The following is a 72,089-nucleotide window of genomic DNA, read 5'->3' as shown; positions in this document are numbered from 1 at the left end:
TTTCTTTAAGGATATAAAGTATGACTAATGTTAACTTGTGCCCTCATGCTTCAAGGCACATGTTAAGATACTCATTATAGAAATACACATATTAAAAGGCGTGCATTCAACTTCTTAAAAGTTGTTATATTGTGTTTTCCAATGCAAAATTGCTCTATTTAGATTGCTTAACATGTGCCCTAAGGGCACAAGTTAACATGACCCATAAAGTATTTAGATATGTGTTTCAAGTCTTTAAAAAAAAAAAAATTTAAATGTGTCTTTGGTCCTTGCACTTTCATTACTTTTTGCTATTAGTCCTTACACTTTTTTTGTTTGGCTTTAGTCCCTGCACTTTATAAAAAATTTCAGAATTAAAATAAATTAAATAAAATAATTATTTTTTAATTAATTCTTAATAATCATAATAATTAAATAATTTTTTTATATTTTAATTATGAATAATAATAATAATAATAATTAAAAATATATTTTATTTGATTTATTTTAATTAATTCTGAATAATAATAATAATTAAAAAATATTTCTTTTTTATTTTAATTCTGAATAATAATAATAATAATAATAATAATAATAATAATTTTTTTTAAGGAAATAATAATAATAATAATAATAATTAAAAAATATATTTTATTTGATTTATTTTAATTAATTTTGAATAATAATAATAATTAAAAAATATATTTTATTTGATTTATTTTAATTTTTAAATTTTGTCTTTAAGTGTGCCACGTGGCGTAAAATGATTGGGCCACGTGGCACTCCGTTAGTTTTATTTATTTTTTTAACAGAAAAGTTAACAGAAGGACCAATACCAAATTTTTTATAAAGTGCAGGGACTAAAGCCAAACAAAAAAAAAATGTAAGGACTAATAGCAAAAAGTGATGAAAGTGCAGGGACCAAAGACACATTTAAACCAAAAAAAAGACATGTGTTTCAAGAGAAACTTTTATATACACACCCACAAATAATAAATATTTAGACACGCAAGGAAATTAAAAGAGAATAAAACTAAATGAATTTTGCAGAAAATTTTATAATATTATAAGAATGCTCTCCCAAAAAATTAGAATTTTTTAACTTAACATGAATTAAATATGAATTTTTATATTTTGTACAGTTAAAAATTCATATTTAATTTATGTTTTGTTAAAAAATTCTAATTTTTTTGAAAAATATTTTTACAATTTTCTACCCATTTCTGCAAAATTTCATTAAAAAATACAAAAATTAACTTAAAAATAGGGACAAAAAGTAGTGATGAAAAATTTTATATGGACTAAAAGTTGAAAGAAAATTTTAGATAGACTAAAACGAAAAGTTGATATCTATACTTCTATACTATATATAAAGAAAACTACCCCTTTCAGCACTTTTGGGTTGGAATTTTCTTTCCAAAAATACCCTCAATTTTCAATACAAATAACACATGTAACAAATAGATAAGATTAAATTTAAATATTAAAACAAATGTAACAAACACGATATGAATATATATATTTTTTTCATTTTTTTCTTTATCATTTAAAAAGTGTAACAAACTAGATGAGTATATTTATACTTACTTTTTCATCATTTCAATTATATCCTTAAACAACTTTTTCTATAATAAAATTGTTGTTGGTGTCATTAAACAAAGAATTTAGATTATTTTTTTTTGTTATATTGTATTATTGTCGATGTCGTTGAAATAGTTAATCATGGTTAGTTTGATTTTTTATAACTTGAAAGCAACAAACATATATATGTTTTTTTATTTTTAATCAAAATCAAAATTTCATAAAAAAAAACACTGTTCATAATTTTCAAACATTGGCGCAATAAAAATAGCAGAAAGACGGGCATGTGAGTGCCCGTCTTCTCGCTAGTATTTATAGGGATCATCAAAATATTTAACCCTTTTTTATTTAATGTGAGTGTGTCCAAATATTTATCATTTGTGGTTCTGGCTAAATATTTATCATTTGTGGTTGTGTCCGTAGAAGAGTTTCCCGTGTTTCAATCTATGTGCTTTAAAAATGGTTGTGTCTTTTTTTTTTTTTTTTTTTTTGTGTTTCTCATGTTTCAATTTGTTTCCTTTAAAAATTTGTATTAAGTAAATCTTCTTTATCTTTAAAAAGAAATCTTTTTTTATAAATATCAATAATTTTTTTTAAGGAAAATATCTATAATTTTGTTTTTTTTTAAAGTCATGTAACATTTTGTTTTCCTTAAAAAAAGTCATGTAACATTTTTAGAGGCTAAAATAGCTGATTTTCTTTTCAAAGAGTAAGAATGCTGACAGAAAATTTTATGTGACTAAAATGCTAACAGAAAATTTTAAAAGAATTAAAAATGTCATTGTTTTGGTAAGAATTAGAAGTGAAACTTTTAATATGTACAGGGATGATTAACTTGATTCAGGAGCTACACTTGGTTGAACACAAACGTAAATCTTTTATATTTAGCCACACACTCATTAGTTAAAAAAGGTAGAAGAGAAAAAATCATTTATATTGTTATATTAGAATAAATGAATGACGTGATTGTTAACGTGCGTGTGTCTAAATGCAAAATATTTGTGTTTGTGACCAAGTAAGTCTTGAGCCTTGATTCAATTACTCAGTCGGTGTTATGTGTTCTCTGCTTCATCAACCACAAACTCAGTCCATCTTACATATACATTCTTCATAGGGGTGTTCAAGAAATCCAGTTAACTGAACCGAAGTAAGAACCAAACTGCATTACACCATATTTTAAACTGAACCTTTTCATATGGTGTTGAACTGAACCACTTTTTAAAACCAGTTTTAGTTCAGTTTAAAACTGGTTTAGAACCGGTTTATTTTTTTTGAACTGGTTTAAATATTTTTGTTACTCTCTGATCTCAATGCACCATTGTGAGACCTTTCCATTGCAAGGATCCAATAACGAATCTAACCACGTTTGTTTCCAAATTGATTCAAATTTCTCAAGGAAACACCACAATCCAAACATCTATTCATGAAGCTCAATTGTTTCTGTTGTGATTTCATTGATCCACTGACATAGAAGTCGAATTTTCCGTATGATCATAACTTTTGTTCACTCTTCCTCTTCCAATTACCACGTTGTCGCCGCCGTAACCTTTCTCTTCTCCGGCTTATTTTTCCTCAAACTCTGCATCACTGTCGCCGGCGGCAGTTTCTCTTTACTCATCGGGATCAAAAACGATTCTCCCAGAATCAAAACAGACAAAATCTGAGTCGAATTAAATAGCCTTTTACGAGCAACCAGAGTTTCACCGCTAGGTCGATGATTTCCTTCTGTTGCCGAAACCACTCCGTCGACTGAGACCGTTTCACAGACGACGGCGTAACCAGATTTTTAGAGAGAGAAGAAAAATAGAGGGGGAGATGGAGAGAGATAGATGAAAGGTGACATAACTAGATTTTTTAGAGAAAGTTTAGTGAGATGGAGAGTGCTTAAAAACCAATTAAAAAAACCAGTTTTGAAATAAACCGGATTTAAAATTGGATCACAATATTAAACCGGTTCAGAAATGTAAACTGGTTCTAAACTGGTTTTAAATTGAATTGGAACTGGTTTAACGGTTAATTGGTTTTTTATGAAAGTGGTTTTTAAAAACTGAACCAAACCATTAATATGGTTCAGTTTCAGTGCAGTTTATGGACATGAACACCCCTAATTCTTCATACTAAGCTCTCTCATCGAGTCAATGGCCATCAAAAGCCGTAGTCCACACCAATACAAACCCTTCAGAGGGGTTGGATCCAAAACATTTTGCCTCCTTAAAATGAAAATTACTTTTTTGACATCAAAAAGATCACATTGACACAAGTAAATGACCAAATTACCCCCAACGGTAGTTAACTGCCTCTGGCATATCCGGCGGCAGCTAACTGCCGCTGGCTCCAGAGGTAGTTAACTGCCTCTGGCTTTGCTGCACTTAAGTGCAGTTCCAGTTGTGATTTTACGCGTTTCGGTCAAAAAACCAAAATAAATCGAAACTTATTCAGAATTCTACGAAACTTTACAAACACCTCTATAATAATACATATAGATGACATGAAAAGTTTCGTAACATTCTGAATAAGTCTCGATTTTTTTTATTTTTTCGACCGAAAAGCGCAAAATCGCAATTGAAAAAATAAAAAAAATCGAGACTTATTCGAAATGTTACGAAACTTTGCACATCATCTATATGTATTTTTATAGAGGTGTCTATAAAGTTTTGTTGCATTTCGACTAAGTCTCGATTTATTTTGATTTTTCGACCGAACCATGCAAAATTTCAATTTGTTTCCAAGTGCGAGTCCGAAAAAGTGTCCCAGAGGTTGAACTTTTTCACGATTTTTTGCACTCATGTTTAGAACAAAAAAATAACATCTCCCACAAAAAATTTGAATTTTTCGACAAGGGACGGATTAAATATGAATTTTTAACGCGCCTAAAATTTAAGACACGAAAACATCAAAACATCAATCTAAAAATTTGAGCTGTTTTTTTGCAGAAACCTCTATAAAAATATATATAGAGGATCTGAAAATTTTCGTAGTATTTCGACTAATCCTCAATTTATTTTGAATTTTTTACTGAAACGCGTAAAATTGCAATATTTTTCCAACTGCGCGTCCGGAAAAGTTATATAGAAGTTGAATTTTTTCATTATTTTTTGCACACATATTAAGAACATAAAAAAAACATTTCCCGCAAAAAATTAGAATTTTTCGACAACGGATGGATTAAATATGAATTTTTAATGCGCCGATAACTCAAGAAACCAAAATATCAAAACGTCGACCTAGAAATTGAATTTTGAGCTGGTTTTTTTGCAGACAGCTCTAAGAAAATATATATAGAGGGTCTATAAAGTTTCGTAGAATTCTGAATAAGTTTCGATTTATTTTGATTTTTCGACCGAAACGCATAAAATCACAACTGGATCTGCACTTAAGTGCAGCAAAGCCAGAGGCAGTTAACTACCTCTGAAGCCAGTGGCAGTTAACTGCCGCCGGATATGCCAGAGGCAGTTAACTGCCGTTGGGGGTAATTTGGTCATTTACTTGTGTCAATGTGAACTTTTTGATGTCAAAAAAGCAATTTTCCCTTAAAATAAGTCAAATTGATCCCTAAGATATTCCCACTATTATACTTCTTCCAAAGGAAACATGAACATTATATTTAATGAATTTCATCTTTGGTTTACCTCAACTGTTTTGCGATAGAGATGCACTATTGTCTTGTTGCGGGTTATCCTGCAACAAAGCTACAAAACCACTCGGAAAAATCTGCATTCCCATGGCTCACAATTGTAGCTGAGCTTTCATCTCAACATTTTCATTTGTACCATGCCAATGCCAAATGCACTTGTTCGAAAACAGCTCCAATAATAGGAAAAATATTTCTATGAAGTTTTATGCCATCAATATCTTTGCTTTAATAGCATGTCACAAATCAACTCTCCAACAAATAACCTATTTGTCGCAAGAAAGAAGAATTTGACAAATACTCTTCATGAGTTTCATACTAGGGACATGTCGCGCACTGCAAACTCAACAACTGAGCACGAATCAAAATGCAATTCAAGCAATCTTTGCAAACTGTTAGAAAAACAACTAGTAACAAACGATTAAAAGAACACGAAAAAAAAATGGACACAATCAATCTTTGTTAACGCAGTTCTACTATGGTGCCTATCTCTGTGACTATAGAGCAACTATAGTTCAATTTGTATTATTGTGCTGAATTAAGGTTTCAGTGTTACCAACAATATATATAGTACTACTACTACGATTCAGTTTACAATATTATGCCTAAACTATACCGCGGGGCTCTTATATACATGAGCCATTACTCAACACAAACTCACCAGAAAAGTTCCTAACCTTTGAGGAGACCTTTAACAAATGATAATTTTATGTTTATACTGACACCAAATTCTGTCTATCAATTTATCTATTATCTATTATGTGTAAAAAAATTATCTCACCTACTAAAATATTTTCATTTATAGAGTTCATATCTTTACTAACTCGTTATTACAGTATGTCATAAGATAAATGAGGTCATCAACAAAGGGGGTTGAAAGAGAGACTTCACTGCCCCCTAAAAGGGAGATTAGTCCCCAACAAAATAGAGTAGTATCTTGAACCAATAACATAGGTACCAAAAAAATATATAAACATTAAGTATTCAATTTTAAGGTGGAATTCTCTCTGACATCTATTTTCAATTATGACAAATTGACAACAGATTTTATACATACATACCATAATGAGAGGGTGTTGGCACACGCCAATTGTAGCAAGAAATGATAACATTACAATGAAATAAACATAATTTGGGCTAACTAGAATAAATTTAAGGTATACAGGAGGGCATATGTTCAATGACCTGATTTGGATGAGGGACAAATTGGCGAAACAAAACCTAAAAACCTAGGCTGATAAAATTACAAACAGAAAGAACTAAGTTATATAATAAGTACAACGATTCTTATCGTTGGGCCTGATCCGCTGTGTGGTTGCTGGTTGTAGATGGTGATGGGGCCTTACCATTCATGATTCCGTTGTCCATAGGCGGAGAAGATCCCCACTTACCCTCTGATTCACTGGGTTCTATCACTTTGACAGACCCATCACTCAACCCTACAGCAAATTGGTTAGGTTCTAGTGGATGAGCCGCAATCACAAGAGGATACACAGCTTGGCTTCTGCAATACACAACAACACAAGCAAGTGTCAAGCTCCTAAACACAAATTTTGCTGAAAATCTATCACGAGAAGACCCCTTAACACACTAACAAAATTTCACACATTTATCTTTTTCAGATCCATGCAAGAGTGCACTATCTTTACAAGTTACAAATATCAAATCGCATCTCATCCTAATATAAGGAGGGATGTTTGCTATTAACAAAAAAGACATAGTATAATATAGATGGTCTTCAAATTGAAATTACTAATACCTTGTTGATATCCAGAAACCGATATAGAAACCAATAAATATCTTGTATTTTACATAGAATTTTTTTTCTGAGCCTTGAAGAAAATGTTTAACATTTATTCCAAAGACTAGAGTGCAATCCACTAAGCTGGAACTTACCTACTTAAAGCGGCTGATGACAAGCATATTGGTGGTGCAATACGACATCTTAACCTCAAGCTGTCCGCATCAAAAACCCCAATGTTTGCATCACAAAATGAAGCATATATTAACTGACTGTTGCAGGAATATGCTGCATATGATATGGGAGCAGACAGAACATCTTGGGGAATCCACTGCAGCAAAAATAAATTATGAGCATATCTCAGTTTCGATCTTGTAACCACCAGCAGCTCTCTCTGAATACAGAAAGAAACCTCATACCTGCCGAATGCGTTCCATCTTGGAGCCATCATATATTGCCAATTGAGTTTCGTGGACTACCAATAAGCGAATTTGGTCAGAATGGAACTGAACACGTGTATCACCAACAGGTGATTTTCCCGCAGGTAGTTGAATTGGAATTGATTTTCTTTTCTCCCATGTATCAATGCTCCACACACACATCTGTAGAACATGCAGAATTCTTAAAACAAAAAAGGCAAAAACATTGAGCACTTGGTGTTGAAATTTGGGGCCTAACTCATCCTTACAAAACCGGTTCATAAGGTGAGGAGTGCCTCTTCTTTATAAACTCTTATCAAGAGTCTTATCTATCCGATGTGGGGCTTGGGTTTTTCCCAATAGAAGGCAACATGTCCTATTGGGAGAACAATGCAATTGATAAAAGCTGTAGAAGCACATATATTTGGGATAGGTGGATACCTCAACTCTAGCACCCAATTGAAAAAAACAATATAACCAAACAAAAACCTACAAATAAATAAGTGCAGCAATCTAGCTACTCAAGAGTGCATCCACAAACTCTTCAACCTTTTCTCAGCTAATCACATAAATCCTTATTGGATGGACATCTTGATGTAAATAAACAGACAAAAAAAGAAGCATCGAGTCAAAGCAGAACACAAATTAGAAAATAATTCTGAGCTACAAGCAATAGTCTTTAAATTGAAAATTATATTTAACAAAAGAAGGATGATTACAAACGATGGAAAGTAGGATGACCAACAAAACAATCTCCAAAACAAATTATTACGAACTAAACTGATTTATATAAAATATTTTCCATGCCACTCAGAATCTTTTAACAAAGGAGAATGTCTAAAAGACTTACTTGAGCATCAGCGCCGGATGAAACCAGGATGTTAAGATTGGTTGAAAAGGCTAAACCAGTAATTCGTCTCTGGTGACCTTTCAATTTTGATTTCACCTCATCCACTCTCACATTATAGATGTGAATGGTTGAATCTTCCATCCCAATGGATATAATGTTGTTATCCTGAGGATGGAAAGCTAGGAAAGTAGATGCAGGAGGTGGTGGCATGAATGTTGTCATTACCTATAAAAAAAAAAGTAAATTATAAGTAACCAATGAATTTAGCTGCTGAATAAAATATCAGGGTTGTATATCAGGAGTACACACCTTGAATGTCATCATGTTAAATAGTGAAACTTTTCCACCACAGGCAGACATAACATAAGAGTCATTTTTTGAGAGTGCAATGCAAGGGACTGCTTCTTCAAGGTTGACACCCGCGATATCGTTAGTCATAAGAAGACCACTGTTGGGTTGCCAACGTTGTGGAACAACACTGGCAGTTGCCTGTAATCACATGAACTTCAGAGTTATGTTCTCTATTGAAAGGGAAAAGCTAAACGAAAGTATAAAGAAAATTAGTTCATTGCGAGCCCACTGTTGGGTTGCCAACGTTGTGGAACAACACTGGCAGTTGCCTGTAATCACATGAACTTCAGATTTCTGTTCTCTAATGAACGGGTAAATACGTAAACTAGTTTATTTGCTTAAGACTACCTTCCCAGTGGGATTTTGTTCATTGCGAGCCCATTTCCAAAGCTTCTGGACACCATTTGAACCAAGGGCCAAAATACCAACAGCAGAATTTGTGTATAAAAGCCGTACAACCTATATATGAATCAGAACATTAAAGCAGAGAAGAATACAAAGTTTGCAACATAATTATAGCAATCTCATAAATTCAACAGTCAACAGACCTTGCTGAAAGAGTCTGTGCTGTCAGGTAGGGTAACTGAGCGACATTGGACAGGATCCAAAATTTCAGTCAATTGCCATGATTTAGTTCTATCCGTTGAATCTTCCACTCTTGATTTCTCTACACTTCGACTCATGGGATCAACTCCATTCTTGATTGAAAAAGTCAAAACCATTCCATATGTTACAGACAAGTATTATGATACAGTACATAATTCATAAATAAAGAGATAAATAATAAGAAACGAAGTTGATTGAAAATGGAATACGAACACCAAATTATGAAGTAAAATAGATTCATCTACACCTTTATGGTATGAAAGGGTATTGCATTACAGAATTAAAAAAACTATATAAGAAAGAATAAAAGGATCAAAATAGTCCACATGTTTGCGTGCAAGTGTGTGTACTGTGTAGAAAAGAATGAATATAGCAAGGCCATCATGTTAACATCAGAATAAAGAAGGTGCAGTTTACAGGGTCAGGTTCATACAAGAATAGGAGGCGGCCTGACAGGAGAGCTTCTTTCCACTTTACAATTGACGGGACTAACATTAACAGTAGAAGAGCCGGATACCTGTATACCATAAACAGAGTTGGTGTACATTTTGATCCAAAAAAAAAAAGTGTCCTTTATGATCTTAACAGAAGGAATCAACCGGAAGTTTAAAGAACTATATGACTACCTTGATTGAAGAAGATTCAATGGGTGACCTCAATGCTTCAAATGCTGGAGTTTCAATTGTTCTTAAGGATCTAAGACCAGTAGCATTTGCCATTATCTTGAACCCATTGTCCACAGTAGTAACAGCAAGAATATTTCCCTCCTTATTGAATTTCAAGCGTGGAAGGCCCTGAATAGATTCATACAATCAGATAAGGGATGTTTTATAAAGTGTAGTTATACTCCAGATGATTTCAAGCGGTTAACCATAAAATAATGACCTGCAATCCACCATCAGCATCAGTGCTTGCTAGAAGATTAATATTGTCCATGTCCCAAAACTTCAATTGACCGTCTTCACCTGCAACCAAAAAGCGATTTTGGGTTGTGTCAAACTGCACGACGCCATTAGATTTCTTTCTAAATCCATTGTACGTTCTCTTAATGGCTCCTTCGCTTTCATTCCATTCAACAAGGAAAGACTCTCCATCTTTACTTGTCCCACAAGAAAACAATCTGGGAAAGATGGGGAAAATACATTGTAAGGCATGATAAGACACTTTAACAAAATAAACATGCCACTTAACGAAAGAATTACTCTTGTCAAAATCTAACCTACCTACTTCCGTCGGCACTGTAAAGCATTGTAGTACACCAATGACCAGGAGCATCATAGTCGACCCTAGAACCCATGTTATCGTATAACCAGGCCTTTATTTTCCCATCAATGGCAGTTGAAAATATGAACTGCAAGTAACATTAACAACATTTAATGCATGTGTTTGCATGTCTGTACATATAGCATGCAAGAAGATGAACAGTAAATATGCTTATGTAAAAGGGCCAATATATATGTTGTGTTGTAATAAGGATGGGAGCTGTAATTTTCTAAAACTGCAATAATTGAAAGCCACCTTAATGAATATAATACAAAAATAACTGCATACACATTAGCTCATAAATTACTATCTGTTGTTCTTGTTTTGTTGGTGCCTTGAATATTTCCTATACCTATTATGTTCCGTGGTTTATTTCAACCGGTATTTACACTCTTAATTTTGGTACTTTAGCTGTGGCTTATAAAGATATAACAAATTACAGTGAGTGAAATCTACATCTAACCTTCGATAGATAAGAAATTGAAATTTCTGAGTGCCTCAATATTGATATCTACTTTATTACCTGAATATTCTCTTTGTGATGAGGACAGATTGAATATACAGGCGCATCATGCCCCTCAAAGGTAAATAGTCTTCGTCCATTTGCATCCCACACCTATCAAGACATAAGAGTTTCAAATTCGGAAAAATAGATAATTTTTATTTAAGCAAAAATTGAAACAAGTAGATTTATGCACCTTTATCAACTTATCATCACCACAAGTTACAATGCACAGCTGTTTATTTGGAAGAGCAAATGACAAATCATTCACACCACCAACATGGGCATCAACCTGCATCAACAAAGAAATGTAAATCAAACTGCAATCAAAATTTTGACTGTTTCTTCTGGAAAGAATGTCACCTCTATTCGCTGGGCTAGCTCATTTGACCCGGTGTAGGCATATAAATGAATCAGATGTTTAGTAAACGCAACACCTAAAGCAAAGCAATCAGTTAGATATTCGCCCAAAAGCTTAAATATGGTTTCAGAAACATGAAGTTACATACCCACAAAATTTCCATCAGGGCTCCATGTGACACGACTGACAGAAATAGGTGCATCCTTGACTGCAGCTGCCTGCAAATTTCTGAACTATAAATTCCAAAGGTTTTGATTTTTCAAGCATCAAGACTAATGGCCAAACATAATACTATAGTGGCCATTATAGCTTACACTAGTTCAGATTGACAACAGAAGATGTGGTAGAACAAGAAATATTGCACTATATGAAACCTGAAATGGTAATGAGCATGCCGACACATCCCATATCTTGAACGGCTTTGAGACCAACCTTTCTCGTAAACTGAGTTCCCAGAGGGTTATTTCACCATTACTAGAGCCAACTGCTCATTTTAAATATACAACATTAGAAGGAAAAAAAGTTATATTTCTGTTTATCTTTTAGCAACTGAGATATTACACGTGACGCAATCATGATAAACAATACCAAGAAGTAGGGTGTGGTGCGAAGGATGAAAATCCAAGCTTGTCACGGAGGATCCTTGATGCAAAGTCATAGCCACTGTTCTTGGGAGATCATCCAGTGACCAAGAGGCTTGTCGAGCCACGGGATAGGAAACCTGAAATTACATAAATGAACCATAGTTACATGAGTCACCAACCATTACAAAGTCTGAAATAACAAAGATTACTAGGCAACATGAAATATGTGAAGCCACATACATCTTAATTGAACAGAAATTAATCAAAATTACCTCCTCAACAGAATGACCTGGACGAAGCCTTTTCATTAACTGTTCATGATCAGCGTTCTGATAGTCAACAATCCCAGGAGTTGCCGGAGGAGTCCTAGGACGTTTCAAGATAGATACTGTTCGAAAAAGTATAAGGAGAGTGTTTAAGCTGTGATATACTCGTATGAAATTATTGAATAAGTGAAACAGCGCATCAGGAAAATATTCTCCTTGCCACTAAGACATGAAATTACATTTGCAGCTGTAACTATCTTCTGTTATATATATAAAAAAAAATAAAAAAATAAATAAATAAAAAGATGATAGAGCAACTGCTAATTTGACCTTGATTCTGAGGGACCGGCATGGTTGACGATGTGACAACAGCTGCTTGAACAGATGATGAAGCTGAGGCATTGGCCATCCAACCAGCCAAAGCATTAGCATTTGCAGTTGCAACATTAGGAGGGAAGGGCTATAAAAATAAATAAAAAATTATCAATTAATCATCAACACGGTAGCAATTAGATTATTAATCAATTGAAAACATAAGTAACCAGTTGATTGAAATGCAAGGTATCGTACACCATGAGCTCCAAGTGAAGTATAAGCAACAGGCTTTGCAACTGCAGAAATTGGAAGATTGACAGGTGTAGGTGCCAGTGGACCATTAGAAGGTGAACAAGTGTGATCTATAAATAAAGTCTTTATATCTGGGTTTGGCCTTGGGTTCTTACAAAGCTGGTGCTGCCAGTTCAGACTGCAATGATAAAGGGAGACCGATAGATTAATTGATAAAAAAAAGAGAAGGCAAGGCAAAACAAACTAATAATCCGAATTTATAATAATATAGGTGCAAGAAATTTTTTGAATTCTTCTTATTTTACCAAATAAATTGACAACATACAGGGAGTTAAGACATCATGCAAAATATGAATATGTTAATACACTTCCAGGATGAAAAAGCCACGTGATTTGCTTTTCATTTTCTTCAGAATGGCATCAACACCACGAAACATGTGATCCCAAAAAAAGAGAGAACCAGTAGAAGGCTTTAACTTGCTTAATCACATACCTCTGATTGATTAAAGTTCTTAGTCTTGACGACTTGAGTGTCGGGAAGGCAAGCTTATCACGGAAAAGAGGATTTGCCTCTATGAGTTTTTTTAGTTCGATCAACATAATACTTCGAGCAGTTTTGGTGTCACCATACTTGGACAGCTGCTCGTTCTCCCTATCATGAAATAAAATACAGTTCAGTTGGCATGTTTACCACTTAATTAGTCTAAGCTGTGAATCAAAGGCTATTTGAGATATGAATCAGATGTAGATTCTCATCCACCCACCAGATTACATACTATAGATATTACCTGAAATTATTAAGAATTAACAGCTGGGTGATTTCTTTGTATAGTTCCTCATTAAAGGTCGAGAACACTTTTAAATCACCAACTAATATCTCTACAGCCTTTGGTTTGTCTTGCCTAAAATTTTGAAAAACACAAGAGAGTAAGATGTGAAGTTTTTTAACGAGCACAAATTCATTTAGAAAAAGAACTCAAAAGGACACAGTTCCATATACCTGTCAAGTGCTTCCAGATATTTCTGCTTCCTAATTTCAAAGAATATTTTCATTGAGTATCTATTATCATCAACTTTGGTAAACCCTGCTAAATACTTTTCAACTTCTTCCCATTCACCAGCCTGCACTTTTTCCTCAAAGTACTTCATGTTGAAAAAGAACCCTGATTCTTTCTCGAGCCTGCATACATATAAGAGGCGTTTAAAAGAGTGAAACTGAAAGTCAAGCAGATACCTAAAGACAATAAACAACTGCTAAAAGAAAAGATAACCCTCATCCAGAGGTCAATTTATTTTATTATTAAGTTCCAATTCTGTAGTAAGGATATTATATAACTTAGAATTTGATTTGGGGAAATATGAAGTACTAAATACCACAAATCTAATTGTTCCGAGTTTGATTTTAAAAACAGTCATGGAACAGGAAAAAATTATCTTTGAAGCATAGAAAAAGGCCTTAAAATATGTTGTTCAATAAAACATACCATCCAAAAATATAAAATTACACAACTTTTCCGTCCTCTTCTTCATGGTTCTCTTTTGCATCCTTTATTTCCTTTCTCAAGCCTATTTATGTTGTGTAACATAGCACACAACCAAAAGTTGGGCTCTAACTCAATTACATACACAATATTGTTCTGGCTGTGATGTCCCTAAAGGTGCATCAACAGTACCCTAAGTCTTTATGGACAAGAAGTGTTTGACATAGTTGAATGGCCCCAATTCTCCCATAAACCAATTCATTTTTTTTCTTCTGAAAAACCTATAAACCAACTAAACCCCTTGTTTTAGTACCATGGTATGCCAGAGCTCCATGTGAAGGCCCCCATAAATCTAAGGCCTGCCAAATTAAGATCCACTAATTTAAACATAAACAAGTTACTATGATCGAGCTAGGAGTGACCACCCACACGTGAAAACTTTGGTGCCATGATAGGAAAACAAATCTATGAAAGAGTGGGGACAAACATGATCATAACATGAGACAAATATTTGTTCGGGTGCTTAGCTCACAGCTTAAAGCTATTTGTCCCTCACCAAACGTGCGTTTAGCAGCGATTAAACTGCTGCCCTTGCCTCACAACTCGGTGCTGCTTAACCAACTGAGCCACACCCAAGGAGTCAAAGAAAACATGTTTATTACCAATAAAAAGATTTAACTTTTGTATATTTATGCAATTTGTTGTTTTTTTTTTCATTTCAATAAGCGAAGTAACATCATCAGAGAAATGAGCATATATATACATATATATATATTGTGGGAATGGATACCCTTGCCCAGTTGGCAGGGTGATTCAGTCCGGATATGATTTCAACAGTCAATACACAAGTCAAGTACATAATACTATACAACAAAGCATCGTCGCATTTGGTTCCCTAAGTGCAGCTCAGCTCAGGTGGTAAAATGTTGTGGGAACATTCACATTTGATGTGTTGGACGCAAATTCAAACCCACAATACCCCTCTTCACACTTAGTGTATGATTCTCCCTAAAACACTGTAATTCAGCTATTATTCACATCGAAATTTAAATTACAAGTAAAGCAGCAATAAAACAAAAAATTGAAAACACCCATCCCTTCATTAAATCATTTCTCTATTTTTTTACTTTTAATTACAAATAATTACAGAAGTATCTCATTTGCTTACATCATGTTCACTAATTCAAAAAACATAAAACAACAATAAACCAAAATTAAAACACGTTTCACTCTAATTCTTACATCTTCTATTCATCTAATTAAAACCATAAACATCATTAGCATTTACCAACCAAAACAAAAACCATTAAAAAAACCAGATTAGCTTAATTACATAAAACATGCAAAGAGAAAAATAAATTAAAAAATTCTCACTTGTGCACAGATTCCTTGAACTTCTCCTCATCAAGAAACTGAAGTATGAGAAAAACCAATTCTCTACTCAAAGAAGTCATTTTCACAGCACAAATCTCGATCTATCAACACCGATCTTCAAATTCCACCAACCACCGACAAATCAGAGTTGATGAAAATCACACAACAAATTCTCTTCTTCACTCTATTCTTAATTCTGAATTCAAACTCACACAAACTCAAAAATCAAGGAGAATTACATTAGAAAATTACAAAATCAAGGTTCGAATTGAAGAGTTTCGAATTTCTAGGGTTTGAAAAGGTTGAAGATAAGAAAAGAGAGGAAAGAGAAAATGAAGAAAGAAATGAAACTCGCTATCCTCGCTCGCTCGATTTGTTGTATTGTACTGAAAGAAGGGTTTTGCTTTTTCTACTTAATTAACTATCAGATATAAGTACGTTGAGTTATACGATAAGTGGAATGACGTATCGGTTTGTACGAGTGATAAGTGAAGCAGAGTTATGTTGCGGATTCGAAACTAGAAATTAAAATGTAGTGAATATTCAACACACACGTCCATTTGGCCCCATTTATGTGTTTTTTTTCCATTGCTGTCACTTTCGATGCTTTGAATTGATGTATCTAACTACTCTGCCTCCGACTGTTAAATGTTCTGTCTTTACTTTCGCGTTTTCTCGTGAGATCTTATTATTGGGGTTTTAGATTTTTTCGTGAATGAATGTCACGCTCGGGTTGTTTCCTTGTGGGACCCTCATCTCGTGGTCGGTTTTTTCTTTTTTCTTTTTTTCCTTGATGTTTTTTTTTGTCTTGCATGTCTGTTTCACACAACAATGCTATTCTTTTTGAATAACAACGTCCACGTTCTTTTTTAATCTTAGTTGTGATTGTAAAGAATTAGAAAATAAACTTAACTTCAAAATTGTGATGTTTAACAAGACCTTTTTTTTTTTGTCAAAAAAAAAGACTTTTTTTTTAAGCACCGTTTAACAAGATCTTTAAATAAATTATTCTTATCTTTTTATTCGCTTATCGTATTCTTTTAGACACGTTCATGGTTGGCCCAACATACTAATAGGCCGGATGCAAATATAAAAATGTGCCTTTTTAAAGTCCATAATATATATTCTTTGTTTAAATACGTTTGCATAAGTTTGTTAAAACAAAATCATTTGAAAAACTAATGTAATCAATTATGTTTATTTTTTAATTTTGAATTGACGATAAAGTCATTCAATCTTTGTTAACACAATATTAATTTTATATACAATTTTATTAATTTGAATTTTCAAAATAGTATAATTATCATGCCTTTTTTTCACCAATAATAATAATAATAATAATAATAATAATAATAATAATAATGTGAGGCATTTCTGTGGAGTAATATTTCCAAAAGTAAATAAAAGTTGATCGCCTTGGTGAAAATATGGACCGACTCTGGAGACATTCACACTTGTATTATGTATTTGAACTTCATAGCTAACGGTTTGAATTCGTCAAAGAAGAAAATTCTAAAAGGTTAAAAGCGAATAAAGTAAACTTGTTTATCAAACACATTTCAAACAAACTTGTAAACTAAAAGGTTAAAAGTGGTTTATTATTTTTTTTAAAGGGAGGTAGTTTATTGTTGTTACTTAACAGTTTGTGTGTCAACATGACTTCTAACCACACTAAGAAATTCATTTGATACTTTTATATAGATTTTATTCCTCTTAATTGTTTTTTCTTAAATAATTTAGTGGTTAGAAATTCATCTTCAAGAGAATTATTATTCCTCTAAAATATTTTTATATAGACATATTTTATGATTCACATATCTTATATTTAAAATGTTTTCAATTTACATACTTAAACATCGGAAAACTATAAAACACATCAAATGAGTAAATATGACTACTGTAAAATTTATCTTGAATAAAAAAATCGGGCGAGTTGGATATTAAGACTTACTAGAGTAAGAGAAAATACCTCAGAGAAAATATAAAAAAAACTAAAAAATTGCTAACATAGAAATTTACACAATAATTACCAACTAAGAGGGACACGTAATTTACTTGGTTGAGTTAAAAGATTAAAGTGGTTAGAAAGTTAAAATTCAAAGTTTGAGTTTTAATAATTGTGAAAATACTGACATAACAATTAAAATACTAACATTTGTCATTAAAAACACAATAATTACCAATAAATCTATCACATCAACAACAACAAAATTTCTTTTCATTCTCATGAGCTGGGACGGATGCATGTTACTCTATGTGTAGGCTTGTGCCTACACAAAAATGTTAGAAACTTCTTTTTTAGCAGTATAATGTATCAATATTTGACATTTTGACCACATGACTCACATTTATCACAAATCATTTCTCTCTTAACCCACACCTATAATCATATATCTCAAATATTTTTAGTTATCGAGTGGGTGATGATCGGCTAAATGATTGTTTAATTATATATATTGAGAAAAATATTTTTATTGATATCGAAAATGAGAAAATCATTCAAAGTATTCATAAAATGAAAAATCATAATTATTACTATTACAAATTTGTATATATAGCGTCCCCACTATTCGAAAATCCTGGAACCATCGCTGATCATGAATTTTTGTTCATCTTAAAACTGAATTGGAGTTTTTATGAAATGATTAGTTTTGGAGAAGTTTGTTAACGATTTGATCTCGTTCACTTCATAATATTCTTGTATGAGTTGATAATGTTTTATTTTTATGTGTTAACCTTTCGATTCTTTAAACAAAGGTTCTTGATAATTCAAAGTTGAACCAAACTTTAAACAAAGGTTCTTGATAATTCAAAGTTGAACCAAAAGATAAGTAAAATTTAACAAAAAGTTATATCAAAATAAATTTGAATTCTCTCAAACTCATCATATTTAACTCAAAAAAAAAAAAAAAAAGGTGAGTTGTTCTTTTTTTTTTTTTTTTTGAAGGAAAGGTAAATTGTTCTTGGCTAGTGCTCTACGGGAGAAAAACGACACACATTTTGTGGACCGAAACAAACGACAACCTTTCCTTCTATCAATGATCAATGATGCAAAACATTTGCACTTTGCCATTTTGAAAAATATCTGCATAAAGATGCTAACATTTGCGACGTGTCAAGTCATTAAACCTTTGGAATTTAGGGGTAGATGTGAGCATTTTCCATCATTCTTAATATATACTCCTTCCGGTCACATTTATAAAAAAAAATACTTTTTAGATTCATTCAATACTTAATGTATTTGGTCTATATATAAATCAAATACATTATGTATTTAATGAATCTAAAAAGTACAATTTTGCTTATAAATGTAACCGGAGGGAGTATATATATATATATATATATATATATATATATATATATATATATATATATATATATATATATATATATATATATATATTTATGTTTCCATCATTCTTTATTGAAAGCTATTATTTCAACGTAAAAAAAAAGCTATTATTTCAACAATCATTTTTTTCGAAAAAAAGAAATATAGGTACCGATGCAGAAATCAAAACAATAAAAAATAAATAAATATAGGAAGTGAATATTATAAAAAAATTGTTACAAAATAGCTGTTTAAATATCATTTATCATCATAATTCTGGTGCAACTCAACTTTGACTTAGGAATTGGTCAAATTTAGATACAACCTTATCGTGAAACATGGGTGTCTGAAGTTTAAATTTTTAAAGTCTAATCGAGGCTCAAAGGTTTTATGGTATTTCAAATTCTTAAATTTGACTAAATTTATAACTTATTGAATAAATCCAAAAAAATAAAATTCTATTTATAATAATAATCAGAGGAAGTACAATTGAAATCAAACTAACCGAGGAACTGATTAACCTATAAATTCCCCCTTTGACCATAATTTTATAGTAAAACACAACGTGGAAATCTTAAAAATAGTGAACAAATTCCCCCTTTTGGCAGAATTTATAAAATACAACGTGCGAATCATAAAGAGCAATGATATTCTAATAACCAAAAATCAACAACTTTTGTGACAACCACCAATTTTCAAAGGAAAAGTAGATAGTGACACGGAAACCAAAGCAATAGAGAGAGAAAGTAAAAAGATAATGTGAGTATGAGAGATAAAGTTGTCACATAGATTGTCACAAAATGGTTGTTAGAATATCATTTCTCAATCATAAAACGGTGGAATTAGGCACCTCTCATTAGAACATAGTAGTAGGTTGGTAGAGTCAGCAGCAATTAAAAAAACACGAGTAACCATGATTGATTAGGTCAACAAAAAGACAAAGACAGAGACACATCACCATCTGATGAATCAACCTTTTTTTGGCAAATGCTAACTTGTACCCTCAAGGGCACATGTTAATGAACTTATTATAGAAATATAAGTATCAAAAGTTGTGCAGTCAACCTGTAAAAAGTTAAAATATTATGTTTTTCAATGCAAAGTTGCTCCTTTTGGGTTCCTTAACATGTGTCCTTACGGCACAAGTTAACATGACCCCTTTTTTTTGAACAAATGAATTAACCTTAATTTGACCATTTCACATCACATTTTTTTAAGAGACCATTTTACATTGCATTGATCAAACAAAACAACAAATGGCTTGAACTTCACTAAATTTTACATGATATTATATATTTTAGTGCGAAGGCTAGGCATGAAAGAACAGACATATGGCTGAAATATCATCCATAGCAATACCTCTCCTCTTGCATTTCCATGCATGCATTGCACACTCCACCAAACGTTTAGATGAACTTGTTCTGTCTTCTGTTGAAGACACAATATCCACTGCTTCTTGATTAGAGATCACATCCCAAACCTATATAACACATGTAAAAACCAATTACATATCAAAATTCAGCAACTTAATCTTTTGATATTATCACTAACTGTTTCTATAAGTAACATGACATAATTGCAAGTTTGATTCCCTATTTTTACTATTTCAAAGGACAACACTATACCCCATCACTGGCTAGCACAACAAACTGGTCTTTGCTTGTTATATTCCTTTGTGTTACCTCAGGCACTGAAATAAGACCATAATCTTTCATACAATAGTCACCAAAAGCCCTTGACATGGCTAGTCCCGGAGACTCCTCGTCTGGCAACCACACGCGGTGCACTCCAGGCTCGTCGTCTAGGCAAAACACTCGGCCTTGGCAGTCAAGTATTCTCTCTGCTTCCTCTACAAACATTGCATCAAGATACATAAACTAATGAGATTCTAAGATGTTGCATTAGAGTTACACATGGACATAATTATATAGAAAAATAGTGAACAAGACTAACGAGGTAAATTGGGCTTGAAATCTATTGTTAGCTGAATCGGAACCAAATTTCCATCATCTGATGTTGTAGCTAAAACAGCACGAGAATCACCAACATTTGCAATCACAATGAGTTCACCCTGTTCATTACAGAATCATGATAAGTTTTGGAGCATGTAAGACTTAATTGAAGCAAAACAAATAGAAAAAAGGACGAACTTGAAGATGAAAATTAAGATAAAGACCAAAGATTAATATTTTTGACTTGTGCATATAATGCATTAGTTACTAAAAAATATGAAACTAAATTGTCAGATTTTGCAGATTGAGTTACTGAATTCTATAATTTTCCTTTTATGTTTTACCTGTCTAACAATTGACACTGCCGTCGTTCCACTGAAAAACGAATCAATCTTACGATTCTGCTCTAGTTCTCGATCGATTGAAGCACATGTCTTCAAGTAAGAATGCTTCCACATATTAAACCGATCTTGTTTTTTCTCTGTCTTTAAATCGATTTCTGGATCAATTGAAGTTTGAGAAAGTGTCTCCTGCCAGTTGCATAGCAAAGTTGATGGCATTGACTCTCTTACTGTTCTTGACACATAGTGACCCCAAGGTCCATGTCCATCAAAAACCCCACAGAAGATCATGTCCTCTTGGCATCCAAATTCCTATAATCAGCATCAACAAATTCACTCTCATCAATCACTAATAAGAGAATATTCTCTAATGGTTTTTTCATTGTACATAAGTGGTTATGTATAAATGGACCTGTTTGGATATTAATTAAGCGCTTATAGCATAAACATTTATGATATAAGTTTTTTACAACAAAAGATAAAATACAATAATATAATTTTCATATAAGCTAAAAGTTGTGTTCATAAGATATCTTGGAGAGCTTATGAAAATAAACTGAAAACAACTTATGAATATCATAAGTTGGTTCTCATATGCTCTCCTAAACAATCTTGCAAGTGCTTATGACTAGGTAAGCTTAAATAAGTCAATCCAAACAGGTTAATAGATGTTATCTGTTTTCATAAACTATCTTGGAAAGCTTACGAAAATAAGGTGACTTATGAAGTTATGAACATGTTATAAGTTGTTTCCATAAACTCTCCCAAATAGTCTTAGAAGGGCTTATGCTAAAAGATTAACTCAAATAAGTCAATCCAAAGTCCAAACAGACCTTGAAAAGATAATAATTAACATTGAATATTTGAACGTACTTCCCACACTAAGCAACAATCTTGGTTAACTCCTTTCTTGCCTCTTTTGGAGAAAACTGAGGCAAAGTTGTTTGAACCATCAACATTAACAGTGCCAGAGCTATTGATAAGGGAGTGATTTCTTTTTGCTTCTTTTGCCAATGCTTCAGCAGCTTCTCTCCCACTATATTTAGTGCTTCCTTTCTTCATTTTCAATGACTTTGCCAATCCATTGAACATGGATGAAAAATGACCCATCAACTCTCTCAGCACTATCTTGTGCTTCTTCTCTAATGAATATATAGTACAAAATCTGAACAATGAAAAAAGTACTACAGTTAAACATGATATCACAGGTAAGATACTAAGAAATTCTTCATACAGTCCGATGAAGGAAACGTTTGATCTTTTAGAATTTATTTTACCATTTTTCTTGGTAATAAATATTGAAGAAATCACACAAGTTTTGTTATCCTATTACCCACAACCATTGCCTTAAAATCAACATGGTGGCTCATGGTTAGAGTCTATTTGGATTGACTTACTCGAGTTTATCTACTGACACAAACACTTGTGAAACTGTTTGAGAGAGCTTCTAGAAACATCTTATTACATGTTCATAAGATGTTTTCAAGATAGTTTATGAAAACAACTTATAACTTAAACTTATATGAAAATATCTTGACTTTATTTATTTTTTGTAGTAATAAGTTATACATAAACACATATATGATACATACTTGTGCTATAAGCCTATAAACGCTCAATTAAACTATTTATCCAAACATGGCCAGTCTAAGAAAAACAAATGAATATGTAAAGATTGAGTTACTTTCCAAGTTTTGAAAAGCCCCGGATCAAGGGATTTAACAAACTCAAACTCATTCTTAATTGGTAATTAAATTGGGACCCCCCACCCAAAGAAAAATTAACATTTCTTTTTGCCTTACTTTTTCTTAGATTTGATCTTTCATTTCATTTTTATAAATAAAAAAGAAGTATCCAAACCCAAGTTTAGCTACAGAATAGAATAAGAGATTGTACATAGAAAAACCAAGAAAAATACCTCAAAACCCCTATGCTAGCTAGCACATGTTTAAACACCATTTTCATACCTTAGTAGCTCTTCAAAAAGTTGAAAACTTTGCAAGACCTTGTAGCTGTCGGTTTGAGATGAAGAAGGAACAATAACAGAACCAAAATCAGACAAAACAAGATGAAAGTTGGAGAAAGCAAATTAAGGTGTAGAAGAATGAATATCCAACATTAATAATTCAATAATGTTGTTTGTTTGGTTCTGGTTTCTTCTTTCTTCAATTCCCTTTTATCTAGGAAAACAGCTACAAAGACAGTTTTTTCAGCGTACACATTAGATGCAAATACTAGTACTATAGTACTAATCTGTACATGTATAAATTTGTATCTTCTCTACTGTATGTATATGATTCATAAAATCTTTAAAAGGTAAAGAATAACGATATTTTTTCTACTCTTACTACTTTGTTTGGGACAAAAAAGTAAAATGGCCTTTTTGATTACCCAATTTAGAACTCTATGAAAAGCATGTTCTGTTTGACGGTTATAAAGAGAGAAAATTCAATATTTTTTATTTTAATTTTTGCTGGCAAGTTGATTTAATATAATGAAATGATAAGGGTATGGGCTTATTTAACGATTACTTTTTGTAACATGTGTTTTATGAGTGTATCATGAAATTAATAAAAAGTTTGTTAATTATTTTCCTCAGAACAACTTGGAGGCTGGTTGGACATCATATTATTGCTCTATGCTTTATTCATGAATATGGAAACGAGGATAAAATGAACTATAAGAGGAGGAGAATAATATACATAATGTGTCATCGTGAATTTCACTCAGTTGACAAAGTCGTTGCATAATATATGTAGAGAACGAAGTTCGAACCCCGAATATCCTGCATAAAGATGAATTTTTAACCACTAAACTACTTAAAAACTAATAAATAGAACACAGATGACATCTAATATCTTCATTTTTTTTTGGACAAAAGTATCTTCAATTATTATATATATGTTGCCTTAATGCATGTTCAATAGCGATAACATTATGATAAAAAAACCTTTTAAGAAAGTGTAACCGTTTGGTGCACATGATAGGATAAAGAATCGGATAAGGATAAGATATAATAGCGACCGGATAGACATTTTTCATATGATGTGTTTGGTGCACACATGATAGGATAACATTTTTTTAGGAGCATTTTTTTTTTGTCAGAAAATAGTATATCATTATTTTATCAATCACACTCTCAAACCCTTTCACCGAAACAACCAAAATTCATTGCTCTTTCTTGATCTATCTGATCCTTTGACAGTGAAGAATTTTATTCAATATAAGAAATTTCATTCATTCAAGAAATTGGGAAACAAACAAGAATTCACCAAAGCAACCGGAATAAACTTTAGAAATTCCACTCAATATCACAAATTCAAGAAATTGAAAAACAAATTGGGGTTTTCCCCTTGTATTCACCTACAAAACCATCGATTAAGAAAACATAAAATAGTAATCGATTGGAAGCACAAAACGTAGGGGAAAAAATTAAAAGGTAGAAGCACATAAATTGTTATGTGAAGCATTTGCAAAGGATTTGGAGAAAGGAGGTGGCAGTCAAAAGGCTGTGGGAGGAAACAATCAATGATAGTAGATCGATAAAATAATTGCAAATATTGGAGTAGATTGAGCTGCTGTGTGAGTCGAATGAGGGGTTTTGAGGAAATAGAAAACACGCGTGTGATAACTTTTCCTATCAGGTTGCTAACCCAAGGAAAACTAAGGGTGTGTTTGTTTCAAGTTTACCAAATTAATTCCTAGGAATAACATTCCTTGGAATATAAAGATGAGAATTTTATTCCAAGGTATTTAGGAAAAATATGTTTGGTTAACTTTATAATATTCCTAGGAACCATAAAAATAGAGATTATAATAGGTAACTATTTATGAATTTATTCTCATCTCCATGGGAACTTTATTCCCACCCTTCTCCTTGGGAAATTTTTTATATTCCCAGGAACGTTTTATACCCGGGAATAAAATTTAGTAAACTTGTAACAAACATAAGCATATATATTCCTATCCTTTTATTCCCGGGAATCAACAAATATAACTTGAAACAAACACACCCTAAGGATAAAAATAACAAGGGAAATGTTAACTTGTGCCCTTAAGGCACAAGTTTAGAAGCCAATTGTAGAAACTAATTTTTCGAAATTGTGCATTCAATGCTTTGAAAATTTAAAAATTTATTTTTTCAATACAAAACTTATGTTTTATTTCTTTTTTTAGATCCTTAACTTGTGCCCTTAGGGCACAAGTTAACATGACCCAAATAACAAAGAGACATTATGATAGGATTAATGATAGGTTTATGTTATCCTTTCATGTTGGTGCATCAAACGATGAATTTTAATAAGATATGATATTTCTATCCTATCCTGCGCTCCAAACGGAATTGTTTAGAATAATCAAATGTTAACACACAAAAAAAGAGCAAGTTTTTTTTTTCACATAAAAAGAGCAAAGGTAAAAATTTAATTTTAATAATTTTTCTTATATCTTAGACTATTTTTTTTGACAGAATATCTTAAACTATTTTTTTTTAGGAATATCTTAAACTATTTTAAATTTCTAAATATTTTCATTTTATATTTTCTATCTTAATATAATAATCCAATTTTACATACCCGAGAATATGCACGTATGTTTTGGGATGAGGATTTCCTGCTGTAAACATTACACGCAGTTGCACGCTGTAGCTGTTCTGCACCGTCTGATCTAAAGTGAACGGTTAAGATCTGACATTGTGTGAAATTGTTGAAATCCGTACTGTAAATTGGAACCGTCAGATCATGAATTGATGGCTGAGATTTGCTACTGCGGCAAACTGTGTGAATTTGCTACAGCAGCAAATCCAGATCCTATGTTTTGCAATATTTAGCAGACAATAAATTTATTGATCGAAGAGTTCTTCCTTAATTTCACAAACAATTATCATTTGATATATTTTTTTGTTATATAGAAAATTTAGGATGATTATGTCTCGATCCAAGGTAATAAAAATCTTCATGCTTAAAGAGCGTTTATAAAGGAAAGATTAAATATTTCATTCTATCGTTCCCTTGACACTAAAAAGAAAAAAAAAAACCATTTTTTTTAAGCCCGTCTATTATAGTCTTTTAAGAAAAAAACAATTTTTTTTTCTTTTGTGTGAGCTTATCTCAGTTGGGTAGGGACAATGCATAATATATGCAAGGTCTTGGTTCAAACCCCGGCCACAACAAAAAAAAATTTAAAAAAATAATCACTTTTATGAGTATTGCATCCGTTTGTTACAACTTATTACTTTTTAGATTTTGAAATTTTTAATAATCTAAAGTGATTTTGTTACAAAATTGAAATAATAAATGTTACATTGATATTCTAAAGTAACAATTATTTTGAGACTCCTTCAAAAAAAAAATTATTTTGAGACAGAGAATAAATGTTGAAGAGACAATTATTTTGAGACAAAGAGAGTATTAATGAAGTTTTAAACCGTTCAAGTTACTATGTGTTCATGGAAGCGTGAAATCAGTCGAGTTTCGGCAAAGTTTCCTCAACTATGATTCTCTTTGCTCCAAGTGATTGACACCAAGAAAGGAACTTTGTCCTTTAGTTATGAATTCCCTAACTAATAAAGTGTTAGGTACAATTGTTTTGAGTTACACTAAAAAAATGCATAAAAAATAAAGATAAAAGTAGAAAAATAAATGGATAAAAATGCAAGAATAGCTTGTTTGGTTTATTGGATGTTTTAATTATAGTATATGAATTGGGTATTTATATTGAAACTATTGCCTACTAGCCAAACGACTTGACCTACAGTATTGAACCTCTGTTCGACTAATTTCATAGGTTGTATATGGGTAATTTTTTTTTTCTTCCAGTAGTAACAAAGTCACTAAAAATATTTTACATATATTTCAGGTCAATACAGTTTCGTCTTAAATAAACCGTATTTATATTGATCCATAGATTATCAGTTTTTTTGGGGTTAGGACAATGTTAGGGTTGTTTATAACCCATACAAACTCATTCCTTGCTCAACCCTACGTATGCATAAGTGTATTGTTTTATAGATTTAAGGAAGTTACCATTTCAACTTATATTTCTTTTGCATTTCAAATATTGGCTAATAAACGGTTTGGAAGGTTCTGTATTTAAATTAGTTTCAACTGATTATTGAATAAGCTCAACTTGATGTGATGCTATTGCTTTTATAGACTTGCTTGCACATGCTTAATATTTGTGAATAAGAGGCTATGAGAGTGAATTAATTGGATAGAAGGAAAACATGTACTTGAGTTATTAGCTAACTGTCTTGTGATCAGTAGCTAACAATTAACATAGGCAAGAGATAAATTCCATTCCCACTCTTTTTCTTTATGTGCATAATAGGATGTTCATATTTTTTTATTGTTAACAATTATGTGAAGGCATTTGAGGAGTATATAGAAAGCATTCTTCAATAAACTAAAAAGCTTATTTTTGTCAAAAATACATGTGAGAAAAAATTGTAAAGACACATATGATTTTGGTTTTATTAGAAGTTAAGAGTACTGATAATAAGGTTTGGAAACTGAAAGCATTATCAAGGATAGATATGAAAATACCTCAAGATCCTCGTATTGCTCCAAAGCAAGAAGATCATTATACAATTATGTGAAGATCATAATAAGGTTTTTCTATGAAGGAGGGTTCAAGACTGTTAAGTTTGCAATGCAGAATGGAACATGTCCTAATAAAGAAGAAATGAGGGAGGTCAACTACAACAAATCAAGCAAATAATATTTGTAATTTATAGTTTGATATTTGAATAATAGAAATGCAATGACTGCATTTTTTTTTTTGAATGACGGCATATTTCTATTTCTTCTAAATGTAAATCATATATAACTATATATTTTCATTCCAAAAAAAAGAAAATGTAAAACATATGTTGGAAAACTTACAATTGGATTTGACCAAAAAAAACTTACAATTGTATCTCAAAAGCTTTTGAAACGATCAATTGGGCTCACAAAAATAACATGAATTTATATCTTAATTTTTTAGATAATATCAATCATCTCCAAAGAAGAAATTAGGTGGCAAAATAAGAAAATAATAAAGAATCAAAGAGACCTAATATTAGTCTATTAAAAAAAAACAAAGAGAAGCATTCTTGGGTTTTACCTGCTACACAACTGAAAATTAACGAACCAAAATTATATATTCTCTAATTATGAAACTTATCTATCTATTATCTAATTATGAAACTAAATCTTAACGAGTGCCCCTGGGACATCTAGAAAATTGTTTTTTTTTTTGAGCAAATCTAGAAAATTGTTTAAAAACAATAAAATTGTGCAGAAATATTGGTTCATTTATTTTGATTGAATAAAAAGAAATGTAGAATCAATTGACGAGATTTATTTTTAGACAAAAATTAGTAGATTAGATATAATATTTATTTTAGACCCCAAAATTGTATATTTTCAGTTGAGAAACTCTTGCTACTTTTTTTTTTATCTATTAACTTCTTGCTACTTTTTTTTTTTTTTTTTATCTATTAACTTCTTCACTTGCACACAAACATGCAAAATTTAAAAGTTTCTTTATGGTTCATATTTGGCTTGACTTTACCAATATTTATGAAAGACACTAGCCATAATAATACATAATCTTTTGGGGTGAGTTAATATTACTTAAGGAAATGTTAACTAGTGCCTCCGGGGCACTGGTTAAGGGCCTTAAATAGTAACTTTTTATGAAAAGTTGTGTAATCAGTGCATTGAAAGTTGAAAACTTTAACATTTTAAAAGAATAATTTCTTAATTTAACATGCTTAAAGAGTGTCCCGGGGGCACTCGTTAACAAGACCCTTAGTTTAATTAACTGTGATTATGGCTCAAATTTTTTATTGGATCAAGGCATTGTCCACCTTTTCTTTCTTTGAAATTAACACACCATTGTAATGATGAGCACATTGTTTGTTAAAACAACACGGGAACTTGGTGAGGATTATGTATTGGAGTGTTCAGTGATCACAATTAAGATTGGTGGCAGTGACCTTGCCGGTGAAGCTGACAAAACATGTTAGAGGTTGTAATTAGTAATGAGCAACACTAAGTTGTAATTAGTATATGTAGGCTTATACAAGACTTCATACTTTTCTTTCACTCAACTTCACTTGATTTTGCACATTGCTATTGTTTCTCACCGTGATTCATAAGCTTTTCAGAAAGATGAACAACGAACAACAAAACGAATTGATTCAGTGATGAATCAATCAAGAAAAATAGATTATGAAGAAAATTGAAACGATAATGAATTGAAATAATCAAAAGGATGAAGAAGATGAACAAGAACAACGATAGGGTTGTTCAATCTTCGCAAAGCGGAAGTACAGGAGGAGGACGAACCTGCTCTGATACCATCTAAGAACTTTGCAAAAACTAAAATTGAAAAAAAGTGATTATCATTGAATGAATGAATTCAGTTACAGATTATGTTATATATATACAAGCTAGGAAATGACACCTCAACATAACTAACTTGTAACAAAACTAATGCAAAATCTAAATGTAACTGAAATTTACATGAAATTCACATTCTCAAATGTAACTTGTGCTCTAAGTCATCTATGGCTTATCTTCTAAACTTCTTCTTCCTTCTCATTTTTGTCTTGCTCTAATAATCTCCATAGGTGATCGAAGTGGAAGTAGAGGATACTTGTGAAGTAGTGAATATGAATAAAATGAGTTCAAAAGTTCTTCGAAGTTGTTGCCATTTATTTCATTCAAAATTGTTGGATCTTTTCCGCCGAAAATGTCTTTTTTGAATTTCACTCCATGTATGTCGGATCTGTCTGATTTTGAGACATCAGCTTGATGTTGGTTGCTCAAACCAACCAGTCAAGTTTCTCCATTGTCATTCCATTCGTCGTCAACTCTTGCATGTTTCTTTGTTCTTATATTCCGGTAGTTATCTATCTCATCATCACCTCTTCTTTCAGGCAACTAACACAAATCAAACAAATACAAAATAAGTATATGAATTATTGAAACAACGTACTAAACCAAATTGGAATAAAAAAGATGTAACAAAAAATCATTTTAATTTCTTGTCTATTTTAATTAAAAAAAATCATGAATCCCTAATTAAAAATCTGATAGACAAATATTTATGTAAAAAAACTTGCATGAATATACAAACCTCTTGAGCAATTTTAGACCATTCGGAGTTGCACCCTTGATATTGTGGCACATCAGATTCCGTCGCGACGATCATAAAAGGAGTTCCACCCCTGAAATTTACAATGTAAAAATTTACATATTAAAATTGCATTTTTTTTTTGCATATAAACAATAATGGTATATATTGAATCTGCTTACCTGTTAGTTGATGTTTGAGAAGTATTATTCCTTATAGAAGCAATGGACACATTATTGCATAGCATATATGATACACCAGGGTGAGGAATTGAGGCATGGCTTGAGTTTGGAACTTGTTCAAATTTGTTTCCATTTATCTCATTCAAAGCTGAAGGATCTTTTCTGCTGAAAATATCTGTTTTGGATTTCACTTCAAATATGTCGGATTTGTCAACTTTGTGAGACATCAACTTGCTCCTGGTTGCTCAAAGTACTTTCTCCATTGGCATTCAATGGTTTTATGATTTGATCGTAGAGTGGCCAACCAAGTTTTGTGCGTTTCCTTGTTCTTATATTCCAGAAGTTCTTTATCTCATTATCAGTTTTTCCAGGCAACTAACACAAATAAAACTATTATCAAATAGAAACAAATAGAAACAAATGAATAAAAGTGATGATTCTTATTGATTTGTAAATGATTACAAGTTTATTTATAGATGAAATTAGAGTGCACCATAGTAAACATAGGGTAACAACATCTAATAAACTCTAATGACTAAGCTTCAGTTCTTTCTTGCTCTCCAAGTTATCTCCTTCATCCTTGTTGTGAGGTAACTTGCTTTGCAAGTTTTCTGCTTCACCTTTGTTGTGTAATAGCCCCCCCACAAGGTGGAGGTTGATAGAGATCTATCAAACCCAGCTTGGATAACAGAATGCCAAAAGGTTGAGGCAACAGTGGTTTTGTGAAAAAATCTGCCAATTGATCTTGAGAAGATACAGGCAGAAGTTTCAAAACACCAGTCTGTAGCTTTTCTCTGACAATATGACAATCAATATCCAAATGTTTCGTCCTTTCATGAAAAACAGGATTGACAGCAATGTGAAGAGCACTTTGGTTGTCACAAAACAAGACTGGAGGTTTAGTACAATTAACATGTAAGTCTCTGCGCAAGTAGAGGAGCCACTGCAGTTCACAAGCAGCAGATGCTAAGGCTCTGTATTCTGCCTCTGAAGAGGATCTGGATACAGTCATTTGTTTCTTGGTTCTCCAAGAAATTAAAGAGTTACCAAGAAAGAAACACTGGCCACTAATAGATCTTCTGGTGTCAATACATCCTGCCCAATCAACATCAGAAAAACCTTGTAAATGTAAAGAGGAGCTTCTGGAGAAAAGAAGACCTTTACCAGGACATCCTTTCAAGTATCTGAGAACTCTCAAAGCAGCATGATGATGAGTTTGAGTAGGCTTAGAGAGGAATTGACTGAGTTGTTGTGTAATGAATGTAATGTCAGGTCTGGTAGTGTTGAGATAAAGTAACCTGCCTACCAGTCTCCTGTAAGAGGGAACATCATCATAAGGAAGAGAAGAATCATTATGGAGCTTAATAGAGGGATCAGAAGGTGTGGAGACAGGCTTGGAGTTAATGGAGCCTGAATCAGACAATAAATCCAAACAGTATTTCCTTTAGCGTAAAGAAATGCCTTGTTTAGAATGAGCAACCTCCAAACCCAAAAAAATATTTAAGCTGGCCAGGATTCTTGATTTTGAAAGAATTGTGTAATATGGATTTGATATGATCAAACTCAGTCAATGAGTCTCCAGCAAGGATGATGTCATCTACATACACCAATAAGACTGTGAATGTGGAAACAGTTTTCTTGATAAATAAGGAATGATCAGATGGTGCTTGTATGTAGTGATGTTGCAGTAAGACAGAAGTGAGCTTCTCAACCATTTCCTGCTTGCTTGTTTGAGACCATACAAAGGCTTCATTAACTTGCAGACTTGATTTGGCCTGGGTGATGTAACACCTGGAGGAAGAGTCATGTATACATCCTCTTGTAAATCACCATGGTGAAAGGCATTGTTGACATCAAGTTGATGTAAGTGCCAATGGTGAATAGAGGCCAAAGCAAGAACCAGTCTGACTGTTGTCATTTTAGCTACTGGTGAAAATGTGTCAAAAAAATCAAGACCTTCAATTTGGTTGTATCCTTTAGCCACAAGCCTGGCTTTGTATATTTCAATAGAGCCATCTGCATAGTACTTGACTCTATAGATCCATTTACAACCAATAGGTTTGACATGTTCTGGCAGATCAACAAGTTTCCAGGTACCAGTGGACTCAAGAGCAGAAAGTTCAGCTTGCATTGCTTGCTTCCAGCAATCAAATTTGTTTGCCTCAGTGAATGTTTGTGGTTCAGGGTTGGTGTGTAAAGAGTTAACAAAACAAGAATGCTGGTTAGACAGTTTATGATGAGAGACATAATGTGTAATGGGGTAAAGAGAAGCATGAATATTATTGCAAACATAGCCATTTAGATAAGTAGGAGTATTGGAAACTCTAGTTGACTGTCTAGTAGGGACAGGTAAATTGAGAGGAGGAGAGGGAGTAGATGGAGAAGAGACAAAAGGAGGGTCATCAATAATGACAGGAGGAGCAGGAATGATATCTGGAGAGATGGATAGAGGAATGGAAGAAAAGTACTCCCATTGGGAAGTGATGGAATCAGGATTTCTAGGGTATGGAAGAATATGTTCATGAAAGATAACATGTCTAGAGATGAAAATGGCTCTAGAATGTAGGTCAGGTCTAAGAGAATGAAACCCTTGTAACCTGATTGATAACCAAGAAAGATGGACTTTCTAGCTCTGGGATGCAATTTTGTTCTATGGATCTGTAATGAAGAAGCATAACAGAGACAACCAAACACTTTGAAAGAAGAAATATCAGGTAGTTTTTGATACAAGACTTGAAATGGGGATTGATGGTGAAGAATGGGAGTAGTGATTCTATTGATAAGAAACACTGCATGAAGGACAACATATGACCAATATGAAGAGGGAAATTTGGATTGAAATAAAAGAGCTCTACCAACATTAAGGATGTGTTGATGTTTTCTTTCAACCCTAGCATTTTGCTGAGGGGTTTCAACACATGATCTTTGATGTATGCTACCAAGAGACGCATAAAATTCAGAGAGCATGAATTCTGGTCCATTATCAGACCTTATAGTTTTAGGGGTAATGTTAAACTGGTTTTGTATCATGGTAATGAAGGATTTGACATGATGGGGAACTTCTGCTTTGGATTTAAGCAGTATGATCCATAAGAATCTACTATGATCATCAACAATAGTTAGAAAATATTTGTGACCATGAACAGAAGGAACAGATAAGGGACCCCATATGTCAAGATGCAGCAATTCAAACTTAGAAGATGCATGAGAAGAACTAGAATGAAAAGGAATATGTTTCTTTTTAGCAAAATGACAAATGTCACAAGTTGCTTTATTATCATTGACAATAAAAGAGTACAAAGATGACATTTTATCCATCCTTTGATGAGATAAATGTCCCAATCTGAAATGCCATAAGGCTTTAACAGGAATATACTGACTTGAATTACAAGTAATATCAGAAACAGAAGTACAAGGTACATTTATTGTGCTAGAAACAGAATTGATAGAAGCTAAATTTGAACTATGAAATTTGTATAGGCCATCTTGCTGACTAGCCAAACCAATCATCTTCAATGATATTGTGTCCTGTATGAGACATTGTTTATCAGAGAAGTGGAAAACACATGAAAGGGATTGACAAACTTTAGCAACAGACATAAGATTCAACTAGAAGGTTGGACAATATAAAACATTGGTGAGATAAAATTGAGGACTAAATGTGATAGTGCCAGCCTGATGAATGATAACAGTGGTGTTATTAGGCAGATTAACATAAACAAGTTTAATAGAGTAAATGGATGAAAAATGTGATAAATGACTACAAATATGCTCATTAGCACCTGAATCAAGAAGCCAATATGAATTGGAAGGTAAAGAGGAGGAATTGATACTATATATACCTGCAGAAGATGAAGAAGCAGAGTGTCCAGGAGTGATTTGAGCGGAAACATTTATGTGGTTGGTGGTAGGGCCTGAAGGAGGGGTTGAGGCTGAGGAAAACAAATTTGCTTGCTGAAGTAAAGATACAAGCTGATCAAGCTGATCCTGAGCCAAACCAATATTACCAGAAACATTGCCAATACCACCAGAAACATTATTAACTCCACCAGAGACATTGCTTGCATCAGAAGATTCAACTGAAGAGGCATTAGCTTGTGAATTACTAGCAGATTGTGTCTGAGCATTAGATTTGTTAGGGAATCCATGTTTTTGATAATAATACTCAACAGTATGGTTATATCTATTGACAAATGAGCAATATCTAGTAGAAGGTTTATTGAATGAACCTCTACCACGACCTTGAGGTCTTCTAGCATCAGAAGCATTCACAAGAACAGAGCCTTCATCCATGGAAGAAAGAGAAGGAGCCAGTACAGTGTTGCTTTCTTCCTGGATAACTAGAGAAAAACCCTTATTCAAAGAAGGTAAGGGATCAAGTAGAAGAACTTGAGTTTTCACAACTGAAAACTGATCATTCAGGCCAGTTAGAAACTGAATGATTTGATCTTCAACGCGATACTCTTTGTTAGCTCTCATAGCAGCACATTGACACTGAACTGGACAAATGCAATTTTGAATAGGACGATGAGAATGAAGCTCTTCCCATAGAGCTTTCAACTCAGTGAAATACTCCAAAACAAATTTTGAACCTTGCTTGAGATTGTTAATGGAAGAACGCAAATTTGCAATTCTGATACGATCTACCTTTGAGAATCTTTCTTTAAGATCTTGCCAAACCTCAAATGTTGTATCATGAAAGACAATAGTTTGTGCAATAGAATCAGAAACTGAAGAAATGAGCCAAGATTGCACAAGATGATTGCAACGTTCCCAAGCATTTCTGTTGAGATCATCATCAGTTGGAACAGGGAGGGATCTATTGATGAAAGGAAGCTTGTTCTTCGCGCCAAGAGCACGCTGCATAGATCTACTCCAAGAAAGATAATTTGAACCATTAAATTTGGGAGAAATTATCACAGAGTAAGGACCTTCACTTGGATGAACGTAAAATGGAGATTCAGTATCTTCGCGCTGATTACGAACCATGATGAATCAGAGGAAGAACAAAAAAAATTTGAAGAAGAAGAAGAAGTATCAATTCACGAGAAATGTGAAGGAAAGAAGAGTCTCAATGAGAAATTGAGATCAAAAGCAAGAAGAAGGAATCGAAACTAGAACGATTCACCAGAAAACGAAGAAAAAACAGAGTGATGAAGAAGCTTGAGCTTCAAGCTTCAATGGCGGAAAACAGTTATGATTGGATCGTAACTAACTTTCTCTCTCTTGAAGAGAGAAACTGATACCATATTATCAAATAGAAACAAATAGAAACAAATGAATAAAAGTGATGATTCTTATTGATTTGTAAATGATTACAAGTTTATTTATAGATGAAATTAGAGTGCACCATAGTAAACATAGGGTAACAACATCTAATAAACTCTAATGACTAAGCTTCAGTTCTTTCTTGCTCTCCAAGTTATCTCCTTCATCCTTGTTGTGAGGTAACTTGCTTTGCAAGTTTTCTGCTTCACCTTTGTTGTGTAATAAAAACAAATACAAAATAAGTATATGAGACAATATATATATATACAAACACATGCACGTAAACTATATTGGAATAATTGATGTCATGCTTTTTAAAAGCTCTCGTTCACTTTAAATGAGAATTGTTGACTAGAAAATATATAATCCAAAATAACAGTGTGTGGCGGGTATATTCATACTTTGACATCTTATGCACATATTGAAATAGATTTGGTAAAATAAATAAACCAATTAAATAAACCTCACATGAAAATGCATTAGTTACTTCAAAAAAAAAATGAAAATACATTAGTTCACAGTTTAAAAGACTAATTATAATAGAATCATAGAAATAAAGGATTTGAATGGAAAAAATGAAAATACATTAGTTCACAGTTTAAAAGACTAATTATAATAGAATCATAGAAATAAAGGATTTGAATGGGAATGAAAAAAAATAAAGGACTAAACTGTTACAAATAAACAAGATAAATGACCTCTGAAGTAATTTTGCCAACATATTTTTATCTCTAGTCCACTAGACCACCTTTCTTGCTACAAATCCTTAAAACTCAAAAAAAAAAAAAAAAAACTAATTCAATCCCTATATATCCTAGCACCATTATTTATTTTAAAGGAAAAAAATATATCACGGATCCCTAATTAAAAATTTGATAGCTAGTTTCACCAAAAACAAAGAAACATGACCATAAAAGGACTAATTTGATAGCTAGAATCATAAGGACGTACTGTATAACATATAACCATAATAGTACAATGCTTAAACCGCATAATATATGATAGGCAATTGATGGATATACATGCTATTGCATATTAATGATTATGATAGACAAATATTTCGAGCAATTTTTTTTACAAAGAATAAACAAACCTCTTGAACCATTAGAGACCATTTGGGTCCGATCTTGGCATGAAGTTCAACGATTTTCTGTTCTTCTTCTCTAGTAATTGAACCCTTTTTTAAATTAGGATGTAGGTGATTAAGTCATCTTAGACGACAACTTTTACCACATCGAAAAAGTTCGGTTTTCTCTTTTACCGCATCCCAGTTGCCCTCTCCATATTTTCTCACATATTCTTTCAATAGTGCATCCTCGTGTGAATTTTTTTTTATCTGCCCTAGTTGAAACAAAAATACCAAAACTGCCCTACTTTTTCAGAGTTGACTGGTATGTCACAAGTTGGACTTGCGACCTACCCATGTCACAGTTCCGACTTGCGACATACCCCCTATGTCACAAGAGGCAATGGCGACATGCAAGTCTCTCAAATTTTGAAATTTTTTTGTCCTTATTATATGTCACAAGTGGGACTTGTGACATATTTATTTATTTACTTTTTCGTTTTTTTCTATTAATTTAATAGAATTAGTTTTAAAAATTTTTAAAAAAATAATTGAAATAAATATTTATGATTTAAGATGACACATTTAAAGGTACAATACATTTAAATGAAGAATAAATATTTAATATTTAATTTAATAAAATACAAACCAAATGCAATTAAAAAAAAATATGCATAGATTGCTACTGATGTTCAGAATTAATGCAATTTTTTCGGGAATGACCGGTCATCCTACAAATGCCGCATTTTCTCCCCTCATTTTCCACAACGTCCATCTCGGTCCTAATGCGAGTAATTGGGGGACGACCTTTCTTAGCTCTACGCATCGCTGAATCGGAAACCACCTCTGAGCCTACATATGTTGGCCAATATTGTTGGTGGTGAACCACATCGAAATAGATATTGTATACAGAGTATACACATTCATTCGTAAATTTATGATCAACAAATGTTTTATAGTCGTAGCTAAAACTAGAACATGCGGCAATGACATGTGAGCATGGTAGGTGTAACGCCCTGAATTTTCCACAGTCGCACCATTTACTTCGCAGGTCGACCTTGTATTCTCCCATCGGCAATCCTTCTCTATGGTCGATAGTTTCACGGACGGAGAAAGTATACCTATCTCGGTCGAACTGAGTGACACTGTGACTATTGGATTTGATGACCTCTGCCTTCAGAAACTTCATGATGTTTTCTGAGAATGGTTCCCCAGAATTTACCCTTGCCGATGCCTCGTGTCCTCTTTTAGCAAACAAGGCCCCCAACCTGTAGTAGGAGGTTTTCACAATAGCTGTGATCGGGAGTCCGCGAATACCTTTATACACGTTATTTTGCGACTCTACTAGGTTGCTCGTCATGTGGCCCCATCGTCGACCATCATCATGTGATTGAGTCCACTTTTCGACGGGAATGTTGTCGACCCAAGCATTGGGTCATCTTACATGAACGATTACATGTCAACATATGCTTACAATGATCTAAACCAACCTGGAACATCCTACACAAATAACCCCCAAGCCAACAACCAAAACTACAACAACCAAATGTACAGCAACCCACACTACAACTACCCACCAACACCAACTGACCTGTATCCCCAATTCACACCGGGTGCCGAATTTAATTTTTCAATTTCTCCTGCAAATGACGCCGAGTTTGGTCAATCGTCATTAGGCCGTTTATCATTGAATTCCATTGAAGAGAATCAATTTCTCAATACAACATGGCCTAGCAGGGAAGACGATGTTTCATTGACGCTTGGTCAAAGTAGTCAAGTGCACAACGACGAAACTGACGATCAACCAATTCATCGTCAAAGATCTCGGCGTCAAATTATTCCTCCCGCTCCAACGCGACATAATGCAGCAAGAAATGCTGGCGCACCATGGTGTGGAACGGGACCACGACCACCTAATGCCCGAAGAAGAAATAATTAAATGTATTGTATTTTTTTTTGGTCAAAAATGTATTGTACTTTTAAATATGTCATATTAATAAATAATAAATATTTTCCTTAAAAAAATAATCATAAATATTTATTTCAATTATTTTTTTTTAAATTTTTAAAACTAATTCTATTAAATTAATAGAAAAAAACGAAAAAGTAAATAAATAAATATGTCACAAGTCCCACTTGTGACATATAATAAGGACAAAAAAATTTCAAAATTTGAGAGACTTGCATGTCGCCATTGCCTCTTGTGACATAGGGGGTATGTCGCAAGTCGGAACTGTGACATGGGTAGGTCGCAAGTCCAACTTGTGACATACCAGTCAACTCTAAAAAAGTAGGGCAGTTTTGGTATTTTTGTTTCAACTAGGGCATTTTTTGATTTTTTGGTTTCAACTAGGGCAGATAAAAAAAAATTTCTCCTCGTGTAACGACCATGGACCTTTTTTCAACCTTCTAGTATCGATGTCATTGTTTGACATGATTATTTATGGAATGATGGAAGGATTTTTATTTTAAGGAATCGAAGGATGGAGGATATGGAAGGATGAATACTTGGGTTTACTTCGGTTTAATAAAAAGCACACCTTAACTCAAAGTGGAAAGTGTTAGTATTCATAAAAAGCGCACCTTAACTCAAAGTGGAAAGTGTTAGTAGTCCCTCCGTTTCAAAATACATGTCCAAGTCAACCACTTCACATATGCCAATGCACAATTTTGACCGTTAATATCTTTAATTATCTAAAGTAAAAAATTATAAAAATTTAATATTTTGAAAATATTTGTCGAGACAAATCAAACAACATCTTACATACTAATATTTGTATTTATAAATTAGTTAAAAAGTATGGTCAAAGTAAGTCAAGTGAATAGTGCACATTGCAAAATTTGGACATGTATTTTGAAACGGAGGGAGTATTTTATAAAAAGCGGAAAATTTGATTAATTTGTTTTGATTCAAAAAAGATTGTTCGACTAAAATCTATGTTTATCTAATCTTTTATACTCCCTCCGGTCCTATTTATAAGAAACATTTGACTTTTTTGGTTCATTGTATAAATGATGTATTTGGTCTATATCTTAGACAAGATACATCAATTACTCAATGAATCTAAAAAATCAACTTTTTCTTATAAATAGGACCGGAGGGAGTACCATGTTACTATTTTATTCCAGTTACTTCCTTGTGGGCTGTGGTAGCGTGTCTCGGTTCCTTCACAATTTCTTTTTATTCTTTTTAAATTCTTCTTTCCTACTCCCTCCGGTCCTATTTACAAGAGACAATTTACTTTTTAGATACATTAAATAATTTATGTATTTGGTTTAAGTTCTTGACTAGATACATACATTATTCAATGTATCTAAAAAGTCAACTTTCTCTTGTAAATAGGACCGGAGGGAGTATTATTTTATAACTAGTAACTAGTAACAAACCCGTATAGGTTTTTTTTTTGACAAAAACAAAACGATATTCATTCATTCAAATCGATAGAATACATCAGAATCAAGATCGCTAAAAACGTAAAGGATGAATCTGCGAACAAACTCACAGCACCCAAGTTAATAGCATACAACGGCAAAATGCCTACAAATAATATAATAAAATCTAAATCACCAGAATACTCTTGCTTCTGGATCTGCAACGTTGACGTCCAAATCATTTATTGAATCTGTGATTGACTGAAGCTGATCTTTCAATATGAACCAACGAACACCGCAACAAGATGCCAAACAAAACAACGCCGCACAAGACGACGAACAACACAAGGTCGCACTCAGACGACGAAATCACAAAAAAAACACAAAAGAAAACGCTTGATATTTGTGAAAATCACTTATTTAGTTCGAAAGAAATGGAAAAAAAGATGCAGAGGGGTGATTTTAGGTCAAAAAATGACCTAAACCACCCCTCCTCGATGAGGGAAAGCGAAGGAAAACTTAGAGAGAAGTTGAAGTTTCTATCACTAAAAAAACTATTATGTTTAGAGTTTGACAACCCGTATAGGTATTAGTAACAATATAACCGGTAACAAACATGTATCAAGCATCGAAGCATGGGTTATACGTCAAAGCGCATTTGAAATGTTATTTACACTAGCGAAAAGACGGGAACGCACGTGTCCGTCTTTCCGCTCTTTTTATTGCGATAACGATTGAAAATTATTAACAGTGTTTTTCTTATAAAATTTTGATTTGGATTAAAACTAAAAATATAAACGTTTGTTGCTTTAAAGTTATAACAAACCAAACTAATCATGATTATTTATTATATGACACCAACAATATAACAAAAAAAATATAATCTAAATTCTTTTTTTTAATGACACTGATGACACTCTGTCATTACTAGTTTTGTAGACACTTTTTCATGTATTTTTAAGGTAATTCATCAAGGTATTCAAGCTGAAAGCACTCAAAAACGAAGATGTCAAGCAAATGGAACACTGGAAAAATCGGGCCCCGATTTCATGAGTTCGGGCACCGATTTTCTAGACTTTGAAATGGCTGTTTTACTGGAAAAATTGGGCCCCGATTTGGTAAAATCGGGCGCCGATTTCAGGTTCGTCTGGATGCGTTTTTCTTATTTCGGTCCCCGATTTTGAGACTCGGTGGCCGATTTTGAGTTGCCTATTTATAGAAAAGTGCGTTTCTGAATTAAAGGTTCACGAATTTTGGAGATCAAAAGGCATAGAAACACATAAGAAGCGATTGGGAGCATCATTGAAGGAGATTTATCAAGAATCATTGATGAATTGTTCTTGTAATATTTCTTTTATCCCTTTTTCTTGTTTAATTGCTATGTGTAACTAAACCCTCCATTGTTGGGGATGAGTAACCCTAGATGAATATGATTGTCATATGACCTGCTCTTAATTATTGATGAAACTTATTGAATTGCTTTTCTTATCTTTGTTCTTAATGCTTTTATTGCTTGGCCGCCTTTAAATTGATTTACGGTTTATATTGTGATACGGAAGTGGAATTTATAAACGCTTGAGATAAGAAATCCTTGCCTTTGTAATCTAGGAATAGATGCAAACCCTTGGAACCATTTGAGAATCCTTGTTCGTTCATGCTTAATTCTAATCTTAAAATTCACTAAGGAATTAGGTGTTTATTTTAGAATTAACGTTTCTGTCACTAAGGAATTAGGACACGAATTTTATAGAGGATTCGGTAGCAACTAGATGAGTCGATTCAATAGCAATAATCAGGTTGTTAACATGAAATAGTCATCCCGTGAAACTCATCCCCAACACTTTTCTCTTTATAAAGTTTGAACCATATTTACTTTGTTTAGTTTTCATTATTGCGATAATACAAACCTCGTAACCTTTTGTTCAATTAAGTCATAAATCCTATTCAACAGTATACCACAATCCTCGAGTTCGATACTCGGTCTTACCGTTTTAAATACTACTTGCATGATTTCGTACACTTGCGAAAATCGCTATCAAGTTTTTGGCACCGTTGCTGGGGATTGCCAAATCACTGTTGGATTTTATTTTTTCTTAATTGAAATTTTTTTGCTCTGCAACAAAATTGTTACTCTCTTTTTATTTTTAGTTATTACTCAATCTTCTATTACTCACTTATCGTCTAATCTTGTATGCGAGGCCAGGCCTCAGCTGAACTTCTCTTTATTCTAGAAATTTAAAAGACTTGCCGAGCCAATCGGAAAGAAACAAAACTCAGAAAACTTAGAGAAAAGGAAGAGGCTAGTGGAGTAGAGATTGACACGGCCGAAGAGGTACTCGAAAAAGTCGAAGAGATGGAAGCACAACCACCACCAAATCCGCCAGCTGCTGAAGAAAGACTTCTCGAAGACTATGGGTCCCATGACAGAAACCAAAACAGGCTGACCATTGCTAATCAGCCGGTGACGGTGAACAAGTTTGAAATCAATCCTGGGTTGTTGCGGGAGCTCAAGGAGAATCAGTATGCGGGAAAGTACAATGAAGATGCCAACAAGCATTTGAAGAGTTTCTTTATACTTTGTGAGACAACAAAAGTGCAAGGGTACTCTGAAGAAGCCAAACGGTTGAGACTGTTTCTGTTCACTTTGACTGATGACACTCATGAGTTGTTTGACTCCTTACCAGATGGCAGTATAACAACTTGGAATGAAATGGAAGACAAGTTCTTGGAGCTGTTCTTCCTTACAACTTTGTTTGTGAGAAGGCGACAAGACATTTCTAGTTTCCAGCAGAGAGAGGGAGAGTCCTTGGGAGAAGCTTATAAAAGGTTTAAGAATTTACTAACAACATGTCCCGAGCACAACTTTGATACTACTGTTCAAATGCAGATCTTCTGTAATTGTCTGCGTCTGGCTACTAGACAAGTTCTCGACACAACTTCCGGTGGTTCAATAAATTTCAAAACCGCCTCTCAAATAGTCAAGATCATCGAAGCTGTTGCCCTTAATGAACAAATGGAGATGTATGACAGAACTGGTGGTACAAGGGGAGGACTCATAGACTTGAATCAACTTGAACTCAAAAATGCTCAAAACATACTCACTGGTAAACAGATTCAAGATGCAGTATCAGCTGAAGTGACAAAGAGAATGGCAGCTCTTAACTTAAACCAACCGCAAGTCGCTCCGGTGAATCAGATGAACACTGTCAAATGTGATTGGTGCTCTGGCCCTCATTTCACTATGCATTGTGATGTGCCCATGGATGCAACCCAAGTGGAGATGGTAAATTATCTCAGCAGTCAAGGGAGTCAACAGAAAAATAACCCTTTCTCAAATACATATAATCCAGGCTGGAGAAACCATCCAAACTTTTCATGGAGGAATCAACAAGGTGGCTCTCAAAATCAACAACAAGGGGGTTATCAAGGAGGTCCATCAAACCAAGCACCGAAGAAGGCGGATTGGGAGTTAGCGATTGAAGCAATGGCTACTGATAACATGCAAAATACACTGTCTAAATAATTTGTTTTCCATTTAATTTAGAGTCAATTATTTTATTTTGCACGATTCCCGCTAGTACTTTGATGTGTTTCAGGACCATAAGGTGTAAAAAGCAGAAGTGAAGAAAAATGAGGAAAAGAAAGATATCATGTGTCACAAGCCCAACGACCTTTGGCAATTTTTCTGTTCAAGAATTAGACTATAAAAGCACATGAGACACTCAGTTGCAAAGGACCCGAGTTTTTATTTTTCTATTTTCAGTTTTATTTTACTAGAACCCTAGATACCGCAATTCACAATACAGTTCTGCAGTATATCTATCTATATATAAAAGTTAACCCATGCCAATTTTGAAGCCCTAATTTTTCCTAAACCTAATGACTAAAATTCCTGTTTATATAAAAGTTAACCCATACCAATTTTGAAGCCCTAATTTTTTCTAAACTTAATGACTAAAATTCCTGTTTTACCCTAATTAAATCGTTAATTATGAAAACAAAAAGAAAAGGAGCCTCACATGATAAACATAAAAACGTAATAAATGGAAATCACGGAAACAAATTGGACGGATAAACATACTAACAATTGAACGGATAAACATCACAAAAAAAAAAACGCAAACAACAAAATAGGCCGCAAATCAGAAAGGATAGCTCAAAGTTGTTTCCTATTTTGTTTCCAGCCTAAACTATCTGCTCCTATAACAAATAAAGCCGCAAATCAAACAAAATAGTTTCTTTTTCTTCCTCTTATCAACATCGCCACCGTTTTTCTTCTGCAGGCATTGCCCAATCAGCAAACCGTTGATTACCCGAGCTTCAAGCTTCTCATCGTCGGCGATGGTGGCACAGGTACCAATTGCTTTTTTCCTTTTCCTTCATCGTTTCTTTATTCTCTTATTTTTAGTTAATTTGCGTGAAATATGTAACATAGAATCAATGATTCGTTACAATCTGGCATATTGATTTGGAAGTGAACTTTGGTGTAATGAATAATGATCGTTTTTTTTTTTGCAGGAGAGACAACATTTGTGAAGAGGCATCTTACTGGAGAATTTGAGAAGAAATATGAATGTAAGATTCATTTTAATTTATGGCTAACAAGCATGATTATATACGGCTTTTTCTTCAAATTCGTTCTCATCATCATCATATTATCACAATTCTACTAAGCTTCTTGCTTTCCTTTTGTGATCTGTGTGTTGTGATATGTGAGTTGGGATTGAGCGCACATGGAGGATTTTGACTATGATTGGGTTCTGTTTTGCATTCAAGGATGGCATCTTCAACCAATCAAGGTATTTATAGTATATTAGGGATTTTGATGTGTATTGTTTTTCAGTTTTTTTTGTATGTTTTCTTTTGTTTCAAACTATCATCTTTGATTTGTTAATATGGTAAACAAACTTTTGTCGCTGTTTAAGAATTTTGTTTTGATTTTTCATTTTTGATTCACATTTCATATTTCCTTTTATGCTATTTTCAAAGATTTGGGAATATTTTTATGGACAAAATCAGATTGGTACTCATTTGGGTAAGTTGTTTTTGCAGGAGATTAACTTGAATTGATTTGCGAAGTTATGTTTTGATCTCATATTTCACCATTGTTTATGGTTAAACCAACGTCCTCTCCTTTTGGCATCAGGTGAATTGAGTTTCTATGCACCACTCATCTGCTAATATCATCAATAGAAGGAGAAAATTTGTTTGTTCAACCACATAAACATTCTATGAGAAAGTTATGTTTAATATGTTTTATTTGCAATCGTATGCTATCTTTTTTTTTTATAAGTTTCGAAATTGAAATCATGGGTTTGGTTTGTTTTTGTTTCATTTGAATTAACGTTAAACTCCTTCAATTTTTGTATTTTTCATTTTTGGATAAAATATTATTCGAATTCTGTGAAGAACAAGTCTGGCTCTTTCTAAATATGTATGATTTTGATTTATGATTTTTTGCTTTGGTTTGAATAGGAAGAAGAAATCATGGGAAAGCAAAGTAGAGGAGACAAATAAAATGAAAATAGGCAAATAAATGCCGAGAATAACGGAACCATGTTGACATTATAGGTAATATCATGAGGTTGATTTTTGACATGCCTTTCTGGTCGCAATTTACACCACATCTATTTGACTGAGGTTGGTAATAACTGGCTTTTCCCAAACTTCATGCTCATGAAAAAGGTAGTTTACAATGATACACTTGATATCATTTCTTTCATATCTTCAATATTTTTTTGCTATATAGGTAATATGATAGCGTTTGTTCTTTTTTACAACTGAATGTATGTTTGGTTCAAAGTCGTAATAATCTAAGCACATTTTTTTTTGCAGAGATAATCTGAACAGAGTCTGTACAACTTATATGCTCCAATGCTTGAAGTTTAAATAAGAATTCAATAAAAAGTACATTTTGAAGGTATATCCATGAACTTTGTGTGGCCTTCATTCTTTTGTTTGTTATACATAAGTATATAGCAGAGTATGCATGCTTTGAATTTATGATTACAATGAACACATTTGGTTTCTATGCTTTTCTATTTAGATTAGAATAGAAGCACACACACCTATTTTAACAAGAAACTCAATTTTAGTATAAAAAATAAGTGACTAATTGTGCTCCAAATTTAAACGTGAACTATCTGTCTGTTTCTGTTGATTTTTGTCCTCTCCGCGACTTCTTCCTTTTCCTGCTTTTCTTCATTGTGTTGTCTCCTTTTGTTTCCTACGAGTCAAGTACATGAAACATTTAACATATCATTAAAAAGCATGCAAAATATAAGTTCCAGCAGATAAAAACACATTTAAAATATGCTATATACTATAAAATAGCTGAACGAAACTAGGGGATTTGGAATTTGTTTAATCTGCATGCATAAACAAAACTAGAACAGCTAAGTATATAGCATCTATACTGTTTTGCACATTTGTAACAGTTGATGCTATCTTAATTTGAAATATAATCTATCATTCCAGATTTTAGTTTTACTTGGTGTTTTGCAATCTGACTTCAAGATTTGCTTTGCACTAATTCATAAGGACCTTCGTAGTCCTTTTATTTTTCCTCTTTCCTATGTTTATTCTCATTAAAAAAACGCTACATGTTTATAAGGTTGGTATATTTATTTATGTTTCATTATAAATTATATATTTTTACGCTTCAGTGCACTAAATAGCAGCTAGGAAGCCTGAAAGAAACATGGTTATATTTCATCATTTATACTTAGTCCAACAATTCATCCAAAATTCAGATAGCTACTTTAATTTGATTTATTAAATAGTAAATATGAAAGTAATGAATAATGAACACTCTAGACAAATAGAACAATGATTTCTCAATATCGTGGAAGCTAAAACAGAACCTTAGTTCAATGATGTCAGTGAGTAACAGAAATAAGGAAATCATTGAGAATGTTTTCCCCACACCAATACAGATAAATGCATCAACATGTTACAGTCAAGACAAAACTCGGTTCAGACTAATTAAGAAAAATCCGAAAAGTAAATAGTAAAAGAAAGAACAGATATTGAGAAATCGGATAGTGCACACAAGAAGAAAACGAAATTGCCACTTTCTCTTTTATTATTCTTTAATAACTCTTATCCTACGATCGCATCTCTTTCTGACGAAGCTGAGGCTAAGGAGATCGAGAGCAATGGTTCGAAGATAGTGGCGGAGGGTGATTATTCAACCAATAAAAGCATTTGGTGAGGGATTTTACAAAATTCACCGGAAGGTGATTGTCATGATTGTTGATGATGTAGATAGGTATTCTTCATAATATTCATTGGTTGGATTGGATGCATCGGTCTCATCAAATTCTGTTTCTGATTTTTTTTTCTCCCCATTTTTTCTTCACTTTTGCAGGTTTTCCTTTTTGGTATGATTGTGTTTAGTGAGGAATGCATAGCTTGACTGTGATACTTATTGTGGAACTTTAGTTTTGGACTGATCTTCCAAGTTGCAATTGCTGTCAAAAATACTAAAATGAGTCAAATTTACTAATTGCAGGCTTCTAAGGAGATGCAAAAGCACTCATGATTGACTCCATTAACAAAAAAGAAAAGGTACTTGATTTATACAAAGTTATTAGTTATACTGTAAAACTGTTTACTTTCAATGTCAAATTTTCTCTAGTCGTTCCTGTCCTGATATCGTACTTATAAATTATGTAAAATCACAGGAACAAGACACCTACTGATTCATCAGCCTCGCACAACCATACAGACGATCCTAAATGGTGCTTGCTCTCTGGAGGGTAAGTTGTTTTTACATTGATCACACGAATAATGAAATTTTCAGAGTGTTAGACAGAATCCAATATTGAATAATTCGTTGTCTAATTCCTTTTTAATTCAAACCACTATAAAGAATTGAAACTTATTACGTTAAGGTTGGAATGTACCCATGAAGTGCACAAATATATGTGTTTCAGTAGTATCATCATATTAATAGCTTTTTTGGAATAATGTTTGTTGCACTCAAACCACAATTTCAAAGCTCAAAACGTTGTTTTCTGATGTTTGAAAACATATTGGCTGAAACATGGTTATGTTCTATTTAAAACAATTCAAAGAGTGTTTGGAACCGCGGTGGGAATGCTCTCACCGCACGGTAGGAACGAAGCTACAAATTGGAGCTTCAGCGTGAACGTGTTGAAATTCAAAATCTGTCACTTCAAATTCGCTCAGAAACCAATTTTGAAAAGAAAAAGTCCATCTAAAACATTTGAAAGATGATCACTTAAAATTGTACAATATTGCAACGTTACTAATTTCTTTTTAGTACTTTGGATATTTTTATTCTCTTTGTTATGAATACTCAAAAGTGCACATTAAGAGAGTCCTACTCTTTTTTAGGAATTGGAGAATTTTCCTGTAGTATATCTGCACTTTTTCCATTTGAGAGGTCTGCTACTAATGCTATGTCATGTTTTGCTGACTTGCAGTTGTAGAGTTTTTGGGCCATTTTTTCTGCTTCCGCTGTTGTTCTATTGCCGATTCAACTCACATTTTTCTGGTCTCGGAAGATAATTTCGAAGCCCGCTTTGGTGTGAGGCAGCTAGAGTTTGTGTTCTGCTGCAGATGTTCCAATCCATATATTCTGCAGATGTTAAAATCCATATATTCTTTTCATGTCCTAATCCATATTTTATGTAAAAACGACAGTTATCAAGAATATAGATTAAAAATGCAACATCTCATGTTCTATTGTATTATGAATGTCATTATGTATCTTGCCAATTTATGATAAAAAGTCTCACTGTGGGATACTTTGAATTTGCTGAGTTTGAAAGGAAATAGGGTGGACTTCATGAATTTAATTTCTTCACAGTGGGATACTTTTCTTCACCTACTTCATGAAGATGGTGTTTGCATTGATACTTCAAATGTAGTGTTTAAATATATTTTCCAAAATGTGTAAACTCGAAAAACTTCAATTACTATTGATTTTAAATAACATTTGAATATTAAGTTCGAACTATACAATGAATTTTTGCTTCTCCTTACTACATTTGCATTGTATATGACCCGTGCGGTAGCACGGGTAGAAAGTCTAGTTTTACATTCAATTTAATTCAAGGTTTGGACTTTCTCCTTTATTTTCTTTGCATCAACGTTGCCATGGCTTTTGGTACTTAATTCCATTCATGCGTGTTAATTCCTTAGCAATTTGCTGGTGCCATATTATCCATACGTTTTCATTGCTTGAGTTACTGTTCGGTATTCAATTCATTTGAATTCTTTTGCTGCGTGACTGTTCAATCCAATTTCACCATTGCTGCACGTTTATGTTGGCTATTCTTTGCTGGTGCTGCACTTGTTTTATTTCTCTATAGCTGCGTGTCTTTACACTAGGTGTTCCATTCAATTTTAATTGTTTGAGAACACTATTGCCGTGGTTTCTTTTCTTCGTAATTCAAAGTATCCATCTTGACACAGGTTCGGCTCCCTTTTATTTATTTCTAACATGAATTCATCAAAGATAGGTTTAGATTATTATTTAATTATGTCTGAGTAGTTTATTTTGAGTCCAAAACGAAAGGACCGTCGTACCGACGGAACTCATGTAAATTGTGCGCCACTTTTATTGTAACGAGAATTTAAATGTTTGTTTTGAAAATTCTGTTTTGTAATTTAAAAAGTCTACTACGAAAGTAGAGACACCGAGATATCGTTTACGTATCGAAAGAGCGAAAAAGATATCCGACTTAGAAAAATATCAAGTTTTTAATAGAAAAGGTTAAAGCGAAAGCATTTCTTTTCTTTTAATTAAGAGTTTATTGAATTTAGAAAAAGGAATTTTTAGGCCTGTAATTATACGCTACGAAAGTAGGTGGTTACTTGTCTAAAAATTCCGACAACGTGTTGCGAAAGCAAACATTGTCTCTTGTTCGATAAATTCTACAAGCAGCTTTAATTCTCTCGTTACCATTTAATTAGCGCAGTAATTTACGTGAGTGACGGAAGTCGACGAAATTCGTTTTGGTCTCTACTTGTCCATAAATTAATTAGGGTTAATATGTGTTTACCCCCCTGTAATTTGGGCGAGTTTCGGTTTTCCCCCCTGTAAAAAATTTTGTTTGAATTGCACCCTTGTAAAATTTTTTTTTTTCGGAAAACACCCCTCCCCCCTCCAACTCAGCAGATTCGCTGACGTGGCTCTGACATGGCGCTGACTTGGCTTTTTTTTTCCATTTTTTATTTTTTTTAAAATGCCACGTCATATTTTTGTTTTAAAAATATTTAAAAATAAATTTTAAAAAACAAAAAAATCCAAAAAATAATAAAAAAATTTAAGTTTTTTTTCCAAAAATTTAAAAAATCGAAAAATAATTTTAGAAAAATCAAAAAAAACATAAAAATATTCAGTTTTTTTTCCAAAAAATTTTAAAAATCGAAAAATAATTTTGAAAAAATAAAAAAATCCAAAAAATCATAAAAATATTCAGTTTTTTTTACAAAATTTTAAAAATCCAAAAAATTCAGAAAAAATATTAAGATTTTTTCCGAAATATAAAAAAGCAGAAAAATAGTCATATTTTTTTTTCCAAAAAATTTAAAAATCGAAAAAAATTAGATTTTTTTTCAAAAATTTTAAAAATTAGAAAAATAGTCAGATTTTTTATTCGAAAATTTTATACCACAATTTTAATAAAATATTGGGAAAAAAATCATTTCATTCCACAAATTTTTTTTGCCTAATGATTCTAACAAAAATCCGTTTTGGGGCTATAATAAGAATTTTTATTCTCAAATAATATCAGAGGGTTTTGTCATCGTCGTGGAAAGATTTTATAAGATTTATGATTTATGAATTCTACCTCCTCTAATGAAGAGCTTAATTATAGGAAAAATGGAATTTCCACGACTTTTATAAAATACTCTAAATTTGTATTCAGATTTTTAAAAATTAATTTTTTTCCAGAATATTTTTTTAAAAATCTGACCTTTTTTTCTAATTTTGAAAATTTACTTTTTTTGTATTTTGAAAATTAAATTCCAGAATTTTTAAAAATCTTTTTAATTTTAAAAAAATCTGATTATATTTTCTGATTTTTTTCTAATTTTCTAAATTTCCAAAAAAATCTTAATAGTTTTTTTATAATTTTTAAATTATTGAAAAAAATCTAATTTTTTTTCGATTTGACGTGGAAAATTTTTTAAAATTATTTTTCAATTTTTAAATTTTTTGGAAAAAAATTGAATATTTTTATTATTTTTTTATTTTTGAAAATTATTTTTCGATTTTTTACATTTTTGGAAAAAAAACTGAATATTTTTATGTTTTTTTTTATTTTTCTAAAATTATTTTTCGATTTTTTAAATTTTTGGAAAAAAAACTTAAATTTTTTTATTATTTTTTGGATTTTTTTGTTTTTTAAAATTTATTTTTAAATATTTTTAAAACAAAAATATGACGTGGCATTTTAAAAAAAATAAAAAATGAAAAAAAAAAAGCCAAGTCAGCGCCATGTCAGAGCCACGTCAGCGAATCTGCTGAGTTGGAGGGGGGAGGGGTGTTTTCCGAAAAAAAAAAATTTTACAAGGGTGCAATTCAAACAAAATTTTTTACAGGGGGGAAAACCGAAACTCGCCCAAATTACAGGGGGGTAAACACATATTAACCCAATTAATTAAAACCTATTTTATTCCGTGCAAATTCCAAAATATTTTGATCTCGCCTTAGATAAACACAGTAACAGTGAACTTCGGTAGTTGTTAAATTGGTCTCTGTGGATACGATACTTTTTATACTAAAACCGACATAGCCGTGCACTTGCGGCCCTGTCAAGTTTTTGGCGCCGTTGCCGGGGACCAATTTTTGGCAATATCGCTACTCCATTGTTACGTCGTTTAGACTAAGACCATTTTATTTATTTAAAAAAAAAACTTTGCATGCGAAAAACCCGTAGTGCCGGAAATCTAGTCAGCTACGTTGACGAAATTGAGCGCTACTTTCGAGCTAGGCGCCGATTGTTCATCGATACCCCGTCGCAGTCTGAGACTCAATCAGAAATGGGCGACAACAACAACGATAACCGGCCACTGAAGGATTTCGTTGTGCCCTCTGAGGAGGAGCCTCATACGAGCATTGTTTGCCCTGCCATTGCGGCGAATAACTTCGAGCTCAAACCCTCCTTAGTGCAGATAATTCAGCAAAATCAGTTCTCCGGAAACCCAACGGAGGACCCGAACTTGCACCTTGCTACCTTTGTGCGGTTCGCTGAGACGCTGAAAGTGAATGGCGTCGACCCTGAAGCCATTCGTTTACGTTTATTCCCTTTCTCCCTCAGGGACAAAGCCAACGCATGGCTTAATTCCCTGCCGTCAAATTCCATAATGACATGGAATGAATTAAAAAAGGCGTTCCTCGCTAGGTATTTCCCGCCGAGCAAAACGGCACAGTTGAGGAACCTAATTACTTGCTTTAGGCAGAACGACGGAGAGTCGCTCTTTGAAGCGTGGGAGAGATACAAGGATCTTTTGAGAGCTTGCCCGCATCATGGGTTGGAAAAGTGGCTGATCATCCATACCATTTACAATGGTCTCCTGTATAACACAAGGATGACTATCGATGCCGCTGCGGGAGGAGCTCTAATGAACAAGCCGTTTGCTGAGGCTTGGGGCCTGATCGAGGATATGGCCCAGAACCATTACCAATGGGGGAGCGAACGCGCTCTAGCTGAAAAAGGTCAGCCCAAGGCAGGGATGTATGAGGTTAGCAGTTTTGATCATCTGAGCGCTAAAGTTGATGCGCTATATAAAAAGATAGATAGTCTAACCATCACTCCACCTGCTCCTGTGGCCGCTGTGGCCCCTAACTGTGAGATTTGCGGGACACCTGGACACACTCCTACTGAGTGTTATCTGTTAGTCGATACAGACCAGGCAAACTACGCGCAAGGGAACCCATATGGGCAAAGAAATCCTAATTTCCCATATAAAAATAACAACCCCACCTATTCGCAAAATCTTGCACCCATTGCACCCCCTGGTTTCCAAGGTCAAAGAGGAGCCCCTGTTGCTCCTCAAAAGTCTAACCTCGAGCTAATGATGGAAAACTTCGTCATGGCTCAGACCCAATAGAACAAAGAATTCCTGAATCAGAATATCCACACTAATGAAATGATTAAGCAGCTTACATCTAAAGTTGATATGTTGGCCACTCATAGCAAGATGTTGGAAACACAAATTTCTCAAGTGGCCCAACAGCAAGCATCTGCAGCTGCACCATTAGGAATATTCCCTGCGCAACCTCAAACAAACCCAAAAGGGGAGCTGAATGTTGTTACCCTGCGTAGTGGAAAAGAGGTAGGGAATCCTAGTGAGAGGGAAGGCACTGAGAAAGAGTATGCGCCTATTGAGAGTGAACAAACCTCAAAGGGAAAGGAGGGAGTTGAGGAAGAAAAAGAGAAACCCTATGTACCTCCACCTCCTTACAAACCTCCAATCCCATTCCCTCAAAGACTAGCTAAATCAAAGAGTGAGGGACAATTTAAAAGGTTTGTTGAGCTCTTGAAAAAGCTCCATGTTAACATCCCTTTCATTGAGGCTATTATTCAAATGCCCTCTTATGTGAAATTCTTAAAAGAAATTCTGACAAATAAGAGGAAGGTTGATGTCGATGATACTGTAGCACTCATTGAGGAGTGTAGCGCTATCATTCAGAACAAGATGCCATCTAAATTGAAAGATCCAGGGAGTTTTTCGATTCCTTGTGTTATTGGCAACTACATCATTGATAAAGCTCTCTGTGATTTAGGTGCTAGTGTGAGTCTCATGCCTCTGTCTATCTACAAGAGGCTCAATCTAGGAGAGTTGAAACCAACAAAAATGTCCCTACAACTAGCTGACCGATCCATAAAATACTCAGTTGGAATACTGGAGGATGTTCCTCTAAAAATTGGTCAGCTGTACATTCTCACTGACTTTGTGGTGATGGACATAAGTGAAGACTCTCACATCCCTATCCTCCTAGGAAGACCCTTTTTAGCCACTGTTGGTGCTATTATAGATGTCAAGAAGGGAAAAATAACCTTCGAGGTTGGAGATGAAAAGATCGAGTTCCTCTTATTCAAATTCATGAACAACCCATCAATTAACGATTCATGCTGCCTTGTTGATACCATAGATGGGTGCGTTAAGGATTACTCTTCAAAGTTACTCCCGAATTATAGGTTGGAACCCCCTGAAAGCTGAGTAAGGCATCGAGCTACCGACGTTAAATGAAGCGCTGCGTGGGAGGCAACCCGCAGTTTTTATTTATTGACCTTATTTTTATGTTTATTTTTTTTAAAGAAATAAAAAGATCAGTCAGAGTTGACAAGGATAGGTGGCATGTCCCAAAGGCAAGAGAGGAAAAAATTGGCAAGGATATATGGATGATTGGATGCCCCCAGATGACCCAGACGACGATTGATCTGCTAGGTAGTGTCTTTCCTTTTCTTTTATTTTTATTTTTATTTATTTCCATTGAGGTCAATGTCAGTTTTAAGTGTGGGGGAGGAATTTCCCACCTTAACAGTCTAAGTCTTAATTATAAAGTCGAAAAAATGTGTAGTTTTTGCTTGTCTAATTCTCCCGTTTTTATGAACCAATAAAATTTCAAAAATAATAATAATAATAATAATAATAATAATAATAATAATAATAATAATAATAATAATAATAATAATAATAATAATAATAATAATAATAATAAATTTAAGGCTGAGTTCGATGATGACTTTATGCATGTAAACAACGTTTCCCTTTTTAAGTTTCACTCAACTCATATCATGTTTCAATGTGAAAATTCTCTTTTTGAGAAAAGCACAAAGTTGCAGTCTTTGAGTAAGTGTATGAGTAGGTATTTTAAGGAGCACGTTCTAACTTTAATGGTAACTTAGACCCTTAAAAGTCTTCAGAGTAAAAGTAGTATAAGTTTGTGTGGGAAATAATGTGCTTTATTGTTATAAATTGTTAAACTAAAATGGGGCGGGAGAATGGCACCAACATGTGGAGGAAAGGACATTCCCTCTCTGACTTCCTAAATGTGGTGGTGACTCCCTAAATTGAGCTTAAGTTCCAAATCCCTCAAAAGAGGAAATAAATTCATCAAAGCTAGGGGGAAAGGACACCCTCTCCATAAAGACTTCCTACGCGGAGATGATAAAAATTTTGCAGCACTACTTAGGGTGATTTTGAATCTAGGAGGAAAGGACACCCTCTCCATAAAGACTTCTTATGAGGATAGATAGCCCCTAAGCAATCTGCAGCCCCTTGTGCTTAAATTGTTAATTTAATTCTAACTAAATTCCTATCTCTCTTATATGAAATGAAGAAAGGACTTTTCTCGGTTGATTTACTGTTGAAGTTAGAACCTGTTTCCTCATAATACCTCTTACACAGGCGCAATAAAAAGCTGGACTCCACACACACACTCACTTGAAACTGTTGTAGGTTGATGTGATCCTTGAAAAGTGTTTAGGTTGTGATAAATGCATCTTGAGAACAAAGCCTTGAAAAATAAAAATGCAATTGATTTCTAGTTCATTCTGTTTTTCTGAATTATGTTGTTGTCGTCCCTTGCTTTTTGCTTGAGGACAAGCAATGGTTCAAGTGTGGGGGAGTTTGATAACATGCAAAATACACTGTCTAAATAGTTTGTTTTCCATTTAATTTAGAGTCAATTATTTTATTTTGCACGATTACCGCTAGTACTTTGATGTGTTTCAGGACCATAAGGTGTAAAAAGCAGAAGTGAAGAAAAATGAGGAAAAGAAAGATATCATGTGTCACAAGCCCAACGACCTTTGGCAATTTTTCTGTTCAAGAATTAGACTATAAAAGCACATGAGACACTCAGTTGCAAAGGACCCGAGTTTTTATTTTTCTATTTTCAGTTTTATTTTACTAGAACCCTAGATACCGTAATTCACAATACAGTTCTGCAGTATATTTTACATTCAATTTAATTCAAGGTTTGGACTTTCTCCTTTATTTTCTTTGCATCAACGTTGCCATGGCTTTTGGTACTTAATTCCATTCATGCGTGTTAATTCCTTAGCAATTTGCTGGTGCCATATTATCCATACGTTTTCATTGCTTGAGTTACTGTTCGGTATTCAATTCATTTGAATTCTTTTGCTGCGTGACTGTTCAACCCAATTTCACCATTGCTGCACGTTTATGTTGGCTATTCTTTGCTGGTGATGCACTTGTTTTATTTCTCTATAGCTGCGTGTCTTTACACTAGGTGTTCCATTCAATTTTAATTGTTTGAGAACACTATTGCCGTGGTTTCTTTTCTTCGTAATTCAAAGTATCCATCTTGACACAGGTTCGGCTCCCTTTTATTTATTTCTAACATGAATTCATCAAAGATAGGTTTAGATTATTATTTAATTATGTCTGAGTGTTTATTTTGAGTCCAAAACGAAAGGACCGTGGTAAAGATGGTACTAAGAAGGGTGGGACGACCGTGGTGATGAATGAGAAGAATGAGTTGATCCCAACTCGTACAGTCACTGGGTGGAGAGTATGCATAGACTACAGAAGGCTGAACACTGCAATAAGGAAGGATCACTTCCCACTACCTTTTATTGATCAGATGCTTGAGAGGTTAGCGGGTCATGAGTACTACTGTTTCTTGGACGGTTACTCCGGTTATAACCATATTGTTGTAGCACCAGAAGGCCAGGAGAAAACTGCTTTCACGTGTCCTTATGAGATATTTGCTTACCGTAGAATGCCATTCGGGCTATGCAATGCCCCCGCCACATTTCAAAGGTGCGTGATGTCCATATTCTCCGATATGCTTGAAAAACATATCGAAGTTTTTATGGACGACTTCTCTGTCTTTGGTTCTTCTTTTGATAATTGTTTGTATAATTTATCTCTTGTATTGGAAAGATGTCAACATACTAATTTAATCCTAAACTGGGAAAAATGCCATTTCATGGTGAGAGAGGGAATTGTTTTGGGTCACCGTATCTCCCAGAAGGGGATAGAAGTTGACCAAGCAAAAATCAAAGTAATAGAAAAACTTCCCCCTCCCACTAATGAGAAAGGCATTAGAAGCTTTTTAGGCCATGCAGGTTTTTATAGGAGGTTCATTCAAGATTTTTCAAAAATAGCAAAACCCCTCACTAACCTGCTTGTTAAACACATACCTTTCCAATTCAATGATGAGTGTTTAAATGCTTTGAACACTTTAAAGAAAAAATTGATCACTGCCCCTATTGTCACAAATCATCATCAACAATCAACCCACAAAACCTTTAACTATCTAATTTAACCCAAATTCTTCAATTTCACCAAACCCTAACTTTACCCCCAAATTCACATACCCATTCACAAATTCAACAACCATGGCCAAAACTAAGGACCAAACTCAAGAACCCACCACAAAGAGAAGGATAGGGAAAGGATCTACCGGAACCTCTTCTCAACAACCACCTAGTCCACCACAACCTCAACCACCCATTCAACCACCATACCAAAGATTTGTTTCGGAGATTGCGGAGGAGAGGTATAATTTGATTAAGAAGAGGGGTTTCAACAAAGAAAGGGGCATTGTTATGGACAAGTTGGTGAAGCACCCCTCTTTTGTGTGGCAAATTGAAGCAAGAAAGTGGGAAGGAATTGTGAACATGGTGACCGAGGATAGTAATTCGAGCATTGCCTTAGAGTTCTTGGCAAATGCATTTGTTGAGAAAAATGGTTACACTTATGTGCGAGGGAAGAGGGTTGGTTATCAGAAGAGGGATATTAAGCGAGTGCTGGGGTTGAGGGATGTAGAGACTTGTGATGTTGCGTATCGGAAGCGAGTGTATGATAATTTCCGAAGTCGAAGTCAGTGGGATGGGTTACTTGAGGGGCTTATGAGAGACGGGAAGGGATGGATAGGAACTGTGGATAGACCTCAGAGAATTAACACTGTCGATTTACTGCCAGAGTACAAGGCATGGGCTTCATTTATTTTGACTGTCATTGAGAAAACTTCGTCGACAGCTGAGATGATAAGAGATCGGGTGATTATTTTGCTGGCAATGATAGCTGATGATGATATAGATGTTGTTGGGTTGATGACTGATAGTTTGTGGAATCTGATTAGCACTGGTAAGAATACTTTGGGACATTGCTGTTTGATTAACAAATTGTGTCAGGAAGCTCAGGTTCCGGTTGAACCCACTGATGTCTATGTGAGGTCTTTAAGGTTTTTATCAGACTCTGTGTTGGAAGGTTTTGAGAGAGAACAGGAAAATTATGATCGGAAGCTTAAGGAGGCAGAAGAGCATCAGGCGATGGAGCAAGATCATACACCACAGATGCCTTCATCACAGATGCAGCAGCAGGGTCTTCCACCTTATTTCACGGAGTACACATATGACATGGCAAACTGGGCCCAGGACATCTCTTCCAGAGATCAGATGCCACCACCAGCATTTCCTCAGCCTTTCTATGAGATAGCTGAGCTTTACCGTCAGATTTCTGTTGCAAGTACTAATGCTTATGACAGGTTTGCTAGCCCACTTGAGATGGAGAACTACTTTGCAGAGGAGAGGCAGAGGGGAGCTAGAGCAGAGGAGCGAATCAGGGCGGAGTACTATAGGATTCAAGCTGAGAGGCATCCTGATGCAGACGCACAACCTATGTACTATCCGTTTCCACCTTCAGGACCAGGAGGGTCGTCAGGAGCACAACAGTGATTTGGGCACCTTGTCTAGCCCAGACATTTACTATTTTTATCGCTTTCAGTCTTTACTTTTGTTATTTTCTTTGGTATGAACTTTTGCATGGAGTCAACATGGGTAGTGTCTGGTTTGTGATTTGATGATTCCCTATTTTGTAATGCATCTGAGCTTGTTTATTATTAATGAACTTACTTTTATAGAAATTTACCAGTTCAGTAACAAAGACATCATCAACAGTCTGTCAAAAGTTAAAAAAGGAGGTAGTGCTTGCATGACTCTATGAGGGAAGTGTACGGCAAGAAAGATGCTTAGGTAGCCACAACTTCCAGAAACCTCAGCTTGTAAGGTTATAGCCTAAATTTGTTTTTCAATTTTTACAAATATGAGTGTTTCCATGTAGGTGCTATTTCTGAGATTTGCGATTTTTCTTTGTAATTGATTGGTCATATATTGTAAACATTAAGGCAAATTGCTTGTACCTTAAGCCTTTGTAGCCCACCTTTGTTTATATTGAATTATCTTTTGTTTAAACCAAGTTGAGCCACTAGGATTTAGACCCTTTTGTTTCGGTGACTAACCACATTACAAGCCTAGAGACCTTCGGAATGTACCCAAAATTTTGTTGGAGTTAGGCATGTTTATGTGTGTTATATTTGAAAAGTTTAAGTTTGGGGTTGCTTTTGGAACTAGCAACATTCTAAGTTTGGGGTAGGGGTACTAGAGAAAAAAAAAATAAAGAGATCACTTTGTGCTTAAAAAAAAAAGAATATAAGCATGATAAAAATAAGCTGAATTGTCAAATTTGCGGCTCAAAAAAAAAATGCTTCAAGATAAGAGATCAGTTGTTCAAGTTATTAATATTTCTCTCTAGTCCCCGGATTTAATTGTGAATTGGTGTTATGGTGCGTGGTGTGTTTAGACCCGTAGGATGATGTCTAACTCCGTGTTTTTCTTAAACCTACTTATCCAAATATTATCCCACCCTAACCTAATCCCCGTTATAACCTGAAAAGTCCTCAAAAGTGTGTACATAATATTGACTTTGATTGATTCTAAGAAATTTTTTCAAGTTTTGGTAATATAGTAGTTCTACATGTCGACTGAGTGAACCCTGTTATATTCAAAATTGTTGCGAGAAGTTGTGGAACGGATGTGTTACCAAGCAAGTTAGCTCATCATATTGCTAATAAGGGAGATGAACTTTTGACATGATCATTGGTGGGGTAAGTGTTACTTCTCTGTTATTTTTCATTTTAAGTTGGTTCCTTGAGGACAAGTAACGATGCAAGTTTGGGGTTGTGATGACACTCTGTCATTACTAGTTTTGTAGACACTTTTTCATGTATTTTTAAGATAATTCATCAAGGTATTCAAGCTGAAAGCACTCAAAAACGAAGATTTCAAGCAAATGGAACACTGGAAAAATCGGGCCCCGATTTCATGAGTTCGGGCGCCGATTTTCAAGACTTTGAAATGGCTGTTTTACTGGAAAAATCAGGCCCCGATTTGGTAAAATCAGGCGCCAATTTCAGGTTCGTCTGGACGCGTTTTTCTTATTTTGGTCCCCGATTTTGAGACTCGGTGGCCGATTTTGAGTTGCCTATTTATAGAAAAGTGCGTTTCTGAATTAAAGGTTCACGAATTTTGGAGATCAAAAGGCATAGAAACACATAAGAAGCGATTGGGAGCATCATTGAAGGAGATTTATCAAGAATCATTGATGAATTGTTCTTGTAATATTTCTTTTATCCCTTTTTCTTGTTTAATTGCTATGTGTAACTAAACCCTCCATTGTTGGGGATGAGTAACCCTAGATGAATATGATTGTCATATGACCTGATCTTAATTATTGATGAAACTTATTGAATTGCTTTTCTTATCTTTGTTCTTAATGCTTTTATTGCTTGTCCGCCTTTAAATTGATTTACGGTTTATATTGTGATACGGAAGTGGAATTTATAAACGCTTGAGATAAGAAATCATTGCCTTTGTAATCTAGGAATAGATGCAAACCCTTGGAACCATTTGAGAATCCTTGTTCGTTCATGCTTAATTCTAATCTTATAATTCACTAAGGAATTAGGTGTTTATTTTAGAATTAACGTTTCTGTCACTAAGGAATTAGGTCACGAATTTTATAGAGGATTCGGTAGCAACTAGATGAGTCGATTCAATAGCGATAATCAGGTTGTTAACATGAAATAGTCATCCCGTGAAACTCATCCCCAACACTTTTCTCTTTATAAAGTTTGAACCATATTTACTTTGTTTAATTTTCATTATTGCGATAAAACAAACCTCGTAACCTTTTGTTCAATTAAGTCATAAATCCTATTCAACAGTATACCGCAATCCTCGAGTTCGATACTCGGTCTTACCGTTTTAAATACTACTTGCACGATTTCGTACACTTGCGAAAATCGCCATCAGACACCGACAATGATCTTTATTATAGAAAAATTTGTTTAAGGGTATAATTGGGATAAAGAAAAAGTAAGTATAAATATGCTCACCTAGTTTGTTTCACTTTTTAAAAGATAAAGGAAAAAAAAACCATATATTCATATCGTGTTTGTTACATTTTTTTAATATTTAAATTTATTCTTATCTATTTGTTACATCTGTTATTTGTATTGAAAATTGAGGGCATTTTTGAAAAGAAAAATCCAGCACAAAAGAGTTGAAAGGGGTTGTTTTCTTTATATATAGTATAGATTAAAAAAATTAATAATAAAAACAACGTTAATGATAATAACAATGAAATGGTTAACGAAAAAAAAAAACAATGAAATAGTTGTTATTTTTTTGACGTTAAAGACAAATTCATTAACAAAAGTCTGGCAATAAATCAAATGCCAAGACTGCAGAAATACAAGGCGGTGTTTCTTCAATCCATATGCAATCTAAATTCTTAAGAGCATATTTTGCTAAATAATGAGCAGATTGATTGGCTTCACGCCTAATATGCGAAAAATTTAAACTACGAAAATTACCCTTAAAATTAATACAATCTCGAATAATTGAGCCAACATAGTTGGGAGATTGTTGATCAGCATTCAACGCTAAAACCACATTAGAAGCATATGATTCTGCTATAAGATTCAAAAAAGACATGTCTTTTGCAAATTCCAAACCCTTCCGCATAGCTAAAGCTTCTGCAACCTCTGAATCTGGTAATGAAAAGACTTGCCATGAACTAGCACCAACGACAACACCATCATTATCTCTCACCACAACACCAATACCCCACTTATCACCCTCTATCGGACCTGCTGTATCAACATTAAACTTATAGAAACCACTAAAAGGAGGTGTCTAATGAACATCAGATATTGGCAAAATTGGACCTCCACTTAGTGTCTCCACCAACACCGTACTAGCACTCTTAAAATTCACAATAGATCTTTGTGCCTTTTGAACAGTGGCAGCCACATCAACATCAGTCCCCTCAAAACATTTCTTATTTCTGGCACACCATATCTCATAACACAAGGCCAAAATTTGGACTATAATATCCTTATCGACATCAATAATATTTTCTTCCAACCACTTATGAAAAGGAACATACCTGGAATCATACGAATTAAATACCACACCTAAAGATGAAGCAAACCATATCTGCTTTGCCCGATGACAGTCCATAAAGAGGTGTGAAATTGTCTCATTATGTTTGCCACAAACAACACACAAAGGATCACTACTTATTCCTTTTTTAAAAAGATCATTTTTTACTGGTAGTTTTTCATGTAGAATCCTCCAAGAGAGGTGGACGTGTCTTGGGATACTTTTTATTTTCCATAATTTTTTCCACACTTGGTGATTATTGTCCTGCATTGAGCTATGTGAACCATCTGCTTCACGCCTTACCTTTAAGAAATGGTATGAACTCTTCACAGAAAAAATAGCTAACCGTGAAGCACCCCACACAAATTCATCTTTAAATTGAGAGAAAGAAATTGACAATTGAAGAATTTGTTGAGCCTCAAAAGGGAGAAAAATTTCATTAATTAAAGGAGCATTCCAACATCGAATATCATGGTGAATGAGATCTGAGACAAACATAATATCACAATTAGGGGGTTTAGGGGACCAAATCTTGTGAGAAATGCTATTTATACCGGCATCGAGGATTACACCGGCAGCGGAGGCTTTTGCAGCTACAAAGAGGTTTATGTCGGTGCGAAGGTATCAGCGATGTTTTCCGATGAGAGGGATTGCGATTCCTGCCATTCCGGCTAAGAGAATCAACGCCATAGCAATGAATTTGAGAACGAACGCGGCGGACTCGTCTCGGCATAGGTCTGACTCAACGCCTCCGCATGTTGAGTTCGTCATTGATTCATTGAGTTTGATGAACGATTCGTGTTCTATAAAGTCGAATAGAATTTGGAAAAGTGCGTGCGAAATTGAATTGAAATTAGGGATTAAGAAGAAAAAAAAATAAAAAACAGAGAAATGCATATATAAAAAAAGTATTACCAGAGAAGAAGCAAATTTTTTGAAGGAGGTATTGAAGGAGTAATTGCCAAAGATCTTGAAATGAAAAGAAAAAGGAGTGATTGTGAATTTATATGGAAATCGGTGAAGAAAAAACAAAGAAAGTGAGAAAGGTTTAATGGGAACGAACCTCAAGAAAAATCATGGATAGGTAAAGAAAAAAAAGAGGAAAATATTAGGGTTTTTGTTGAGGTAGCATGGATAATCACAAACTAATGATGCAAATTTAGAGCCAAAATTTTAGGGTTGAGGATTAGCATTTAATGATGCAAATTTAGAGCCAAAATTTTAGGATTTAGTTGTTGCAAACCTAATAAGGGATTAGTGGAGGGAAAAAATTAGGTTAAGTTGCTGCAGACTTAACAAAACTAGAACGCCGACCCGTGCAACGCACGGGTCTCACGGGCCGGAATAATTTGATACATAATAAAACGAATAATTAATAAAGTTTTTAGTCCCTATAAATATATCAAATTTAGTTTTTAGTCCTCGTAAATTTTTTTGATAGATTTTGGTTTCTATAAAAAATTTCAGCACGTAGTTTAGTCCCTATTAAATTAAAATTTATTTAATTATGCTTAAAATTTTAAATTTTTTAATGATCTATTACATACTTGTTTAAAACATTATAAAATGTTCCTTCGCTTAAACACATACTAAGCAAAGGCAAGCATACTAACTTGGTTTTATCAATCTGTACTTTTAATTTAACATGTGAATGCGTGGGATCTAGTTACTCAAGCCAAATCAGTATTGGGTTTTCTTCATCAAGCATACCAACTTGGTGAATGACTATCTAACATTCAGAAAAATATTAACACCTTCCGGAGGTAAATCTAAAAATAAATTTCGTACATTTAGAGGTCAAAGCGCTAATAAAAGACAATGATAATAAATTGTTGAATTAATACTTATGGCAATGAATAAATTTATTTAGGTGGACTGGAAAAAGTTTCCTTAGCTAAGTAAATATAGCCGACACAGCAACTTGAAGAAAATTAAAAACCAAACTGTAAAAAACAAAAGGAAAAAACACAGATTATTTAATGTCTGATTTATGCAGATTGAAGGAATTCGATAACAAAGCAAATGGCTCTAGCATTCGAGCAAGCTAAACATCTTTGTCGTCCTTGTGCTCAATTTTGACACGAACAACTCTGGTAGATTTTGTGGCCGACGTCTGGCCAGCTTCATCATCATCAACAGCCACATAGTCAATGCTATTAGAGGACCTCTTAGCACCTGTTTTGGTGGTTGGTGTGTCAATCACACATGTATTGCTGCATGAGTCCTCAGCCTCTGGTACATCCTGCAGACATTGGCGGCAAACAATTTGATCAATTGTGTTACGGATTAAACCTTTACGGACTCATGAAAGATTAATGTAATAATTACCATCTGAACATTTGAATTGTTTGGCGCAGCACAATCCACACTAAGCTCAACAACAGATCCATCGTCGGAGTTATTAATTGTATTTGTTTCTCTACTGACTTTAGTCTCGTAGAGCTAACGTGCCTGCATGCACCTTCCATTCCACCGTAAAGACTCATCGCCACTGTATCAGAACACTTTTCACCACTGTTGCCTCCATCGATTCCTCACCGAACAGATCAGTTACCATACATTGATTGATTAGTAACTAATTTAGTAAGGGAACCATAGTTTCAATTATAAAATTAAAAAAGTATACCAAAAATTATATTAGGAGAATACCAGCACACAGATTTGTTAGCAAACAAATGAATAGTCACGCAACCGTTTAAAATTCCAGAGTAAACTTAAAAATGTCGTGATTTTATAGGAACTAAACATATTTATTTATAAACATAAAATTTCATTAGATATAGATAAAGAAACTATAAATTGTAATAAGTTAAATATAAAGTATGTAAATAAATTAAAAATTAAAAATATAATTATGTCTATATATACTATATTTTATTACCGTGTTTTTTAAATTCGTTTAAATATTATTTTAATTAATGGTTAAGAAAAGGGAAAATTTCTTATACGATATTTAGTGTGACAATAACAATAGTTAAATATCATAGTAATATGAAATCATGAATATAAATATGATAAAGGGCGAAAACGGATTATACCCATGTTGGAGAATCGACTTAAACTAAACAATTTTAGAAGCTACTATGCATGTGTTTGATTATGCGGTGACCAAAATTGAGTTTGATTGAATTGATTTTATATATTTTTTTTGAAAAATAAAAGAAGGATTATATTAATTGGAAATGGATCCCAAATTTCTTTTGGATTTTCTTCTACCCAAATCTTATTTAAAAGACTTAAACGCACTTTTGGCCCCTAACTTTATCATAGTTGCAATTTTGGTCCCCTATTAAAAAAACCACTTTTTAACCCCCTAAGTTTACCCTTTTTTTTCAACTTTAAGGTCCCCTTGATCTTGACTCTATCAACACCCACGTGGCTCATCACTTAAGTGAGTTGGACGCCACATGCATTATTTTTCAATTAAATTTAAAAGAAAAAGCCACATGTGTATATTATAATTAAAGAAACAAAAAAGAAAAAGGTAATGGGAAGGGGCGCACGTGACAATCTTCATCTAAAACACAAACAACGATGTCAGCAGTTCAACATCTTACAACATGAACAACAACAAACCACTTATTATCAAAAGAAAAAAAAACTATGGTCCTCTTTAGAAAAAATTTATCAGGTCACACTCATGCTTTCTCACCTACCATTTCTTCTTCTTTTTCATGGATAAGAAAATTCAAGGATGAAGGTGACATTCACAGCCATGGTCATGTGTATTTATAGTTATACCGTATGAAAGAAAGAAGTAACAAACAACACCTTTGTGTTCTTAGTAAAGTGGATGAAAAAATGGGGGAAAAAAAATTAGGTTTAGGGTTAGCTTTACGGATTAAGCATTTACCACGGTTTAGGGTTTATTTTTATCGAGAGAAACAGGTTTAGGGCTTCGTATATATAACCAAAATATTTGCTTCATAAAAAAAAAGGCGAGGATAAGAATAAAATTTGTGCGATGCATTTTTTTAGATGGAATTTGTTATGTTAAATTGCAATCGTAAAAGTGTAGAAAATATTTGTTTCAAAAAAAAAAAAGGAGGATACGAATGAAATTTGTTAGGTTAAATTTTTTTTTTTTTGAAAGGGAAATTTGTTAGGTTAATTAATAAATAAGGATTCGGATGGCCAAAACTATAGGAAAACAAATTTCGGATTTAAGTGAATTGATAACAAATTTCGGATATGACCAAAATTATAATTAGAGATAAATATGAAATAGTTGTTTCGGAAAATAGAAGAGATAAATACGAAATAGTTGTTTCGGAACGGAAAATAGAAGAGATAAATACGAAATAGTTGTTTCGGAAAATAGAAGAGATAAATATAATATGATCAATGGCTAAAATTGAATGGCGCCTAAATGCGCAAGATCCAATGGTTTAGAAAAGTGGATGAAAAAATGGGGGGAAAAAAATTAGGTTTAGGGTTAGCTTTACGGGTTAAGCTTTAGTAAATATAAGATAAGATTAATAAATAAGGATACACATCATTTAATTATTTAATGAATGTCGTATTTTGTACTAATTTATTTTTTGATGATGAATTGTATTAATATAATACTCGCATAGCTTTCAATTTCTAGGTATAATTGGATTGCAATAAGGTGGCAAATGAAACAATAATAATATGGGGTGTTACCAGCAATGGTTTGATTTAAGTGGTAAAAGACTTGTGCTTCAAATGATGACTCCAGCGCATGAGTAAAATACTGGTTAGGATGGGAGAATTCACATTGTGTCCCACATGTTCCTCGACGCAAATTAGTCACTGTTATGCGGCAGTGGAAGCTTCGTAAGAATATCATGGTAACCACACAAAAATAAATTGGGGGTGTTCGCGGTGTGGTTTGGACTGGTTTTAAAGCAAAAAATACGATCCGAAATAAAAATCGCATGTAACTTGATTTGGTTTGTATGACTATTTTTAAATTGATCTGATCCAAATATATGCGGTTTAACTTAGATCAATGTTTGAATATCCAAAATGAAAAACATAATTTTTTTAATTAATATTACACATACAAAGTAAAATAACAAATTTGATGTAAAATATAACTCAAAATATATAACATAAAATATATTTAAAAATTAACATTATAGAATGAAATGATTGATTATGTTCGAAGTATATGAAGTAGTAATAATATATAGATTAAAATAATAAAGTGTATAAGATTAAAAACCAACAAACAATAGATTAATCAATATTTTGTCAAAAAAAAAGATTAATACAATATATAATCTATACTATATATCTCTAAAAAAAAAATTATACTATATATAAATAAAATAATCCCTTTCAGCTCTTTTGGGTTATCTTTTTCTCTTTTCAAAAACGCCCTTAATTTTCAATATAAATAACACATGTAACAAATAGATAAAAATAAATTTAAATATTAAAAAATGTAACAAACACGATATGAATATATATATATATATATATATATATATATATATATATATATATATATATGTATGTATGTTTTTTCCCCTTTATCATTTAAAAAGTGTAACAAACTACATGAGTATATTTACACTTACCTTTTCATTATCAAATTATACCCCTAAACAATTTTTTTTATAATAAAGATTGTTATTGGTGTCATTAAAAGAAAATAATTTTGATTATATTTTTTTGTTATATTGTTGGTGTCATTAAAATAATTAATGATGATTAGTTTAGTTTGTTATAACTTGAAAGCAACAAACATTTGATATTTTAGGTTGGCTTATAGTTTTTTTATTTTGGATGGATTTACACAATGGTTCCTTGAAACTCGTTTATAAAGGAAGAGCAACCCTAATCAAATCAAATTCCTCCTAAATCCTAGCATGTTCGCCGCATATGTCATATATTTTAAACGATTAGAATTAAAGTGGAAGGTTAAGGAGGATTGTATATCCTATGGTCAGGATTGATAAAAAAAATAAAATCCTATGGTTAGGAATTGCTTATTTGGCAATCCTCGTCAAATTAATCTTTTGGAATTGCTTATAATTCTAGCCTAAAAAAAAGTAACAAAATTTAGGCTCCACTTTATTATAATATTTAAATCCTTTGCCTCTCACTATATAAATCAAGTTCAATCACTCCACTTTCCGTACAAAAAGAAAAACTTTTTTCATTCGCATAGAAGTATCAAGATTGAATTATCGATCATGTGCTTATTTTCAAAGCAAGAAAAAGGTAATGATGGTGATGCTAATACATTGAAAAAAGGACCATGGTCACTTGAGGAAGATGAAAAATTAAGAGTATACATAAGTCAATATGGAGAAGGCAACTGGGATGCAGTTCGAAAGAACACCGAACTTTTTCGATGTGGTAAAAGTTGTCGTTTAAGATGGCTTAATCACCTAAATCCTAATTTAAAAAAGGGTCCAATTACTAAAGAAGAAGAACTTAAAATGGTTGAACTTCATGCCAAGATCGGACCCAAATGGTCTCTAATGGTTCAAGAGGTGCGTAGATTCTTAAAAAAAAAATTACTTGAAGTATTTGTCTATCATAATCATTAATATGCAATATCATGCACATATCAGTTGCCTATCATTTACGCGGTTTGATTATATATTATTCCGTACGTACTTAATTATGGTTCAAGAGGTTTGTATATAGGAAAATGCTACTTCTCAAGAAAAATAGCTTCAAGAATTTTTCAAGACACAGTTGGCAAATTTTAATTGGATGATTTATTTGTCCACTTCCTATTTTTCAGTCACACCTCCTTGAATTGTGGCAAATAGTGCATTGTGATTGGCTACTCTTTATTCTTGAAGAATTCTTGATGTTATTTTTCTAGAGATATAGCATTGCTCTTGTATATATAGTGTAAAAAAATTTACTCGAAATAAATTGCCTATCATTTATTATGCGGTTTCAACACATTAGTATTATTCTGTACATAAGACCTTATGGTTCTAGCTATCAGATTTTTAATTAGGATTCCGTGATTCTTTTTAATTAGGATCAAATTAGAAAAATAACATTGGAGTTTTTAAGGATTTGTACTAACAAGGGGTGGTCCAGTGACAAAAGGACATACCTTATACTTAGAGATTGGACATGTCTTATACTTAGAGATTTTGTTTAAGTGATTGATTTATTTATGCGTGTATTGGTCAGGTGCTTTAGATATCATAGTATGAATTTATTACTTGTGTCACACACTTTTGTTTTTGAAATATTTTTCTAGTCAACAATTTTCATTTAAAGTGAATGAGAGCTTTTGAAAAACATAACATCGATTATTTTTATTTAGTTTACATGTGTTCGTATGTTATGATCATATGCTTATTTTGTATTTGTTTCACTTGTGTTAGTTGCCTGGAAGAACAGATAATGAGATAAAAGAACTTCTGGAATATAAGAACAAGGAAACGTACAAAACTTGATTTGCCACTCTATGATCAAATCATAAAACCACACGATCATGAATTGAATGCCAATGGAGAAAGTACTTTGAGCAACCAGGAGCAAGCTGATATTTTCAGCAGAAAACGTCCTTCAGATTCAAATGAGTTTGAACAACTTTCAAACTCATTGCATGTCTCAATTACACGGCCTCATTTTTCAAATATGCTATGCAACAATGTGGTCAATACTTCTATAAACAATAATGCTTCACCAACATTAACAATTACGTAAGTAGATTCAATATCATTTGTCGAAAGAAATTAAAATTTAACTATGTCAAATTTATGACATGAGTTTCATTTGTCAAATTTCAGGGATGGAACTCCTTTTAGGACCAAACAGTGGCGGAGCCCTTCATGGGCCCCACCCGAAAAAATTTAAAAATCAATGATTATAGGTCTATTTTGCGAGATTTTATATAATTTTGTGTTGGTTTTAGGTTTCGGTTGATCCAAATTCCCGCAAAGTGGTGTAGTGGCCCACCCGAAAAATTTAAATAATTCAATTATAGATCTATTTTGTGAGATTTTATACAATTTTATGTCGGTTTTAGGTTTCGGTTGATCCAAAATCCCGCAAAGTGGTATAGTGGCCCATCCGAAAAATTTAAATAATTCAATTATAGGTCTATTTTGCGAGACTTTAAACAATTTTTCAACGGTTAATTTTAGTGGCCCACCCCAACTTTTTTTTCTGGCTCCGCCACTGGGACCAAAGCCACGGAATCAGATCTGCCACATTTCAAGGGTGCAACTCCAAGTGCTATAAAATTGTTGAAGAGGTTTGTATATTATATTCTTGCAAAAACTTTTACTCAAAATATTTGTCTGTCGTTGATTTGGAATTGCAGACATCCATGCATCAAAAGTCACATATTATAAACGTTATGCAAGTCCGGCCTTATAGTTCTATTCTACTGGGATGTATCATGTATGATTCTTTTTTCCTCAAAATAAAATAAACGTGGAATTAAATGATTTTTCATTACGTCCTTTTTTTTACATAAATGATTTTATGTTGCATCATTTCATTTACATGTAAATGATTTTAAGCATTTATTTTAATTTTTTTAATTTGAGATTAATTTTTGTTAAAGAGTTACAAGTCAGTTTTATGGGGTTGTTTTAGGCTCGTTGAATTGTATCTATATTTTATAGACAACTCCTCAAAGAATTAATATATGTTAACAAATCTTTTTTCTTATGTGCCTATTAGATATCAAACTTTTGACCATGTACACAATTGTGCTTAAGATATTGATGTTTTATACCACTCGTGTCACATGTATACTTATTTTGTATTTATTTGATTTGTGTTAGTTGCCTGCAAGAAGAGGAAATGAGATAGATAACTACCATAATATAAGAACAAAGAAACGTGCAAGAGCTGATGACGAATGGAATGACAATGGAGAAACTTGTCTGATTGGTTTGAGCAACCAACATCAAGCTGATGTCTCAAAATCAGACAAATCCGACATACATGGAGTGAACTTCAAAAAAGACATTTTTGGCGGAAAAGATCCAACAATTTTGAATGAAATAAATGGAAGCAACTTTGAAGAACTTTCAAACTCATTTTATTCATATTCACTACTTCACAAGTATCCTCTACATCCACTTCGATCACCTATGGAGATCATTAAAGCAAGACAAAAATGAGAAGGAAGAAGGAGTTTAAAAGTTAAGCCATAGATGACTTAGAGCACAAGTTACATCTTGAGAATGTGAATTTCATGTAAATTTCAGTTACATATAGATTGCATTAGTTTTGTTACAAGTTAGTTATGTTGAGGTGTCATTTCTAGCTTGTATATATATAACATAATCTGTAACTGAATTCATTCATTCAATGATAATCACTTTTTATCGGTTGTTTGTTATTCATCTTTCTGAAAAGCTTATGAATCATGGTGAGAAACAATAGCAATGTGCAAAATCAAGTGAAGTTGAGTGAAAGAAAAGTATGAAGTTTTGTATAAGCCTACATATACATAGATAAAAAAACACTCTGAGCCTCGTATGATGAAATTTGATTATTATGATTGCTGGCTTGGCTTTCAACTTAGTGTTTCTCATTACTAATTACAACCTCTAACATGTTTTGTCAGCTTCATCGGCAAGGTCACTGCCACCAATCTTAATTGTGATCACTGAAAACTCCAATACATAATCCTCACCAAGTTCCTCGTGTTGTTCTAACAAACAATGTGTTCATCATTACAAT

General features: G+C 33.3%; 3 protein-coding genes, 3 long non-coding RNA genes, 1 other non-coding gene and 1 pseudogene across 12 annotated transcripts; 4 read left to right on the top strand and 4 right to left on the bottom strand.

The window, feature by feature from the left end:
* Positions 1-6,179: 6,179 nt before the first annotated feature.
* LOC146957298 (topless-related protein 3-like) lies at positions 6,180-15,941 on the bottom strand. Its single transcript, XM_085735642.1, has 24 exons — positions 15,557-15,941; positions 13,702-13,881; positions 13,490-13,603; positions 13,195-13,353; positions 12,705-12,879; positions 12,465-12,594; positions 12,141-12,256; positions 11,873-12,005; positions 11,659-11,768; positions 11,433-11,502; positions 11,287-11,360; positions 11,120-11,215; positions 10,945-11,037; positions 10,382-10,509; positions 10,044-10,278; positions 9,785-9,952; positions 9,592-9,675; positions 9,101-9,250; positions 8,901-9,011; positions 8,511-8,690; positions 8,202-8,426; positions 7,352-7,534; positions 7,088-7,263; positions 6,180-6,695 (listed from the first exon to the last, which is right to left on the bottom strand). The coding sequence occupies exons 1-24, from the start codon at positions 15,634-15,636 to the stop codon at positions 6,479-6,481; spliced, it is 3,387 nt and encodes a 1,128-aa protein (XP_085591768.1). The 5' UTR covers positions 15,637-15,941; the 3' UTR covers positions 6,180-6,478.
* A 3,839-nt stretch (positions 15,942-19,780) lies between these two features.
* On the bottom strand, positions 19,781-23,331 carry LOC146957297 (Protein phosphatase 2C family protein). 2 transcript variants are annotated; one of them, XM_085735624.1, is made up of 6 exons: positions 23,099-23,331; positions 22,054-22,345; positions 21,184-21,492; positions 20,841-20,958; positions 20,513-20,736; positions 19,781-20,367 (listed from the first exon to the last, which is right to left on the bottom strand). In XM_085735624.1, the coding sequence occupies exons 1-6, from the start codon at positions 23,143-23,145 to the stop codon at positions 20,197-20,199; spliced, it is 1,161 nt and encodes a 386-aa protein (XP_085591750.1). In that variant the 5' UTR covers positions 23,146-23,331; the 3' UTR covers positions 19,781-20,196. The 2 variants fall into 2 exon arrangements, with proteins under 2 accessions (XP_085591750.1, XP_085591756.1); XM_085735630.1 differs by having other exon boundaries at positions 23,148-23,331.
* Positions 23,332-42,544: 19,213 nt separating this feature from the next.
* Positions 42,545-43,815, top strand: LOC146957296 (uncharacterized). Its single transcript, XM_085750203.1, has 2 exons — positions 42,545-43,704; positions 43,788-43,815. The coding sequence occupies exons 1-2, from the start codon at positions 42,545-42,547 to the stop codon at positions 43,813-43,815; spliced, it is 1,188 nt and encodes a 395-aa protein (XP_085606329.1).
* Positions 43,816-44,312: 497 nt separating this feature from the next.
* On the top strand, positions 44,313-48,915 carry LOC146957295 (uncharacterized). 5 transcript variants are annotated; one of them, XR_015022665.1, is made up of 10 exons: positions 44,313-44,544; positions 44,710-44,990; positions 45,244-45,430; positions 45,667-45,876; positions 46,027-46,111; positions 47,325-47,461; positions 47,561-47,573; positions 47,705-47,760; positions 47,877-47,951; positions 48,642-48,915. It is a non-coding gene; the product is annotated as an uncharacterized LOC146957295 (long non-coding RNA). The 5 variants fall into 5 exon arrangements; XR_015022668.1 differs by having other exon boundaries at positions 45,667-45,762; positions 47,561-47,760; XR_015022671.1 differs by having other exon boundaries at positions 44,314-44,544; positions 45,244-45,337; positions 45,667-45,762; positions 47,561-47,760.
* Positions 48,916-51,836: 2,921 nt separating this feature from the next.
* Positions 51,837-54,396, top strand: LOC146957293 (uncharacterized; annotated as a pseudogene).
* LOC146957294 (small nucleolar RNA R71) lies at positions 52,601-52,706 on the bottom strand. The gene has a single exon (XR_015025224.1). It is a non-coding gene; the product is annotated as a small nucleolar RNA R71 (small nucleolar RNA).
* A 9,886-nt stretch (positions 54,397-64,282) lies between the features above and the next one.
* Positions 64,283-66,699, bottom strand: LOC146957292 (uncharacterized). Its single transcript, XR_015022658.1, has 2 exons — positions 64,767-66,699; positions 64,283-64,680 (listed from the first exon to the last, which is right to left on the bottom strand). It is a non-coding gene; the product is annotated as an uncharacterized LOC146957292 (long non-coding RNA).
* A 3,872-nt stretch (positions 66,700-70,571) lies between these two features.
* On the top strand, positions 70,572-71,745 carry LOC146957291 (uncharacterized). Its single transcript, XR_015022739.1, has 2 exons — positions 70,572-70,644; positions 71,183-71,745. It is a non-coding gene; the product is annotated as an uncharacterized LOC146957291 (long non-coding RNA).
* The last annotated feature ends 344 nt before the right edge of the window (positions 71,746-72,089 follow it).

Source organism: Medicago sativa, chromosome 1, assembly GCF_051527215.1.
Source record: "Medicago sativa cultivar Bolivia chromosome 1, Bolivia_mono, whole genome shotgun sequence".
Taxonomy (NCBI): domain Eukaryota; kingdom Viridiplantae; phylum Streptophyta; class Magnoliopsida; order Fabales; family Fabaceae; genus Medicago; species Medicago sativa.
Note: the sequence above shows the minus strand (reverse complement) of the source record. Positions and strands in the feature narration are given on the sequence as shown.

Bases quoted from the DNA above. Each gene is read 5' to 3' on its own strand.
- LOC146957298 (XM_085735642.1), bottom strand. From the start codon at position 15,636: ATGACTTCTTTGAGTAGAGAATTGGTTTTTCTCATACTTCAGTTTCTT. The intron at 13,604-13,701 runs GTATATGGAACT...TCAAAATTTTAG, and splicing joins TATCTGGAAGCACTTGACAG to GCAAGACAAACCAAAGGCTG. The intron at 11,769-11,872 runs GTATTGTTTATC...TAAAATGAGCAG, and splicing joins GCACCACACCCTACTTCTTG to TTGGCTCTAGTAATGGTGAA.
- LOC146957297 (XM_085735624.1), bottom strand. From the start codon at position 23,145: ATGAAAATGGTGTTTAAACATGTGCTAGCTAGCATAGGGGTTTTGAG. The intron at 22,346-23,098 runs GTATTTTTCTTG...TTCATTGTTCAG, and splicing joins GCTAGCATAGGGGTTTTGAG to ATTTTGTACTATATATTCAT. The intron at 20,959-21,183 runs GTAAAACATAAA...TGTAATGAACAG, and splicing joins CAGTGTCAATTGTTAGACAG to GGTGAACTCATTGTGATTGC.
- LOC146957296 (XM_085750203.1), top strand. From the start codon at position 42,545: ATGGAAGCACAACCACCACCAAATCCGCCAGCTGCTGAAGAAAGACTT. The intron at 43,705-43,787 runs GTCTAAATAATT...GATGTGTTTCAG, and splicing joins GATAACATGCAAAATACACT to GACCATAAGGTGTAAAAAGC.